The sequence below is a fragment of the Amaranthus tricolor genome, chromosome 2, assembly GCF_026212465.1.
Source record: "Amaranthus tricolor cultivar Red isolate AtriRed21 chromosome 2, ASM2621246v1, whole genome shotgun sequence".
NCBI lineage: Eukaryota > Viridiplantae > Streptophyta > Magnoliopsida > Caryophyllales > Amaranthaceae > Amaranthus > Amaranthus tricolor.
This window is the reverse complement of record NC_080048.1, coordinates 14464404-14536492: the sequence shown is the minus strand read 5'-3', so window position 1 is coordinate 14536492 and position 72089 is coordinate 14464404. Positions and strand designations below refer to the sequence as shown.

Below are 72089 nucleotides of genomic sequence, written 5' to 3'. Positions count from 1 at the left end.
AGAAGGGTACGACCCAGAATTACATAATTATGCAGAAGAAGTGGAAAGAGAAATACAAATTGATGAAGAAGAAGAACAAGAAGAGGAACCAACGACCCCTATTGGGATACATGTATCTCGACAGTCATCAACAAGATCACATGAAGAACAACTACAAGAACAACAACAAAGACAAGCTCATGGTAAACGAGTCAATTTCCAAACTATCGGTTAGTTTTATAATTTTATTCTTCAAATTAATTAAATTTTAAATTATTTATTTATTTAGTTATAGTTGTATAATTTTAAATTATTTATTTAGATGAAGATGAACCAGTAAGACAACCTTTTCCGGCAATGCCACCTCCTGGTGGTAGAGCTGTTTCACATGTGTGGTCGTATTTTACAAAAGAACCAACCGACAATCCAGATGTTTTCTTATGCACTTGTCAAATTTGTGAAAGTCAAGGAGTAAAGCCCTTAGTTGCATACAGTTTCGCCAGAGGTAAATACTTTTTAAGTTTTTTATACATACATTATATATTCATATTTTATAAAAATTTAATTATTGTGTTTTGTGAATACGTGTTAGGTGGTGGTACGGGATCTTTTAACAAACATTTGGCAAAGAAGCATGGAATCACAAAAGAAACTCACGTAGCAAGCGGCAGCGAGACCACAAGTGGAAGCCGACAATGCGACATTCCCAGCACAGATATGCCTTTTAAATATAATCGTAATGATATGATTGATGAATTTTCTAAGTATGTAATTTGTGATGAATTTCCTTTTAACCACGGTGAAAGTAGGGCACACGAGCGTTTCATTAGAAAAACTTTGCAACCACAATATAGAGCAATCCCTAGGAGCACTCTTAAAAGACGCACAATTAAATTATATGAATCAATGCGCTATGAATTAGTTGAAATGTTTAAATCTTTTAATGGTAGGGTTAGCATAACAACTGACATTTGGTCAGCTCCCCCACATTTAGAATCTTATATGTGTGTAACAGCACATTGGATAAATCAAAATTGGATTATTCAAAAAAGAATAATTGCTTTTGAGACAATGCCAGAAAGACATACCGGTGAAAACATAAAATATAGATTAGTAGAGATACGTAGAGAATGGAACTTATTAAATAAGATATTTTGTTGTTCTACTGATAATGCAACCGCTAACATTAAATATATAGAACTTTTGTTTAACAAGCCTGCATTTAGTTTTATCCTTGGGGGTAGCTTATTACACATACGTTGTTGTGCGCATATAGTTAACTTATCTTGCTAAGTAGGTATAAAACAATTAAGCGATTTATTAGATCCAATTAGAGATATAGTGAAGTGGCTTAGGATTGGAAAGATAAAGAGACGATATAAACAATTATGTGACCAATATCAACTAAAAAAAGTGTATTGGTCATTAGATACTCCTACACGTTGGGGCTCAACCAACGATTTATTAAGAAAGGCGATTGCTTATCGTCCAGTTATAACACAACTGTATAGTGAGTGTACAGATAGCTATATAGCTGATGACACTTGGGAATTAGCTATAGGTGTACATAAAGTATTAGAAGCGTATGACCACGCAACTAAGATTTTACATTCACTTAGTAATAAGTGAGTGTATTACTATTTTTTATCATCTCCTTAAACATACACATGATGATACTAACCCATATTTGAAGCCGATTCTTGCAGATATGATGGAAAAATGGAAGGCATATTTTTCCGATTTTTCTTATATTTATGGAATGACAACCAATTTAGACCCATGTTTTAAAACTGAAGTCCTTACTAAAGTAATAGGATTTTACTACCAATCGTTAGATCGTCCGCCTACTGATGTACATAATTATGTTGGAACATGTAAAAAAGTTTTAGCAGAACTCTATGATTATTACGCTAGTGTAAATAACCCAATACGCGATACGTCTAGGCATGCTAGCGTTTCGGCACGTCCCTCTTATTATAATTCGGTAATAGCTAATATAATGAGTCAAGATGATAGTTTTGTAGGATCATCTTCTTCTTCACCCTCCACCTCATATTTAGAATTAGATAGTTATCTTAAACACCACTTTGAAATTGACCAAGGTAGCTATAATATTTTAGAGTGGTGGAAAGAAAAATCTGTAAAATTTCTCATTTTATCGAGAATTACAAAGGATATCCTTGCAATTCCTGCGTCAACAATTGCGTCGGAGTCTGCTTTTAGTGCAGGTAGAAGAGTTTTAGACGAAAAGAGATCTCGTCTTGCTCCACATAGTATTCAAATATGTGTTTGCAAGAAAGATTGGGATCAAGCGAAGATTCGAACACAAGGACTAAGGAATGATGATGATCAAGACGACGATGATGATCCATGGATGATGGATACATCTGCATCATCGTCAAGAGGAGAGTCAGCGGAAGCATCTAACCAACCAGATGATGATGACGAAGACGAATAGGATCAATCGGACAACGATACATCAACATTCAACAACTATAAATAAAAGGTATGACAAAGAACTACGTGGGCTTTGATTCCTTCGGGATACGTAGGCAGCTTAGTATTCATTTGGGTACTAGGTTCAAGTCCATTTTCTCCCTCTTTTTTTTATTAATCACCTTTATCGACATTATCATTGATTCGTTTCTTATTAATTTATTTTTTTCATTCTTTTTAGTAAATATTTTAATAACGATGACAACTTGACAAGCAATGAATTTCGCTAATAATCAAGTAATCATCAAAGGTACGTCCGTAATATTATAGTATTTTTTTATTATATAAATATTTAAAGAAAAAATAAAAATGGAACCGATGGTCCGACCCGCCCGTCCCGTGAGTTGGAACCACCGGAACCGCCTCATGAACCGCCAAGGAACCGTTTGGAACCGCCCGGAACCGGAACCGGTCGCGACAGGTTCCAAATGGAACCGGAACCGGATGGAACTGGAACGGAACTGGCCCAACCCGGACCGTGGCAATGCCTAGGTATGCCTATGTACTCAACCGTCTTGAATTTTGTCGTATGAACTGTTTATCACATGAATACTAGAAAAAAGAACCGGAAATGGAACCGGTCCGGGTGAACCGGACCACAGGTTCCGTGGAACCGGAACCGGCCCACAGGTTCCATGGAACCGGAACCGGTCCGGGTGAACCGGCCCACAGGTTCTTTGGAACCGTTCGAAAAAGAGCCGTTAACTAGCCGTTGTGATTTTTACTAGAAATATATATCACTTTCAATCATTTTCATTTACAACTCATCTCTTCTCCTACTCTCACCACTTACTCTATCTACTTAATTACGCAATTATTCTCTTAATTACATAATTAGTCTTTTAATTATTTCTTAATTTAGTTAATTACATAATTAGTCTATTAATTAATTATTTATTTCCTAATTCTATTATTATTTCAATATTATCATGTCTTCTTTTTTGAAAAAAGTCTCTAATAAAGTTACTAAAGTGGCAAAATCATTGGGAGATTCTAGCTCCAAAAAAAAAGGCCACTTCAACTCCATCGATATCAACAACACCTTCCATTAGTAATTATAATTATGAACCAAATTATCCAGAAGGGTATGACCAAGAATTACACAATTATGCAGAAGAAGTGGAAAGAGAAATACAAAATGATGAACAAGAAGAGGAACCAACGACCCCTATTGGGATATATAGATCTCGACAGTCATCAACAAGATCACATGAAGAACAACTACAAAAATAACAATAAAGACAAGCTCGTGGTAAACGAGTCAATTTCCAAACTATCGATTAGTTTTATAATTTTATTCTTCAAATTGATTAAATTTAAAATTATTATTTATTTATATATTGTGGTATTTGAGTATGTCTTTATATTTAAATTTAGATGAAGATAAACTAGTAAGACAAATTTGTGAAAGTCAAGGAGTAAATCCCTTAGTTTCATACAATCCAGAGGTAAATACTTTTTAAGTTTTTTTATACATACACGATATTCATATTTTATAATTCAAGAATGTATTAAAAATTCATTTATTGCGTTCTGTGAATACGTATTAGGTGGTGGTACGGGATCTTTTGACAAACATTTGGCAAAGAAGCATAGAATTACAAAAGAAACTCATGCAGCAAGCGGCAGCGGGACCACAAGTGGAAGCCGATAGTGGGACATTCCCAGCACATGTATGCCTTTTAAATATAATCGTAGTGATATGATTGATGAATTTTCTAAGTATGTAATTTGTGATGAATTTCCTTTTAACCACGGTGAAAGTAGGGCACACGAGCGTTTCATTAGAAAAACTTTACAACCACAATATAGAGCAATCCCTAGGAGCACTCTTAAAAGACGCACAATTAAATTATATGAATCAATGCGCTATGAATTAGTTGAAATGTTTAAATCTTTTAATGGTAGGGTTAGCATAACAACTGACATTTGGTCAGCTCCCCCACATTTAGAATCTTATATGTGTGTAACAGCACATTGGATAAATCAAAATTGGATTATTCAAAAAAGAATAATTGCTTTTGAGGCAATGCCTGAAAGACATATGGGTGAAAACATAAAATAAAGATTAGTAGAAATATGTAAAGAATGGAACTTATTAGATAAGATATTTTGTTGTTCTGCCGATAATGCAACTGCTAACATTAAATGCATTGAACTTTTGTATAACGAACCTGCATTTAGTTTTATTCTTGGGGTAGATTATTACACGTACGTTGTTGTGCTCATATAGTAAACTTATCTTGCCAAGCAGGTATAAAACAATTAAGTGATTTAATAGATCCCATTAGAGACATAGTGAAGTGGCTTACAGATAAAGAGACGACATAAGCAATTATGTGACCAGTATCAACTAAAAAAAGTGTATTGGTCATTCAACTCCTACACGTTGGGGCTCAACCAACGATTTATTAAGAAAAGCGATTGATTATCATCCAGTTATAACACAACTTTATAGTGTGTGTTTGCAATAAAGATTGAAATCAAGCGGAGATTCGAACACAACGACTAAGGAATGATGATGATCAAGGCGATGATGATGGATACATCTGCATCATCGTCAGGAGAAGAGTCAGCGGAAGCATCTAACCAACCAGATGATGATGACGAAGACGAATAGGATCCATCGGACAACGATAAATCAACATTCAACAACTACAAATAAAAGGTATGACAAAGAACTACGTGGGCTTTGATTCCTTCGGGATACGTAGGCAGCTTAGTATTCCTTTGGGTACTAGGTTCAAGTCCATTTTCTCCCTCTTTTTTTATTAATCACCTTTATCGACATTATCGTTGATTCGTTTCTTATTAATTTATTTTTTTCATTATTTTTAGTAAATATTTTAATAACGATGACAACTTGACAAGCAATGAATTTCGCTAATAATCAAGTAATCATTAAAGGTACGTCCGCAATATTATAGTATTTTTATATTATATAAATATTTAAAGGAAAAATAAAAATGGAACCGATGGTCCGACCCGTCCGTCCCGCGAGTTGGAATCGCCGGAACCGCCTCATGAACCTCCAAGGAACCGTTTGGAACCGTCCGGAACCAGAACCGGAATCAGAACCGTTCGCAACAGGTTCCAAATGGAACCGGAACCGGGTGGAACTGGAACCGGATGGAACCGGAACGGAACCGGCCCAACCCGGACCGTGGCTATGCCTAATTGTGATTCAATGCTTTATTCACCCTCTCAATTTGCTACATTTATCTTTTTTTGAAAGGAATATAATAAATCATTGATAAAAATGTCATCTGATATCTATAACAGAGTAACAATTGGTCAAATACATAACAATTTTAATCAAATAAATTTCTATATAGAAAAAGTCACGGTCATTATAAAAGAGACATAACACTCAAGCCTTCCCTCGAACACATTGTTGTTTAATATAGCTTCCTCCGAGGGGTATTTAAATCTGGTGTTGCATTGAAATAGAGATAAGTTTGATACTATTGACTGTATTAGCAGAACTGACATCTATGATGACGTCATTTACCTTTTTACCATCGAATTGATAAAAAGACTCCTAACTCTCACCATGAGAGACTTTAAAACCCAATGTATGGGTAGATCGAATCCAATAAATAAATAGAATAACTCTATAATATAGAGAGAATGTATTATTTTGTAAATAAAAATAAAAAAGCAAAAATAAAAAAATTGAGGGCTTACCATCAACCATAACATTGATAGTAGGCCCAAAATTAACAATGGAGGTAGGCTTTTTCAAGAGTAAAAAAGGAGAGAAGAGAGGCAAGGGTACAAGTTTTTATAGCTTAGGTATCATTTATTCTTTTATGTCAAAAGTTTTAATACTTGCATATCTATAAAAGCAACTGTATGATAACGCAATATCTCCTGCAAACAAGAATAGATGACTATTGTTTATACGATCTATGTTCCTGCAACTACACTCGAATTTTCATCTCACTACAAAATTTTACGTTTCTCTCCGTTTACTTCACACGGTATACGAATCTGCCTCGATTAACGACCGCAAACCCCTTAAAATCATCATATGAGAGTAAAATTCTGCGTACTCCTGTCGAATAAAACACAAGATTTTGTGATGCTATTAGGTAGAATTCTGTATCAAAATTCACTATATATGTATACATAAAGACAATGCAACACCAGTTACCAGATTTTAGTTACACACAAGGATTAATAACACATTGTCCTAGAGACCTGGATTTTCATGGAACCTTAGATGCTCTTGCCCACTTACCATTTACAATTGTTTGAAGACCATAATAGGGAAGGACATAAAAATGCAGGTAAAAAGAATTACGCTGCCAAAACACACTAATAAATATGTTCTGTCATCGAAATGACCCTTCAGTGAATGGAACATTTTACTGCTGGTCACGAAATAGCGAAGACAAGCTATTAAGTCACTCAAATATATGAATACTCAAAGGATGGTTTAGTCTGTGCTTCAAGGAGGAATAAACAGAGAAGAGAATACCTTCACGGTCACTATAACGACTGCAAAACCATATTGCCGGGATGCAGTAAAGATTTTACTTGCATCAACTGCAGTAATAGATGGAACAACTTGTGGTAAAACCTTCAAAACTAAACATAAAGCACATTTAGAAACCAAAATCCTCAAAAAATATGACCAACGGAATCTTCAGTCACATACAAAGATTCACAAAATAGAAATTTGGCATACCAAGGTATTCTGTGTGACGGGGATCATCAAGCAGCAAAACCCTATATCCATCTCCACTTACGGGCGCTCTCTTGTCCTTCAGTCGTCCAATGTCTCCTCCTACAAATAAAGGCAACAAAATAATAATCTAAAATGTAATTTTTAACATAAAATTCATGTATCCAAAGAGAAAACAGTCTGTTCAAACAAACTTTTCGTATCCTCCTTAACCAACACTTCTCATGATTTATATTTCATTTCATTACCGAGTTCTAGGTAATTCCATTAAGGTGAGTTGCAAGTAAAAAGAGATTGAAGAAGAACATTGCAGTAACAAAATCACTCCGCTCCTAACGGTACCTTTGATTATTGATACTAATTGGTGGTAATGGAAAATATATATATTGTAAACTTTCATAATATATATCATATCATTCTCATAATATTGAAAGTTTAATCATAAAACAGTTTTGTTTTCACAATTTTCCATCACCATCTAATACGAGGGCGAATGGAGAGGGGTTGGGAAGACCTGGTACCCCCGGCCGAAACACTTGCCCTTTTGTAGTTTTAGCTTGGCCCCAAATTAATTTATGAAATTATCTATTAAGATAATTTAAGCATTACAAAAACAAGGATATCTTAGTGGTTAGATCGTTAGAGAGTATTTATCCAAAGTATATAGTTTAAAGTTCAAGTCTTCACACAAACCATTAAATTAACTTTTTATACTTATTTTTATTTTACATTAATAACTTAATACTCTATCTTTTCCTTAAAAAATTGTGATAGTTTGAAAGTTTAAAAATTAAGATGTTTTTATTTTACATTAATAACTTATTTTTATTCATTGTAAAATTAGTTTTAACAATAAAGTATTATTATAATTTTAACAATAGAGTTAATTATTTATGGACTTTAATGTATTAAACATGTGCTAATGAAACATGAATTTTCTTTAAAAAACAATTTTATGTAGATATCAAATTTTTTTTAAAGTAATACTCTTTTTTATCCTTGTTTTAATTACTTTGACTTTTATTTTTAAATAATTAAAATTTGACCATCGCAAGATCTAAATATAAAAATTGCATTTATTTATGTGAATTGGTCAATAATAGTTATAGCATAATACCAAATGTTGCGTGTATTTTGTCATAGAGAAAATAATAATTGATGAAACTGCGTATAGTAATGTCATCTATTTTTTTATAGATCAAGTAATTTTTTTTTCTCTTCAATTTTAGTAGGATGTTGCATTCATTAGTAAGTGCATAATATGTAATATCGATTAACAAAATAACAAAAACTTATCATTCACGATCACTTACAGAACTGTATTGTCATGGAAGAAACCTTGTATAGCCTTATACGGTAGAAATTATATTTTTGTTCCATAAAGATACAAATCTTATTTCATTGTAATGAAAAAAATTTTGTCGCTTAATTTGACAAGGATGGAATTGGATGATGATTTAATCCTTATGTTCTTGAACTTGAACATGATCTAATTACATAAAATAGTAATTTGATTATTCCACTAAAATTTTTTTGCTAGTTGGTATTTGGTCCTCATTACTTACATTCATCGCTTTGCTGGTGAGGCTAATACCACATTTTAAAACCGTAATTCATTGAAATGAATTTTGCGAAAAGAATGAGATTATTAATGGAGAATAAATATAAACATTATACTTATCAAATGATATTCTTAACTTTTCGTTACTATTCCGATTATATAATACCGATTACCACAAACATAACAGAAAAAATGATTAAAAAAAAACCAAATCTCAATATAAACGGTGAAAAGCCAAGATTACCTTGTTCGACTTGGGGAGAAGGGTCGAATTGAGACTGATCAAAAGAGGGTCTTTCCAAAACAACGGAACCACCACTTCTGAGAGAGCTCAATCTTGATTTATCTACCAAAGACATGGAATTATAAGCAACACAGAAGCCATCATTTCCTCTCTTTTCAATCCTTGAATTAGAATTCATATAATTTGAAACTTTGACACGGGAAAGTGGAACATGCCTCAGACCTTTTGGAATTGGTGGGGTTGTTGTTCCAGCTAAGAAAGGCATAGTTGAAGAAGCCATTCTCAAATTTAACTCTTTACAAAGATAATTTCCGTGGTAATCCAAAAAAAGCAACTGCTTACGATTAGAAATAGTATTGAGAGATTTGTTTAAGGGTTGTTATTTTTGTAAAACTACTATTAATAACCAATCAACAAAAACGGAATCACTTGTGTGGTAGTTTTTGTTAACCATTAAACCTATGACTATTTAACATTTGGCATTAGATATTTAGATCTGAATTCCAGAATAATCTGCCATGTAAATAGAAGGAACTAGTATATGTGCCCGTTCAATGTACGGAATTCTGTTAATTTGATGGTTAATACTATATAATTTATATTTAAAAATATTATATTCACCTAACTAATAGAGAAATAAAATAAGAATAATATTATAATTGATGATCATGTATGAATATTGAATTAACATAATTAACCAATTAATATGTACATACTTAATATCGAATGCTTGGATGTTATTTTGATAAATTAATACAATACATGACACTAACGGCCCGTTTGGTACATGGTATTAGAGGGCGATAATGGTAATAAAATTAAGTAATGAAAATTTTGGTTGTTTGGATGCCTTCAATGGTAATGGATGGTAATAAAATAAGGTAATGAAATTACCAAAAAGGGTCATTTTCATTACCATCAAACAACATGGTATTAGGCGCTAATGGTAATGAAGTATTACTGTGGTAATAAAATAAGGTAATGTTGTTTTGAGCTGAAGAAAAAAAAGAATGAAGAAAAAAAAGGTAATGTATGTAATTATCCAAAAAAATATTATTATTAAAAAAAGAATCATTAGATAGAATAATTTAGATACAATAATGCTTTTAGATACAAATATACAATAATGAAACTAAGAGTCATTACCATTTTTTATTACTAACAACCAAATGCAATCAATGGAATATTATCTTCCATTACCATTCTTTAATCATGCACACCAAACAAAAGAATCTTCATTATCAATTCTCATATCCATTCCTTCATTACTATTGCCATTACAACATTTCATTCCCATTACTTCATTACCATCAACCAAACGGGCCATTATAATGTGCATGTCATATTTATGCATTTTACTATATGTCTCTATTAACAATTCTTATTATAAAAATATATTAGTCAGTTACATGTTTATTTTATTGCATTAAGGATCGCTGGTATAAATAACTTGATTTGAAAGTGTCATTGTTAGTTTTATAAAAAGCATCTATTATTAAACACATGGACTCACATAATTAACCTAACCTACTACATTAATTTATTTGGCCAGACTCTTTAAATAGTGTTATTTATCATTTTTCAAATTTTTTATTGAATTGTATGGTTTATATTTTTTTTCAGAAATTAAATGTTAAAATTTTAAATGTTAATGTTTTTTCATTTATTTTAAAATTTTAAAATATTTAGTATTATTTTAAAAAGTATTTGAATGTCACATTATTATTTACCTAAGTTAACGTAGCTTTTAAATATGTTAATAAATTATACCCATTCTAAACTCATAATTATTTAAATTTTTATAATTTTCTAAATTAATTTGCCATGCACTCTCTCCCTTTCTTAAAGAATTTCCCACTTTACATTTTGGGTGTTTTATTTCTTATACCCATAAAAAATCTTTCTATTTATATTACTCCCTCTGTTCTTTTTTTATTTTTCACATTACTATAACGGGTAATTTCAAAAGTTCTTCCATTTTAGAATACTTTCTATTTTTTGAAAGTTTTTATCCCACATTTACCCCTAACCCCCCCCCCCCCCCCCCCCCCCCCCCCCCCCCCCCCCCCTTTTCTTTTTATCCCTTTTCTTTTATTTATAATCATTTTCTCTCTTATACTTCCAATACAATCATTACTTCACACTACTATTTAATTAAAATAATACACACTACAACCTCATACTTCCAATACAATTATTTTAATATTTTCTAACTTTCTTTTAATGTTTTTTAAATAAAATAATATCTTCACTATCTAAAAGATTCTATTTTTTTTTTAATTCACGTGAACATTTCTTATGAAAACTTCATTAATTAATCAATAAGAAACCAATAAAATTATTTTATTTGTCAGAGCTCTAATAGTTTGACACTTGGAATTTTCCAACTCTTTTATAACATTGTATGATTTTAATAATGCTTATGGTCCCTAGTTATCTTCTACTAACTTTATTTTAATATTTTTATATTTTTTATGGTCCCCACATGTTTCCCACGAACTTTATAAAAATACTTTTTATTAGTTGTGGTCCCCATATTTTTTTCTCTAACTCTCTTTTAATATTTTTTGAATAAAATAATATCTCCACCATCTAAAAGATTCTATCTATACAATGTACTAATGAAGAAACGATTAGGACACATATTGACTTCACAATAATAAAATTTTCCGCTCTTTTCATGTTTTTATTAGGCAAATACTTTTTTAGCATATCATGTAATATTTTTCTTATTAGATTTGTTTAATAGATTAGTAACAAAAGATTTTTAAAATTTTAACAAGCTATATTTCTCAAAATGACATATCAATGCTCAACAAACATTTTTATTAACCATAAAACATATTGATTATTGTACTTTTATAGATTTTTCATTGTTTATACCTTATTTTTTGTTTTGCCTGGGACCTCTAAAATTTTAGAGACGATCATGCTTTAAGATTATAAGTGGTCACTTAATTGGTGACTCATCTCTCCCTTTAAAGGACTCTGTTTACCTGGGAGTTTAAGTGTTTGCGTAATTTCTTCCTATCCTCTCCTTTCAGGGTACGACTATAAGTATGGTCTTCCACTATTTCTTTCCCCAGCCTCTGTCTTAGTGCGGAATGTTAGGCTAATGACTATGAACCTGATCATGACCATGACTGTAAGACTGTAAATATATATTGATCCAACCCAATAGAACTCGTTTGAGAATTTATAATATTTATATAGATTGTCCTCTTGAAAAGAACCAAGCCCAAGTATATGATTAATGGCAAATTCGACACCCTCTTACAACGAAAGAGCATCACCTTACGGACAAATTTCATGAAATAACACATAGGAGTTGGAAGGTATAAATTTTAATTCAATTGTTGAACCAGATTTAACTACTGCATGCTATAGCTACAAAGTTCAATAAGCGGTAGACTACAATTTGAAAGAAAATAAGGAGTTTATAGACTTATAATTTATAGGAAAAAATTGTCCCGAGTAATCTCATTTATTGCCCCTCTACTGTAAATAATCTTTACTATTGATTATTTCCAAATAATCAAATCTATGTATGTTTTTTGCTGACAACACCTATTTCCATAATTTAATCGGCTATTGTGGGTATCTGCCAGCCGTTACACTCATTTCTTCATCCTCATTATGCTTCTTTGTTGATCTAACCCTACTATTCTTTGGTATTAGGTACCTACAATAGTCGATTAAAATGTGGTAAGAGGTGCTGTCAGCAAAAAATATATAAACATTAGATTATTTGGAGATAATCAAAAGTTGCGATTATTCGCAATAGATGAATAATAGGTGGGATTATTCATGACAATTTTTTCTAATTTATATTTTAGTAAACTATTTAAATCATATGTAGAGGATATCTTATAATGAAATCGTCTCTTGAAATTTTAATGAAAGAGGCATAAAATAGATATGAAGAAATTTTTAAACAATGAAATCATTCAAAGATAGAGATTTTTAGTTTCAACTTCTTTTTATGAAAAATGACTTCTCAATCTACCATTAACAAAATAGTACATTTTTCACGTGTTACAAAAGCTACATGGTCCTTAAATGTTGCAACCAAAATAATTCTTAAAATAATCTAGAAAAACCTAAGATTTTAATTAAACATAAAAAATATCTAAACTAAAGAATTAAAAAAATAAAAATATCTAAGATAATATAATAGAAATTCCTAGAAAAAGTAATTAAAAAATAAAAATATCAAAGATATTTTAGTACGCTTGTAACTAAACACATCACTACAAATACCTATTGATATGATCAATTTTTGACAATGAATAAGAATAGCCATTTTACATCTTCACTAATCTTTCTCTCCAAATAAATCAATTCACTACTATTTTATCTAAATTTTCCTACATTTGGTATCAGAGCTAATTAAAACCACGACCTCCAAACAACTTAAACACATTAACAAATATACTTCACAGTAAAATGACCCAAACCATTAATTACCCCCAAGTTAATTGGGGTCGCACATTTAAGGGAGAAAAATATGAACAATGGCTATGCAAATGAGGTCAATATTTATCTCCTAAGATTTATGGAAATTAGTACAAGAAGATTATGAACAAACACCCAAAGATGACATTAAAGAGTCATATTAGGATGAAAAAAAAATAAAACAATATAAACAAAAATAAAACAATATAAACTATGCGCTATCCCTATTATATCGTGGAGTCGACAAGACAATACTTACAACGATCATGCCCACAAAAACAGCTACGGAGGCTTGGAGGATCCTGGAGAGAAAATACAAAGGCTCCGAAAAGGTAATTCTTTTTAAACTCCAATCACTATCGAGAGAATTTGAAAATTTACTAATGGCAGAAAATGAAATAGTAAATTTATTTTTTTAACCGAGTCACTAAATATATTCTATCAAATAAGATCAAATGCTGGTAAAATAAAATATGAAAATGTGATTCGAAAAATATTAAGGAGTACCTTATGAAAATGTTCCCGGACTTGCAAAAAATTTATTAAATGTAGGCCATTTAATTAAAAAAAGATATATGGTTAAATTTGAGAATAATAAATGTCAAATTTATGATAAAAATAAGGGTCAGATAATAACAACTGTCGAAATGGCTCCTAACAAAATATTCCCATTAAAAATGCCATTTGAAGAAAAATTGACTTTAAGCTCAATAAATGATGAATCCACCTTATGGCATTTGAGATTCGACATCCAAATTTAACAGTCTAAAACTATTAATACAAAAAGAAATGGTAATTGAACTACCATCAATAAAAAATGAAAGAAATGGCAAGATGCACAAATTGCCATTTCCTATCGCATCTTGGAGGACAAAGGCTCCTCTAGAGCTTGTTCATGCAGATATTTGGGGTCCTACTAAGAATCCGTCTCTTGGCGGAAAAAGATATTTTCTTTTGTTTGTAGATGACTACTTCCGCATGATGTGGGGTATATTTCCTGGAGAAAAAATTAGAAGCTTTTTTCCATTTCATGCAATTCAAAGCCCTCACAGGAAATCAAAGTGGAAATTCTCTTAAGATTCTTAGAACGGATCACGGCGGAGAATTTACAAGCAACGAATTCAACAGCTTCTGTAAGAAGCATGTAATTAAAAGAAAACTTACAGCAAGACATACACCTCAACAAAATGGTGTCGTAGAAAGGAAAAACCGCAGTATAGCAGAAATGGCTCGCAACATGATGCAGGGTAAACATCTACCCAAAAGATACTGGCCGAAGCTGTTCACATGGCAGTATATATCCTCAATAGATCTCCCACAAAAGCAGTTAAGGATTTGACACCATATGAATCTTGGCACAAGAGAAAGTCAAGAGTAAAGCACCTCAAAGTGTTCGGATACGTAGCTTATGCCCACATCCTGAAGGAGAATTGGGAAAAGCTCGATGAGAAGGGAGAAAAATGCATATTCATTGGATACAGTCACGAAACAAATGGATATCGCCTCGACAAGCCTGAATCTAAAGAATTAATCATCTCTAGAGACGTAATTTTTGACGAAGCAGCCGAATGGACGTGGAAAGAAAAAGAATTTGAAGCTCGCGAAAGAGATACTCTCCCAAAAGACACAAGTGAAGAAGATGGAGCAGACCAACCAACAAACCCATCATCTCCGAGTCCAAGCGCACTTGAAAGTACAAGATCATCCCCAAGCTTAAGAAGCCAAACATCACGTTCAACTCTTCAACATCAAGAAGCCCGAAGATCAACACGAGATCGGCAACCGCCATCATGGCTGCAAGATTACCATTGTGACCAAGCAATGATGGCTCTTCTCTAGTGAGCCACAAACATTTCAAGAAGCAACATAAGAAGAAACATGGATTAAGGCTATGAATGAAGGAATAAAATGATCGAGAAAAATCACACGTGAGAACTTGTAGACAAACCACAAGATAAGAAAGTCATCGGACTCAAGTGGGTCTATAAGGTGAAACATAACGATGATGGCTTTATCAACAAGTACAAAGCAAGGCTCATAGCAAAGGTATATGCGCAACAACCACGAATCAAATTCAATGAAACATATGCACTAGTTGTCTGCATGGAGACAATCAGAACAATTCTGGCATTAACAGTACAACATCAGCTACCAGTCTTTCAGCTCGATGTCAAATCAGTATTTTTAAATGGAGAACTCAAAGAAGAAGTGTACGTTGAGAAACCGTAGGGATACGTCATCAAAGGCCAAAAAGACAAAGTATACCGCCTTCGAAAAGTTCTATACGGACTCAAACAAGCACCCTGAGCGTGGAACAGCAACGTCGACAATTATCTTCTTCAGCATGGTTTCATTGAGAGTCTGAGTGAACCTTCACTATACATCAAGACATAAGGTAATAACTTTCTCATTTTATGCCTGTACGTGGATGATCTAATCTATACAGGCACACATCCAACAATGATCGAAGAATTTAAAAAGGCTATGATGACGGAGTACGCGATGACAGACCTTGGTACAATGAAATATTTCCTTGGCATACAAATCAAACAAAGCCCAGAAAGAATATTTCTATAACAAGAGAAATATGTAGAAGACCTTCTCAAGAAATTCGGTGAATGTAAACTGCTGGCTACACCAATGGCAATCAATGAGAAGTTATCAAAGTACGATGGCAAATCAAAAGTCAACGAAGCAATTTATCGAAGCTTGGTCGGCTCTCTCATTTATCTCACACATATAAGACCAGATATAGTCAACGCCGTTAGCATCGTATCCAGGTTCATAAGTGAACCAAGCAAGGATCATCTAACAGTAGCAAAGAGGATTCTCAGATACATTAAGGGAACGAAAAACTATGGGATCATGTACGAAACTGAAAAAGATTTCAAGCTAACAAGATACACCGATAGCGACTGGGCTAGAAGCGTGGATGATAGAAAAAGTACAAGCGGGTACGTCTTTCAGCTTGGAAACAAGGTGGTCTCATGGTCATTAAAAAAAACAGGTGACGGTAGCTTTATCATCAGTAGAAGCAGAGTACATTGCAGCAAAAAGTGCAGCATGTGAAGCATTCTGGCTCAGAAGGATATTAATCGATCTACAACATAAGCAAGAGACACCAAATACAATGTTCTGCAACAACATGTCAACAATAGCAATGACGAAGAATCTAGTGTTTCATAGCAGATCAAAACACATAGAGATACGACACACTACATTCGTGAGTTAGTAGACAAGAAAGAGATCTAATTACAATTCTGCAAAACGGGAGAGCAACTCGCAGACATTTTCACAAAACCCATATCAACTGATAGATTTATCGAGTTCAGAAGACAACTCAGAGTTCAAGATTTTTCATATTAGGATAGTGTTAAAATAATATAGAAAAACCTAGGATTTTAGTTAAACATAAAAAAAAAATCTAAACTAAAGAATTAAAAAAATAAAAATATCTAAAATAATATAATAGAAGTTCCTAGAAAAAGTAATTAAAAATTAAAAACATCTAAGATATTTTAGTAAACTTGTAACTAAACTCATCATTATAAATACTCATTGATGTAATCAATTTTTGGCAATAAATAAGAATAACCATTTTACATATTCACTCATCTTCCTCTCCATATAAATCAATTCATTATTTTTCTATCTAAATTTTCCTACAATAACATCCAATAATTAATGATAAAACTTTATCAACCTTTGATTGAAGTAGATAGCATCATTGCACCTTGTGGTTTAGGATTACCAACCTTACTTTAAGAATCAAGACATAGGAGTATAATGAATAAAAAGTAATTGTTTTAATATCGCGGACTATCTCATGACTTATATAAGAGTATAAGAAAAAATATAGTCAAATAAATCTAGTCTGAATCGGCTAATTGTATAATTAATATTAGCTTTTAATAATTTTAATTATTTATAATTTAAGATATAAATGATCAAAATAATGTATTAAATTACATTAAAAGTGAAATGTTTTAACAAGTATAATATTTTACTAGCATATACTCCCTCCTTGAATTAAGTCCATGTGTCCTTATTTTATAAATTTGAGATAATTGTTAGAGTATATAACATATCCTGAGGCATCAAACATCAGTTTAAGCTTTTGGTTGAATTGGTTCTTTGACATGGTAGCAGAAGTCAACGTGACAAGAAATTACGGGTTATAAATATATAGTAATATTCTGTATCAGGGATATTTATGTAATTATGTTTGTGTAGCTTTAGGGTTTACTGTGTATATATATACCCATCTTTATTAATAAAGGAGACCAAGGAATTAATATCCTATATGCTATCAGACTAGGGTTGGGTTCTTAATTGCCCTATCTTCTTTTCCGCAACAATTGTACCGCATTCCTTTCCCTTTTTTTTTTTTTTTTTATTTCTTCTTTCTTTGTGCCTGTCTCCATTGTCTTCTTCCTATTACCATGGTTGAAAAATCAAAGCTGATTTTTCATCCATCCCTTGCTGTCACTAATATTCGCCATCATGTCCCTATTCAACTCGAACTTGAGATCGGTTTGTACTCCGCTTGGGCGCATTTGTTTACTACGCATTGCAAAGCATACCGGGTTTTGGATCACATCCTACCTCCCATACAATCTTCATCTTCCAATGCTGCTGTTCTTGATCTAGAGGAGTGGGAATGCGTTGATGCCCATGTTTTTCAATGGATATATGGTACGATATGTCGGGATTTGATGCATACTATTATCGATACCTTTGGTAACGCTACTGCACGTCGGGCTTGGGAAGCTATTCGTGACATTTTTCTGGATAATCGGAGCACCTGTTGTAACAGGAGCGACGATCACGATACATAATTAACATTTAATAATAATGTTTAATACAAGAATATTGCGGAAGTCTCAAAATGCCGAACTGTTAAAAACATTAAATCATAAAAACTGAAACTGTTTAAAACAAAAGTAAATATTACATCTGATAAGAAATATTGTTTGCTAAAAATGGAAAAAATAAATTATCATTAAGTCATCAATAAAGATACAAAAAGCAGCTAACTTCTCGATAAATAGTAATTGCTGTGGTCTGGATCAGAACTGAATTAAATACTGCAAAATGCTGTCATCCATGATATGGATGACAGCCGATTGAATCGGTCAGCGCTTAACGCCGAGCATAACTTTCTATCCAGCTCAAAATACGAAAATTATACGCTACATTTACAAAATAATAATTTAAGTACGAACTTATAATTAATTGACATCACCGTATACTTTTACCATATTCTTTTTCTGTTCCATACTTTTAAGTCATTAAGATACCATTCTCAATCCTGACAGAAGTACGTTACTGCCACTTATACAATTCGGTAATCTTAACACTTAAGTAAGTTCATTTGGTTAATACTCATAACCACACCATGCATCATAGCATCAACTCTAATCAAGTTTATCACTGATCAACAAGCACATCAATATGACACCTGATATATGTAAGGGTCTGGTTAGGTGAGGACTGTAGTCCTAAACCCTAACTGTGGTGGGAGTCGTCACCCCTCCAATACAATTTATGCTCGAGCTCTACAGGATAGGTAGCTAACCGCCTGTTTTACACCGCATTTTACGTGCCGGCCAACACGGGCGCCGGCATTTTACATGCGGGTCCATGGTTCAACATTACCTTACTATCAGAGTCATTCAATCAATACACATGCAACAAATACATCACATTTTTATTACTACGATTTGACTTTGACTTTGACTTTGATCAACTTAGGTGATAACCTTTTTTATTTAATAAAATTCTTAATCATAACGTAAAATTAACCTTTATGTCTTTATACATTCATTATTAAATTTTTACACATTAAAATTTATTTATAACTTTATTTTTGATAATTTGCTAAATTCACACTAATAACTTAATATTCTATCAACATTCTCCAAATCAATATTTTCCACAAGTAGCTACTAAAATCTATTTCTTTTTAAATAAGTTCCCAAAATCAACATTTCCAACTTTACAATAATTAAAACTTTATTCTCTTCAAAAGAAAAATCAAATATTCTAATTAAAATTCAAGTTAAAATTGCATCATTTGGATAAGTTTCCAAAGTTCTACAAGTTCACCAAAATCAATATTTCAAGTTTAGAAAAATAAGTAAACTTATTAGGTTTGGAAAAATCAACATTCTAGTTATAAAACACATAAAACTTATAATTTCACAAAAATCAATATTTTCTAGTTTTAAAACAAGTCAAACATATAACTTTCACAAAAGTCAATATTTCTAATTATAAAACAAGTAATACTTGTAATCTCACAAAATCAATATTTCACACATAGTTTGACCGGCAAGTATACTAATACTTTTACATTATTTTACATAAATTTTGGTCAAATAGTTAGCAAATAAAATATTTTTCTATTAAATAGTGAAAGTTACTTTTATTATGAAATTTATATATTCAAGAAAAACACTTCAACATTTAATAACTTATAAAAATTTTTCAAAAATATCTTTTTAAATTGTTATTTTATTATTATCACAAAAATAGTTGTAATAATTTAAAATAGTAAATCAAGCTCTCTTTTTTTTATATGATAGTCGAATGGCCTATGAGTGTTTTGGGCCCTTTTCAAATAAAAAGAACGACTTAATTTAATTTATCATACTAAATCCTAGATTTAAATAATTAACATAACCACTTACAAAAATAAAGATTTTACGCAATAACTTAGAAATTTACTATAACCTTAAGGATAAAATTAAATCTCAAAATAAAGTATAATAACAATATTCTTAATATAACCATACTTAATAAAAATAAATTCATAAAATAACTTACTACCTTATAAACTAATTTGAAGGCTAACATAAACATATTAATAAAGTTTTACATAAAAATTCTTAAATATCATAACATTTCTAATGTAACACATAACTCATAAACATACTAGCACTATTTTATAACGTGAATCATACTTAATATCTCTAGAATATAATTTTGCACCCAATTTCCTAAACTTGTTCAAAAATTATTAAATTAACATGGGTTACTATAGAAAGGATTTTGGTTCATCAAATTTTTATTCTAGTATGTATAAGTGAGTATACTTTAAATAATGGGTAAATTTGATCATGAAAATATGTAGTTTACTTAGAAAATTTTGCTTAAACTATAGTTAAAGTTAATAATTAAAATATGACTCTTTTTTTTGTATAAAATAATTAAATCAAAGTTATAAGGTTAAAATAATAAGTAGTAATGTTACTTTAACGAAGAAAGTTAAAACGTAACGTTTCACAAAATCGTGATATAATAATAAAATTTTTCTTTTCGTACTATAAAATAATAAAATAATATTTTAGTGCTTATAAAAAGATTTTAAACAAAATAATATTTTTTTAAGTTTAATATTTGAAAGAAATTACAAAATTGAAAAAGGTTTAGGAATTAAAGATGGTTTGAAATGGATAACGAAAGAATTAGAGATTTGAATTGAAAATTCAAAATAATTAATCGAAAGATTATTAAGAATTTTGTGTCTGTTACACCTATGCTCGATATTTGGAGGACCAATATACTCATGTTGAAAGGGCAAAATTTTATAATATAAATTCTTATTGTTTTCATTTTATGACCCTTGCTGACCAACTTACTAATGTGGGTGCCCCGATTTCGGAACAACGTCTTGTATTACAACTCATTAAGGGTCTTCCACCGTCCTATAATGACATAGCTACTCATTTGGAACAACAAGATCCATTGCCCACTTTCCACCAAGCTCGGTCACTGCTCCTTCTCCATGAAACTAGGAGGAATCATCAAGCGTCTCGAGAATCTTACACTGACTAAAATGCCCGATTGGTGTCTCAAAGTTCCGAAGATGACTCATCTCCACCACCTACTGTTGTCCCTATGCGTGGATCCCATTCCCACGGCTCTTCCCGTGGTGGCAGATGCAATAATCACAATACTAAGGGTGCGCGTAGACGTGGCATTAATACCCATTCAAAGGCTGGTCGTGGGTTGCATTCTAATTCCCACAATCCTACTGGTCATTCCAACTGGGCAGGCCCAACTTCTCCATGGGGTACATGGAATATACCTTCTTGGTCTCATCCTCCTTGTCCTTATCCTTCTGGCCCACTACAATGGAACCGTTCTCCTACTAGTGCACAGGATATTCTTAGACCACACCCTCAAGCCTATAATGTTCAAAGTGCGCCATCATCCTCTCATACACCTTCATACTGTCCAACTGACATTAATGTTGCCCTTCACACTATGTCTCTTAACCCACCGGATGCAGTTAGTACATGGATACAGGTGCTACAAGTTATATCACTTCCTCTTCAGGTACTCTCTCCCCTTATTTTAATTCGAGTAGTAAAACTCATATTATAGTTGATAGTGGTGATCAAATTCCTAATCATGGTCATGGTCATACTGTCCTTAGTCCACCTCACCCCCCTCTTACCCTCAAAAATGTCCTACATGCTCCTAAACTAATAAAAAAATCTTGTGTCTGTTCGTCGTTTTAGTATTGATAACCATGTCTCTGTTGAGTTTGATCTGTTTTGGGTTTTCTGTGAAGAACCTCTGGACAAGGAGCCCTATCATGCGATGTAACAGTGCTGGGGACCTTTATCCACTCACCAACACATCTTCTGCTCAAGCTTCTCCACCTTTTGCTGCTCTAGCTAGGACTTTATGGCATAGTAGATTAGGACATCCTAGTTCTAATATTATCTGTTCTCTTAGGAAGAATAACTTTATTTCATGTAATGAACGATTACGTAGTTTTTTTTGTCAATCTTGTGCTCTTGGGAAACAAGTTAAATTGCCTTTTTATGATTCTACTTCTTTTACCTCTTTGCTTTTTGATATTGTGCATGGTGATATTTGGACTTCTCCCATTGTGAGCTCTCTTGGTCATAAATATAATGTTTTGTTCTTGGATGATTTCTCCAATTTTCTTTGTACTGTGCCTATTGCTCATAAATCATAGGTGTTTTCGTTATTTGAAACATTTTATACTACGATTCTTACTCAATTTAAACGTTGTATTAAATGTTAAAAATGCGACCATGGGGGTGAGTATGATAACTATTCCTTTCACAAATTTTCCAAACTTCATGGTTTTGAATTTTTTTTTTCTTGTCCCCATACCTCGTCACAAAATGGGAAAGTCGAACGTAAAATTCGTACGATCAGCAATATCATTCACACATTATTAATTCACTCTTCCGTACCTTCTACTTTTTGGCATCATGCATTGGCCATGGCTACGTATCTTCATAATATTGTTCCTACTAAATTGCTCAATAATATCTCTCCGACTCAAATCTTGTATAATAAAAATCCAAAATATAATCATCTTTGGGTTTTTGGGTGTCTTTGTTATCCTCTTTTTCCCTCCACCACCATCAATAAACTACAACCACGTTTTACACCGTGTGTTTTTTTGGAATATCCTCCTAACCACTGGTAGGGCTGACACGGTTTGGTCTAAACCGTAAACCAAATCGGACCAAACCATAATTTAAATATTTGGTTTGGTCTACGGTCTAAATGGTCTGGTCCGGTTTTTTTTTTTTTAAAAAATAGTTTACGGTCCGGTCCCGGTTTTAAAATTTTCAAACCAAATCGGACCGAAAAACCGTAATAAAATCAAATTTTAGGGGATTAGGGCAACTACTCATGAAGTCCTGCTGACTGCCTCTAATCTCCATCTCCATTTCAGAAATCGCGACATTCTCCTAATCTCCTCTCTTCCTCGCCTTCTCTCCTATAAGCTGAATCCTCGCCTCCTCTCTCATTCCTTCTTCGAGGCTTCTGTGCTTCTGTGCTCCTGTGCTTCTCTGATAATCGCCTCCTCGCCTTCAACCCATCGACAATCGACAGTGCTTGTGTGCTTCTTCGAGGCTTCGACGCTCCTCCTCCAATCTTCATTCTCCAATCTCAGCATTCACCACGGAATCAAGTGTAGAATCTCGTAATGTAAGTATATTGGTTGATTTTTTGATTTTTTAGGGTTTTTTCAAGCTCTTTAACCGATTGTTTTACTGGGAAAGCCATGGGGAAAGCCTTCTGTTTTACTGGTCAAAATGCCAAGTATTTGATGAATGAATCTCGTAATGTTGAATGAATCTCTTAAAAAAACATGTGCAATTGCTTAATTTTGAGTTGAATGTTGAATGAATCTCGTAATGTTAAATTGTTTGATTGGAATTTGTTGGAATTTATCAGTTTTAGGGTTTGATTGGAATTTGGAATTCTGAATGTTGAATGAAATTCTGAATGTTAAATTGTTAATTATGTTGAATGTTGAATGTTGTTGATATGTTGTTGAATTCTGAATGTTGTTGAAATTCTGAATGTTAAAATGCAAGAAACTATCCTCACTCAATTAAAAAAATACAAAAAAAAACCGTAGACCAGACTAGACCGGACCGTTCGGTCTGGTCTTTTGACTGGTCTGGTCTGGTCTGAAAAATTTCTAGACCGGAATTTCTGGTCTGGTCTGATTTTTCTATCAAACCAGACCAGACCGGACCGTGTGCAGCCCTAACCACCGGGGTTTTAAATGTCTTGATTTATATTCTAATAAAATCTTTATTTCAAGACATGTGGTTTTTGATGAAACCAAGTTTCCATTTGCTGGGTTAAACAAGTCCACTTCATCTCAATATGATTTTTTGGACTCGGATGTCCATTTCAGCCCATCTTTTCTCATTCTCGAGTCTCTTTCCAGGCCTACCTCCCATGCTCTTTCTTTATCTACTCCACTTGGGCCTCACACCGCAACCCCCCTACTAGTCCCATTACTAGCCCAACACCCTATCCATCATATTACCAACACCCTACTAGTCCCAAACACTGTCCTATGCCCAGCACAGCTCTCAACGCATGATATGACTACCCGAGCCCAACATGCTATCTTAAAGCCTCGCAACCCATTAAATCTAGCTTCAAATGACCACCTCTTCCCTTGTTCCTCGGAATCCTAAACAAGCTTTAGACCCTAATTGGAAGGCTGCCATGACCGATGAATATACTGCTCTTATTAATAATGATACGTGGGAGTTGGTACCTCGTCCCCCAATTGCTAATATTCTTCGGTGTATGTGGATTTTCTGTCATAAGACTGACTCCGATGGCTCTTTTGTAAGATATAAGGTTCGTTTAGTGGGTGATGGGAATGCGCAACAGGTGGGCATTGACTGTGTTGAAACTTTTAGCCCGGTTGTCAAACCACCTACTATTCGGGTTGTGCTTAGCTTGGCTATTTCCGGAGCTTGGTCTATTCACCAATTAGATGTTAAAAATGCATTCCTACATGACAATTTAGAGGAGTGTTTATGCATCAACCCATGGGTTTTCGTGATCACTCTCGCCCTGATTATGTGTGTCGTCTCAAAAAATCGTTATATAGGTTGAAATAGGCTCCTTGAGCGTGGTATCAACGCTTTGCTGATTATGTTCGTACCATTGGGTTTGTGAACAGTCTCTATGATCCCTCGTTATTTATTATGCGTCCTGGCAGTGATATTGCTTTTTTTATTGTTGTATGTGGATGACATTATTTTAACTGCGTCTTCAAAGGTGTTGTGCAAATCCATTATATCTCTTTTGGCATCTGAATTTGCTATGAAATATCTAGGCTCCTTGCATTATTTTTTGAGTATTGCAGTTAGTTCTGAACTTGGTGGTTTGTTCTTATCTCAACGCAAATATGCAACTGAGATCATTGAACGTTCGGGTATGTCTTCTTGTAAACCTACTCATACCCCGGTTGATACCTCGGGCAAGATGAGTGCTTTCGACAGTCCTCATGTGACTGATCCCACATTATATCATAGTCTTGCTAGTGCTTTACAATTTCTTACTTTTACTCGACCCGATATTTCGTATGTGGTTCAGCAAGTTTGTCTCCATATACATGATCCTTGTGAGGCACATTTTCATGCTCTTAAACGTGTAATTCGGTATGTTCAAGGTACATTGCATTTGGGTCTTCACCTATCTTCTTCTAGTTCTACTTCCATGGTGTGTTACACAGATGCTGACTGGGACGGGTGTCCTGATACTCGATGATCTACATCTGGCTATTGTGTGTTTCTTGAGGATAATTTAGTTTCATGGTCTGTGAAACGCCAATCTATTATTTCCCACTTCCGTACTGAGGCTGAATATCGTGTTGTAGCCTATGTTGTAGCTAAAACTTGTTTGTTATGTAACTGTTGACTTACTTAGGAACGGTAACAGCAACAAGAGGGGGGGGTGAATTGTTGTTGTTGCTAGTTTAAGCGTTTATGCCCTGTTTTTGCGGAATTGAGTAAAATAAATAAAGCTTAAACTTAGAGCAAAATAATAAGAGAGACACACGATTTTTACGTGGAAACCTTCTGGGCCTAAACAGAAGGAAAAACCACGACCCCTTGGGATTTCTAAAAACTCCACTATGTTTAAGGCAATTAGTTACAATTACAATAAACACCTTACTTCACTCGAAGCGAATCTACTAGGCCAACTCTTCTCTCTCAAATTGCTTTACTCAAAGCAACAAACTTAGCTTCACAAAAAGCTAAACTCCTCAATAGCTTCACTCAAAGCTATATAATTCCCCCCTTAGACTCACCCGAGTCTAATTACAAGTTCTCTCAAAAACCCTTACAAAAGGAATGAAATTCTCAAAAATAAATCAATGAGTTGCACAAGAAAATATTATGAATTAATTGGCAATTTCAAAAACAAAATATTTCTTGTAGAATTTCCAAAAATAATCGCATGAGATATAATAGAGTTTATACGTTTTTTCTCTCAATGCATACGCTTAGGAACAACCGAGTTCATTAGCTATTTATAAAAAATAAAATCTCTAAAAATGGAAAAATATTCCAATCCATTATTCCCTGTCAAAAGATCATGGGGAAAATGTGGATTACACTATCAAACGGTTATTTCCATAAGCCTTGAATAAATCAAACATACGGTTAAAGCAATAATAACCGATGTTTCCTAATAATAACCGTTGTTCCCTTAAGCAGCAGTTTCTTCAGCAGTTCCTGTTCCAGTACTAACTGCTGAAACGTTTTTGCTATTTTTAGAAACGGTTATACTTAATAAAACTAGACATGATAACCTATTATCAAAAGTAAAGACCGGTTAAAAATAATAGCTAAGACCCATTCAACAACCACTATATCTATTTTTAGCAAATCCAATATTTACTAAAAATAGATCCTAAAATAAAGGATCTTTATTTGGAAATTCATACGAAAAGAAATTTTTAGAAAACTTTTTGCCAATTAACTATAATAAATAAATGCAACAAATTAATTTAAATACATTAACTAAAAAATAAAAATCAGAATTTATTAGTTAACGTAGGCTGACTTTGGTTTAGCAACAGTGCGCTGTTTCCAGAATCCAGTTTTGCTAGAACATCCAACTTAGGAACAGTAGACCTGCTGTCTCCATTTTACATCCCAAGCGATATACTTCTTCTAACATCCCTTGAATCCTTTTGACACGTGCATTCCCATGAACTAAGCCATAGGTACTATCAACGATCACCATTTCAATCGGATATCGACCTACGCACAATCTCTAAACACATATTTGCTTAAGTGTAGTCATCATCAAAACTCAAGAGGTCCAACAGTAACTTACTCCTAGAGCTTCATTGTCCCATTCTGAAGGCCACTTTGGTTTATTGTCATGATGTTAGTGCGATTTACTTATCCGGCAATCCTACCCAACATCAACGCATTAAACATATTGAGTTAGATATTCATTTTGTTCGTGAGAAAGTCTCTCGTGGTCACGTCCGTATTATTCATGTACCTTTTCGGTTCAATATTGCGGATATCTTCACAAAAGGGCTTCCTCATATTCTGTTTGATGAATTTCGCTACAATCTTAGCGTTCGTTCTCCTCATATTCTGTATTAGGGATATTTATGTAATTATGTTTGTGTAGCTCTAGGGTTTAATGTGTATATATATATATACCCATCTTTATTAATAAAGGAGACCAAGGAATTAACATCCTATATCAACTACCCCTCACTTAAGTGGAATATTTAACACCAGGTATAAGGAGAGCCTATGTTGCATCAACACTTCTAGTCCAAAGGGCGTTCGTGTGAGGGGCGTGTTAGAATATATAACATATTCTAAGACCTCAACTATCAGCTTAAGCTTTTGGTTGAGTTAATTCCTTGATGGTTGAGGCCCCAAGATATATTATATACTCTAATAATCATTGAAAAAATAATATCCAACATATAGAAAAAGTTGGCATTGACAACAACAATACAAAGTCCATGAATTGACCGAATGGAGCTATATTAGCAATAAGTTAGAGGATGGGGAATCTTATCTTAATAGTTTAAGACTATAAGTAGAGTACGAGACCATAAGAGAGTTATGGAGTCGAATATGCAAAAAGAGAGCGCATACAGGCCACGTATGGTTACTCGCCACAAAAATACTTGGGCGTCGTCGACCACGGTAGTCAATACCAAGATTTTGTCGCCTACTCCACCGCTAATGTAACCAGCAACCTTGCTAAGTTTACTATCGAATATGTATTTACTGAGCTTGCACACATTCGATCATGTTACAATAACAAATACTTGGTCAGGTAATTTGTTATAAAGTTACTTCTTTCACTTGTTTAATTTTCTCAAAATAGGAGTGTTCCATCAAAATTATGTTAGGCTGTGATAATTCGTCACTTAATTACTTTGTAGGTCCACTTGTGTTGTAACACTCATAACGAGGTCTAATATTCGAAAATTCTTTTAAAGAAAAAATGAATCAAAACCTACTCATGGGAGTGTTACCACCACATCTATTTCTAAGAAATAAATGTAAGGCTAAATAATTGTTGGACCTCTTGAGTTTTGATGATGACTACACTTAAGCAAATATGTGTTTAGAGATTGTGTGCAGGTCGATATCCGATTAATTGTGATCGTTGATAGTACCTATGGCTTAGTTCATGGGAAAGCACGTGTCAAAAGGATTCAAGGGATGTTAGAAGAAGTATATCGCTTGGGAAGTAAAATGGAGACAACAGGTCTACTGTTCCTAAGTTGGAAGTTTTAGCAAAACTGGATTCTGGAAACAGCGCACTGTTCCTGAACTGGAGTCAGCCTACGTTAACTGGAAATTCTGGTTATTTATTTATAATTATTATTTTTAGTTAATGTATTAAATAAAGTTAATTTGTTGCATTTATTAATTATTATAATTAATTGGCAAAAAGTTTTCTTAAAATTACTTTACGTATGAGCCTCTAAATAAAGATCCTTTATTTTAGGATCTATTTTTAGTAAATATTGGATTTGCTAAAAATAGAAATAGTGGTTGTTGAATGGGTCTTAGTTATCATTCTTAACCGGTCTTTATACCTATAAGTTAGCAAGTAACCATTCCTATTAAGTATAACCGTTTCTATTAATAGCAAAAACGTTCCAGCAGTTAGTACTGGAACAGGAACTGCTGAAGAAACTGCTGCTTAAGGGAACAGCGGTTATTATTATGAAACAGCGGTTATTATTAGGGAACAGCGGTTATTGCTAAATAACCGTGGGCTTGAATTGGTCAAGTTTAAATGCCTATTTTTAAGATTAACCGTAGGAAGACTTGGTTATTAAAATCCACATTAATCCCATGATCTTTTTGATAATGGAATAATGGATTGGAATATTCCTTTTTATTAGGGATTTTAGCTCTATAAATAGTGGACTCGGTTATTCATAAAAACTTGCCTAAGTATGAGCCATTAAATCATACGTAATTTTGGGAGAATTTTTACAAGAAAATTTTGTTTTAAAAATGCCAATTAATTTATAATATTTTCTTGTGCAACTTATTGATTTTATTTTTAGAGAATTTTTATCCTTTTGTAAGGGTTTTTGAGAGAATTTGTAATTAGACTCGGGTGAGTCTAAGGGGGAAATTAGATAGCTTTTAATGAAGCTAGAGAAGAGATTAGCTTTGAGTAAAGCTAAGGAGAAAGCTTCTAGTGAAGCTAGTGGTGAGAATTAGCTTTTAGTGAAGCTGAGTTTGTTGCTTTGAGTGAAGCAATTTGAGAGAGAAGAGTTGGCCTAGTTGATGCGCTTCGAGTGAAGTAAGATGTTTAATGTAATTGTAACGAGTTGCCTTAAACATAGTAGAGAATTTAGAAATCCCGTGGGGTCGTGGTTTTTCCTTCTATTTAGGCCTAGAAGGTTTCCACGTAAAAATCGTTTGTCTCTTTTAATTATTTCGCTCTAAGTTTAAGCTTTATTTATTTTATTTAATTCCGCAAAAACAGGGCAAAAACGCTTAAACTAGTAACAACAACAATTCACCCCCCCCCCCCCCCTTGTTGATGTTCCCGTTCCTAATTGAGTCTACAATTGGTATCAGAGCCCTGTTCCCAGTAGATCAGGAAACCCTGAGGGCAGAATCCTGGTGTTCCCGAAAATGTCAATTATGAACGAACGAATGGAAGAAGGGTATTCTACTAGAAGACCACCCATGTTCGATTGAAAATTCTATACATAATGGAAAAATAGGATGGAGATCTTTATCAAAGCAGAAAATTATCAAGTTTGGAGAGTAATCGAAATTGGAGATTTTGAGGTAACCACTACTAACTCCAACAATGAAATTGTTCTCAAACCCGCAACAGGTATAGATTTCTAACTCATTTTATTTTCATCCATCCAAATTTAGTAAAAATAAATTAATAGAGTTGCTAAAGGAGACACAAGCTAAACTTGAAAATTGTAATCTTAAGTGTCTCCAATTAGAAAAGGAACTCAAGGTAAGCAAAGATCATGTCTCCTATATAAACACCTTTAGATACGATGTCCAAAACAGATTTTTCGGTTTGTTGGACCAAAATATAATTCTAAAGGAAAATATGGAGAGAATTAAAAAGGAAAATGTTATTCTTAATATTGAGTTGTCGCAATAGAAATTATTAGGCTTGAATAAAGAATTGAATGATGCATCTACTAAAGATATGTGCAATGATTTTCAAAATTTAAAGTTGGATCTGGAACCTAACCGTAACAATAATGATAAACTTGAATTAAATTCAAGAGAAAAAGGGAAAATCAAAATTACTCCCAAATGGATTTAAGATGCCAAAAGTAAAAATTCAAAAGGCCTAAATTACTTTAAGAATAACAAGAAGAAGAAATCTTACGTTGATCTCCCTAGTGACAGAATCTGTTCCTTCTGTGGAGGAACTGAAATTTGATGGACCAGTGCACCAAAAGGGAACAGTACACTGTCTCTAACAGAAATTATGTCGATAACGTTTGGACAAAGAAAACAGATTCTTGTAAAATCGACAAGGAACCCAAGACAGCCTGGGTTCCTGTAACTAACAATTTTTTTTTTTTCAGGTTCAAGTGAGGGGGAACAACTCATGGTATCTCGACAGTGGGTGTTCCAAGCACATGACGGGTGACAAATCTAAATTTCTCTCACTTGAAGCCTATGATGGGGGAACAGTAACCTTCGGTGACAATATGAAGGGTGAGATAATAGCCAAAGGAAAAGTTGGAAGGTCATGTTCCCATGCTATCGATAATGTATTTTTAGTCGAGAATTTGAAACATAACTTACTTAGCATTTCTCAATTTTGCGATAAAGGTAACTCTGTGAACTTTACTTCTAAAAAATGCATTATTTCTAGGAATGACACAGGAGACACCGTTCTTGAGGGAATCAGAAAAGGGAACACTTATGTAGTGAACCTGGACACTGTTCCCAAAACCAGTCTAACGTGTCTAAGCGTTATAGAAGACGACCCACTTCTTTGGCATAAGCGTCTAGGTCAAGCTAGTTATACATTGATTAATACATTAAGATCAAAAGACCTAGTTAGAGGACTACCAGCTATAAAATTCCTTAAGGATGAAATTTGTGATCCTTGTGCCAAAGGAAAACAAGTTAGGTCATCTTTTAAACCAAAGAATGTTGTGACCACCTCTAAACCACTTGAATTATTACATATGGATCTATGTGGACCTATGAGAACACAAAGCCGCAGTGGCAAAAGATATGTGTTTGTTATTGTTGATGATTATAGTAGATTTACATGGACTTTATTTTTAGTTGGTAAAGATGAAGCTTTTAATGAGTTTGTTTCCTTCGCTAACAAAATACAAAAATCTACTAATAATCAAATTATTCACATAAGGTCAGATCATGGTAAGGAATTTGAAAATTCAAGTTTTATGAGTTATTGCAGTGAACATGGAATAAGTCATAATTTTTCCGCACCAAGAACACCACAACAAAATGGTGTAGTAGAAAGGAAAAATAGAACTTTAGAGGAAATGGCTAGAACCATGTTAATTGCTAGTGGTTTACCTAGAAATTTTTGGGCCGAGGCTGTTAATACTGCATGTTACATTTTGAATCGTGTGTTAATAAGACCAATCACTTCTAAGACACCTTATGAATTGCTTAAAGGTGTTAAACCAAATATTTCCTATTTTCGTGTGTTTGGATGCAAATGTTTTGTTCATGTGAATGGTAAACGAAACATAGGTAAGTTTGATGAAAGAAGTGATGAAGCAGTATTCCTCGGTTACTCATCACATAGTAAGGCATACAGAGTTTATAACAAAAGAACAATGAGTGTGGAAGAATCCGTTCATATAATTTTCGATGAATCTAACTTTTTGTCAAGTGAACAGGATACAAATAATTTTAAGATAGGTCTTGCAAATCTAGAGGACGATGATGAAGAATTGAAAGTGCAAGATCAAGGAACAGCTGGTGAACAGCCGGTTCCAGCAGAAGCAGAAAGTACTGATCAAGTTCAGGAACTGCCAGAACATCAGGAACAGCAGACTGTTCCCAATCCAGCTGTTCCCACAGATGAGCAGAACAATCCAGTAGCTGAACAGAATGTTAATCAAGCTGATAAACCAGAACATGCTATTGTTCCCACAAGAGAATTTGTGCCCAAACCTTGGAAGTATCAAAGTTATCATCCTCTTGATTTGATTATAAGTGATTTGAATAAAAGAACACAAACTAGATCTCAAATGAGAAACTTTTGTGCACACTTTGCGTTCCTATCATCACTCGAGCCCAAGAATCATGAAGAAGCTCTAAAGGATTCCGAATGGATCGTGGCCATGCAAGGCGAATTAAATGAATTTGAAAGAAATAAAGTTTGGCACTTGGAACCCAAACCGAAACTCAAAAAGGTAATTGGTTTGAAATGGGTATTTCGGAATAAACTAGATGAGCATGGAATAATTGTTAGAAACAAAGCAAGGCTCGTGGTCAAAGGATACAATCAACAAGAAGGTATTGATTATACTGAGACATTTGCTCCGGTAGCAAGGTTAGAGGGTATAAGAATCTTAATTTCTTTTGCTGCATTCATGAACTTTAAATTATATCAAATGGATGTGAAATGTGCTTTCTTAAATGGTTTTCTTGATGAAGAAGTTTTTGTTGAACAACCCCCAGGCTTTGAAAATACCTCTTGTCTTGATCATGTCTACAAGCTTGATAAAGCTCTTTATGGCTTGAAACAAGCTCCTAGACAATGGTATGAAAGACTATCAAAGTTTTTGATTCAAAATGACTTTGTAAGAGGCAAAATTGACAAAACCTTATTCTTTAAGAATAAAGGTTCGGATATTTTAGTTGTTCAAATATATGTTGATGATATTATCTTTGGAGCCACCAATGAACTGTTGTGTAAAGAACTTGCCAACCTTATGAGCACTGAATTTGAAATGAGCATGATGGGAGAATTAAATTTCTTTCTTGGTTAGCAAATTAAACAAACTGCTAATGGTATCTTCATTCACCAACAAAAATATATAAAAGAACTTCTCAAGAAATATGGCTTGAATAATGCTAAAACCAACAACACACCTATGGCTACAAATGTTAGATTAGATGAAGACCCAAATGGAACAAATGTTGATCAAACTATGTATAGAGGCATGATTGGCTCTATATTATATCTAACTGCTAGTAGACCCGATATTGCTTTTAGTGTTGGTTTATGTGCTAGATTTCAATCCAATCCTAAAGAATCACATCTCACTGCAGTTAAACGTAATTTAAGATATTTGAAGGGAACTGACGACTTATCGTTATTTTATCCTAAAAGTGATGTTTATGATTTGAAAGATTTTAGTGATGCAGACTATGCAGGTGATCTAGTTAATAGAAAAAGTACATCAGGTATGGTACAATTTCTTGGCGCATGTTTAGTTTCATGGAGTTCCAAGAAACAAAACACTGTTGCATTATCCACTGCCGAAGCTAAATACGTAGCAGCAGCAGCTTGCTGTTCCCAAATGCTTTGGATAAAACAGCAGCTAAGAGATTTTGGTATTAAATTTGAATGTGTTCCTATTTATTGTGATAATACCAGTGCCATATGCATATCTAAAGATCCAGTGCATCATTCACGAGTAAAACACATCCACATTAGGCATCATTTTCTTAAGGATAATGTTGAAAATAAAAATATTATTGTCAAGCATGTAAACACCAACGAGCAAATAGCAGATATCATGACTAAACCGCTTCCAAGGGAACAACATGAGAAAATGAGATTGGAACTTGGCATGATCAAGCTGCATTGAAGTGAGTGACATATGTGATCCTTAAAGACAGAATGAAAATTGAAAAGGTCGATCAACCACAAAATCTTGATTGAAAAATCGATTATCGAAAGGATCAGGTACGCACCATTTAAAAGTATATACTGTGAATGCTCATATGATTGCTTGTTTGATTTGATCAGATTATAGTAGCATAAAATTTCCATTTATTTTTCATTTTCATAAAAAATTTCATAATATTTAATAGATATATTTACCCAGAAATTTCCATTAAAATAGCGGGAGTTAAATCATCATAGTTCTTCACTAAATTTGTCTGTTTCCATTTCACATTTTGTGTTCAAATGCGCGAATTAAATAAGGAACATGAATCACCTAAACACACGTCCCCTCACATTCATTTTATACACTCTCACATGCCAAGCCCTAAACCCTTCATCCTCAAACGCAATCAACTCTAAATTCCAAAATCATCTTCATCTTCTCACATTTCCTGTAAAATCTCGCTCCATCAACTCATCAAATCACCATGAAAACCAATAGCCGTACACCCAAAATGAAACAACCCAAGCCTTTAAGAATTATCCACCCAACACCTTTATTAACTGCTCAAGAGTCATCTTCAAAAGAACAGCAGGACACTCCTGGTGGCACTAAAATGGCTAGGTGTGCCCGCAAATGGATTTGATGTTTTTATGTTGGATCAAAGATAACTTTCTTTGAAATAGATGAAAAGGATGTCTGGAAATTTTTAGGGATCACTGAAAAACGAGGGAAGGTCAGCCATAATGCACTATCTCCTTTACACAAATTGTTGTATAACATTGCACGTTGATTTGTTTTGCTGCGAAATTCCAAACGCAGTGAAGTAAGTCTGCGAGATGCAACCCTAATTTACTGCATGGCTAACAATATTAAAATCAATTTTCCCTCTTTGATGATCTCTCACTTAAGTGAATGCATTTCTAAAGGTTGTGTAATTGGATATGGAGGTTTGCTGACTTGGATTTTTAGGAAGATAGGTGTTCCACTTGAAGGACAAAACTTTCCCATGGGTCCGAACAATATGATAGGTGCCAAGTGCTTAAATAACTTACACCTTAAATTAAATGCAAAAGAGACCCTTGAAAATATCTCTGAACAATCTGAGGGCACAAATGAAGAAGAAAATGAAGAAAATGTTAAGGAGGAGGAAGTAAATAAGGAGGAATAAGAGGAGCATGTTCCCTCTGCCACTAAGAAGGCAGATGAGCATTCTGAGGAGGAACAGGAGGAAAATTCTTGTAAGGGGGAAGTTGAGAAGGAACCTGTGAAGGATGCTGTGGAGGAAGAAGAAGAAAAAGATGAGGAGAGTTCTTTACCTGGTTCAAACCTAGGAAGAGTCGTAGGCTAGCTTCCAAAGGAAAGAAACCTGTTGTTATTATTGATGATGACTCAACCTCATATACAACAGCTAAACCAAGCCATCCTTCCTCACCTAAACCTGCCAGACCGTCATTCCATAATTTTTATTAACCACCAAAGTCACCTATACCATCATCACCACCACCAGTACACACAATCACCAAATCAAGGTTTAGGTGACACTACAATTCCTACAGCCCATTTATCCTCCATTCTCCTAAAACTCACAGAATTGCAGACAAGCTTCCCTGTTTTTAAAGATGAAATTCGTGTCTCCATAGCCTCACTATCTGCTCAAATGGACCAAATGGAAGAGCGTTTGGGAGCCAAGCTCGACACAGTAGAGGTGGAAACAGAATACATAGATGATGAAGCTCCTGCATCTTAATTTCTCCTGATAATCATCATATTTTCTTATTTATTGCAATAATCTCTATTATCAAACAATATTTTTTGGTACCAGCTGGGGTACATCCTTTAACAATGATAATATGTTGAACAATTTCTTTATGCTACTAACTATCTGTGACGATTAATCATAGCTGCTCTTGTTTGCATTCATTGTTATTGCTTTTTACTTTGTGCATCCTTATTCTCTCTTTGACTATGACTATATGCTTAGTGCTGTGGTTTGATTGCTCCAATTCTTTTTGAATGATGTCAAAAGGGGGAATATTTGACACAAACTTAAATAATGCTTGAGTATGCTTAGCTCTGATAATATCTATTATGTTGGACTTTAGGATTAAGGTTATGATTCATGATCTAAGGCTGTTTGGCTGTGTGCTGCTGATGATTGTTTATTGCTTGTTTATTGCTTGCTGATTTTGCTGTGATTGTCAAAGTATAGTTAATCTATTGTCAGTATATAGTTAACACCTTTTGTTAATGCCTAAAATTGAGTCTACAATAATTCACCCCCCCTCTTGTTGCTGTTCCCGTTCCTAATTGAGTCTACAACAATTATAAAATTACTTAATAAAATTAAACCAACTAAAATTGTCTTACAACTTAAAAAAGTTTAAAACTCAATCTAAGTCTATACAAAGTTAAATTACTAAAAGTAAAATTTAAACTGAGACATTACTATAATAAAACTAATTTTCTAGGTGAAACTCACTCTACAATCCCAACGCGATTAATAACCTGCAAAAATAAGAATGCAAGAAAAACAAAGAAAAACTCCAAAATCAAAAAACTGAGTAATTTCAACTCCATCCCGTAAAATAATTAAGTAAAAAATAGTTTAGGAAAATTATATATAGTTGAGTTAAAAATCAATTTGTGTAAACAATATAATATTACATAAACCAATTAATTAAATTGATACTTAATAATGACAAACATATATTTAATTATTTGAGGGAATGAGAACGCCATTATGCCGACGCTTTACCCTTACTAGGATCACAACAAATAGAAGCAAGATCAGATATCGTATCAAATATCAAAAAGAAAACATGTCGGCAGCTATACTAACCAAACAGGGCAACCTATTCATCAATCTTATACTTGGATCACAACAAATATAAGAGTTTTATTTCTCATGTTTCACTTTAAGTTAGTATATTTTAGTAATTAGCCATGAACATCAATCATGTAATAAAACATACATTATATATTTTATTTTATGATCAGAAATGTTTTTCAATAAATATATATCTCAAGAATATTCAATTATTATCTCATTTGCCAAATCACCATTTTAACATCAATTGGTGGCAATAGAAATTAATATCATAAATATTTTCTTTCAATTTAACAGCATTTTAAATTCATCATTAAAATAAAAATACTAGAAATTAAACTCATAACAAAAATAGTTGTACGATATAATATTATTTGAGTAATAAGTATTTAAACTATAATATACAAAAAGATCATACATCTTATTTATACACATTATCATTTAACCATAATTAGATGTACATTGAAAATTACCTTATGAAACGAGCCTAGGATATAAACGTACCCTCCTAGTAACTTTCATCAACGAATCCTACATTTAAAGTATAATTAATGTTTGTAACTTAGAGATAAAAAAATGCCTAAAATTGCAAAATACTATACGGTAGAAGAAGAAACTAATAATGAGTGAAAGGTTGATGAGAGAATAGAGTTATAAAGGAAGAGAGAAAACTGAGAGTAATGAAAGGAATGGAAGAGAAAAATACAATTTATAGTAGTGGAAAAATATAGATTAAGAGAACTAAAGGGAAGAATGAGATGAATAATGATGTTACATAGGTGGGAGAGCAAGGTTTAGAAGTCACATATAACTTTTAGGTTTTTAATAATTTAATTTTTTTTGAATTAATTTCTTGATTTTACATTTTATTTATTTCTTTTCATTATTATTATTATTATTATTATTATTATTATTATTATTATTATTATTATTATAGTATTATTATTATTATTATTATTATTATTATTATTATTATTATTATTATTATTATTATTATTATTATTATTATTATTATTATTTTTGTGGAAATGACTTTTGTATTACCCAATCAAAAAAACAGGATACAAGGGAACAAGGACCCTTAGGATTCCATCTTATCTCCCCTTGGTTGTATCAGTGTGAACATAGAGCCCACCTTCTAGGAAGGGTTTCAATGTGTCCCTCTTCATGTGCAAAGGAGGTAAGAGGGAAACCTCAAAAAGCTATACACATGGCAAGCCAACATCAAGACAAAACAAAAGAGTCAAAGTAAACAAAAAAAGAAGCAACTAGCCTAGCTACAACTAGTAAATAGGACAAGGATACGCGGTTGAGGCCTACGACAACAGATGTCGTGATGACACACTCTCGAGTTTAGAGAGCTGGAGACGCATCTGAGTACCAAGACACCGAACAGAGAGACAAAAGCTATAGATAAGCTTCACGTTGGATCATATCTCAAGGATGCTAAGAATTTGAATTTGGTCTCCAAGGCGTCCTTGACGCTGTCAACCACTTGGTTAACCAATGGAACTTTGTGATTCCACACGGCGTCATTTCTGGCGCTCCAAATCACATAGATGAGGTTGCAGAGAGTGGCCTCAAATTGTTTTCTTCTGTGTCGTGTTAGGCGGTTCTTCCTGAGGATATCTTCCAGAGTCTTAATCTTACTATTAGTCTCATACCATTCCTTCAATTTAGCTACACATTTCTGAATAAATGGGCATTGGAAGAAAAGATGATTCACTGTTTCACTCTCCAATTCGCAGATCGGGCAAGTGTCAGAACCGACAACCCCAGCAATCTTTAGGCGAAGTTTTGTTTTCAGACGGTTGTTGAACGCTAACCAGTTAATGAACCTGCTTCTGGGAGTGGTTAATCTGTTCCTTACAAAGTGGTTCCATCCGACTCTACTGCCTCCTCCCCTGAGGTCATTGTATACTTTTGTAATAGAGTATGTCGGAGTGTTCATCCACCTCAACAGCTTGTCCTTGACCTTGCATAGTTTCTTGACGACCCAACTGGATGTGATGGAAGGGTTGAACAATATCCAGTTGCCTCCTTTCATGTACACCTCGTGAATCCATTTCACCAAGAGGGACTCGTGGAGGGTGGTGATGTGCCAAGCAACTTTGCCCACCGCAGCTAGATTCCAGGTCTCCAAGTCTCTAATTTCACCTGTCGTAGGACTTTTTTACGAAGAATGACAGCTTGACACCAATAATTAGTAATATTCAACAGGATAGAGTTAACTAGTTGGAGGCGAGCAGTGTAGAATAGGCTTTTTGCATAGCAGACTCTTATCCGAGCTGTCATTTTGTCTGCCAAATACTCACAATCTGTGGCTGAGTACCTTTTGAGGGGCATCCCAAGATACTTGACTGGGAGGCTCTCAAAACTGTAGTTTATGGTTTGCTTAGCCTGACCTCTACTTTCGTTGCTGAATCCTGCCAGCTAAATACCTAATTTGGAGTTGTTTGCTTTGAGGCCGGAGCAAAAGGAGAAGTAGTCTACTGTCTTGATCATAATACTTATGGATTGAAGGTCACCCTTACAAAACAACATCAGGTCATCTGCGAAAACAAGGTGATTGAGCTTGTGTTTGTTGCATCTAGGGTGAAATTTAAACTCTAGTTCTTCGCTGGCCTATTTGAGTGTCCTCGAAAGGTATTCCATGCCTATTTTGAACAGTAGGGGGGACATAGGGTCTCCTTGTCGAACTCCTCGCTTAGCTTAGAAAATGGAGAGGGGGCTGCCGTTGATAACCAAGGAGTATTGAGTAGATGTGACACACGCCATTACTCTCTCTGTGAACTTCTTCGGGAAATTAAGTGCAATCAACATGTCATGTAGGAAGTCCTAGTTAAGAGTATCATAGGCTTTTCTGAGGTCAATCTTCACGAGACAGCTGGGGGAGCAATTCTTCCAACCATAGTGCTTGACTATGTCTTGGCATAAGAGGATGTTGTGGAGGATGCTTCTTCCTTCAATAAAGGCCCCTTGCATGGGGCTTATAATGGATCCCAAGATAAGAAGAAGCTTCTTGCATATGAGCTTAGAGATACACTTATATATAACATTGCAGCAAGAGATTAGACGATGGTCACCTAAGGTGTTTGGGTTGGCAACCTTTGGAATGAGGGTGATAGCTGTTGTGTTCCAGGATTTCAGGAGGATGTCATTTGCAAAGAAGTCTTGAACTGCTTTCACAATATCTGTGCCAAAAATCTCCCACGCAACCTTGTAGAACCCGCTATTGAAGCCATCCAGACCTAGCGCTTTGTTTTCTGGAATGCTCCACATGGCATCTTTAATCTCATCAGGGGTGAAGTTCATATCAAGCATATAATGTTGGTCTTGGTTAAGAGCAAGGCCACTATGTATCACGTTCATATTGATTCTCATTCTCTCCTTCATTTTGTTACCAAGGAAGTCTATGTAGTGCTTCTGGAAGGCATCCTGGATTTCCTTTGGATCGCTAGTTGTGCGATCCTGAAGGTGAAGAACATTTATAATACTGCGCTTCCTGCGATGCTGGAGAGAATGGTGGAAGTATCTGGTATTGTCATCACCCAAAGTGAGCCACTTCAGTTTGGCTTTTTCTGTCTGAGTCCTGCTTCCCATTCTTTCTTTAGTCTCCTATATGTCTCTATTTTCGAGCATTTGATATCTGCAAGGTGTTTGTCCCTAGGGTGTAGGTGGAGCTCCTTTTGGGCTTTTTTGAGTTCAGCTTCAGCTTTGGCAAGTCACCTGCCTCTATATTTTTGAACTTTGTTTTGCAAGCTGTCTTAAGTAAACCAAGTTTTTGTTCAAGGTGGTTTGGGTTCGCTGACGAGCTTGTGTGCCATACTTCTCGGATGGTTTCTAGGAACTCTGTGTGCTTCCCCAAGTGATTGAGGAATTTAAAAGGTTTTGCTCTTTTGGGGGGCTCTAGGAATTGTACTAGCATCGGTGTGTGGTCAAAGTCACCCTCTGGCAGGAAGCATACCTCTGTTGTGGGGAACGAGTTCTCCCAAGCAGGGTTTCCCATCACTCTATCAATCTTGCTTAGAATTCTAGCATCTCCTCTCCGCTTGTTTGACCATGTAAAAAATCTTCATGTACTTTTCAAGTCGTGGATGTCGCAACTCACCATGCATCTTCGAAGAGGATCTATTTCATGAAGGCGTGGTTTTTGACCTACCCTTCTCATTGAGATTGGCTATGCAGTTGAAATCTCCCATGACAATCCAAGGCTCTGTCACTGATGCACCAATGGTCTCAAGCTCTGTGAATAATACCCCTCTCGTTCCTGTCTGTTGCACCGTAAACAAAGGAGCAGTCGAAGGTATTACCTACATTAGGATAGATGACCAAATGGACGATTTGGCTGCTAATGAACTTTATGTCTACTTTCATTTCCTCGGCTTTCCAAGCTACTATAATCCTACCTCCCTTGTAAAGAGCTAGGTTGTGCGTGATTCATAATGACGGACAAATTCTTTGGTAAAGGGCACAAATTCCTTGCCACTTTACTTTCATTTACAGGAGGCTAAATAAGCTTATGTTGTGGTTAGCGATGAATCGGGCCACTTCAGTTTGTTTATTGGCCTTATTTAACCCCCTGACGTTCCAGGTGAGGATGTTATTCATGATCCTGGATGGGGTAAGCCCCCAGCGCTTTGATAGGTAGGATCTTGTCATGAGTTCTCTCAGAAGATTGGTTTCCTACGGCAACATCAGCGAGCACTGTGTAGAAGTTAGTAACTAGGAGCTGATCATTATGTTCATAAAGTGGGCCTTTCCAACCCATCTTTCCCTGCCGCTGAGTGTTATGTGGCTCACCCTTGGATTCGCTGACTGTGATGCTGTGACTATCTGGCTGTATAGTTTCTTTTGGAAGTTGTATTGCCATGCCTTCACGTATCTCATTCTTGTCAATGTGGCTAGGTTGTGTTTTGGTGTGATCTTTTTGGCTTCCTTTCTTCCCCCATTCTCTCCTTGGTGGTTTCTTGATGGGTTTATGGTTTTCTTAGGTTGACAAGCACCAAACAGGTGACCTAGTTGTTGACATTGGTGGCACCATTGGGGTTTCCAGTCATATTGTATGGGTTGTTTAACCAATTCATCATATTCATTAGTGAAGAACACCTCACTCGGTAAGCCCTCCTTTATGTCCATTTCCACCAAAGCTCTAGCATACATTAGTCTATCCTTGTTCTTAGTTGCGTTGTCTACTTTAAGGACGTTCCCCAGAAGTCCAGCAATCTTCCTTATGCATCTCTCACCCCAATATTCCATCGGTAGAGCAGGTAAGTGAACCCATATTGAAATGGTAGCTAGGTCTTCTTTTTCTAGGGACATCTTGACTTTCCTTGGCTTAATAATGAATAGTTTCATGTCAAAGAGGATACCACTCATCTCACATGCTTTATCTCTCACAAGCTTTCTCTACAACTAAGTCTTTTCAAATTCGTTTTACATAACTATCAATCACATGTAATGGTGGGTTAGCACCTATGACATAGCATACAACAACAGATTCCCAATATTTAATTTCATCCTCAATATCCTCAAAAGTAATTTTAACCATACCATGAGAATGGATAGGGGATACTTGTTCTGCTGGTTTGTTCAAGGGAATGTTTGCTGTGGCCTTGAGAATGGCAGACGAGTGCTGCTGCTCAGTATCTTCAGTGGCCTGCTGAAGACCGGCGGGTTGTGGCGTTGCTGGCTTGTTCCTGTCTAGAGATAGGGTTCCTTGGACAATGGCAGCCCAGCTTTAATCCATAGACAGGGGAGAATTCCCCAAATCTTGCGAGTTAGGGTTTAGCCTGTCCTCATTGTCGATTGAGTTCTTGTCCCTAATACCTGAAGATAATGGTTCACCGGTGTTGTTGGGTGTTTCAGTTGGCTTCGCGGCCTCTTTCCTTGGCCTGCCTCGGCCCCTAGCCACGGCAGGTCCTCCCCAAACCTTATTATTATTATTATTATTATTATTATTATTATTATTATTATTATTATTATTATTATTATTATTATTATTATTATTATTATTATTATTGGAAATATTCTAGATATTACATGTATGGACACAGTCATAAGGGACGTGTGAGTTCAAACCCACAAACCCACGACTAATGAGCATTAACTTGTATACACACTTGATAAGGTGTAGTATTTCTCGAAATTCACTATTTTTATGATGTGGGATCTTCCTCACATGTGAATTATTTCCAGCATTCTCCCTCAAAGTTACATCATATCTAAGAAACACCATCGGCTCGGATAGCATGCTAGCCGTGACTGTAATAACTCGTATTTAGCTTGAAAAAGGATTGATAGACTAGTCATATAAACAAGGTGCATCTTCTTTGCATGGGAGCGTAAAACTCCACAGTTAAACGTGCTTGGTGGGGAGCAATCTTGGGATGGGTGACCTCCTGGGAAATTTTCCCTGGCGCACGAGTAAGGCTAAAGTGCGCTGGAAAGACTTGTGTTGGTCTGGGAGGCCAGTCTACAGTTTCCATGAGTAGTCACCGGCGGTCCGAGGGGCCGGGGTGTTACAGTGACAGTTCGTCACATAATCACCCCGTGGGCCCACTCGTGTGGACTAACCCATAGTGCATCCGTGGGCTCGGCCTTACAAACCCACGGGTAATGACTGTTAGCTTGCATAGACACTTGATGAGATTCACTCTTTCCCAAAACCATATGGTATTAGAAGGATTACCAACTCAGCAATATATCTAAGTTCACAACTATAGGTGTGCATGGGCGGATTCGGGAGGATAGCAGACCAGACATGCTTATAAAAATTTACCTGCAACCTCGATTTTTCAAAAGTCTACCCGCCATTACGGATCTTATTTTTTTGCCATCACCCGCCCTCTTTCTTAACAGGCGGGACCCCTGATAAATAGGTAATATCGATATTTTTTAAGTACAATCTTAAAAGTAATATAATACAATGCACCGTCCAAATACTCTAAAGACAAAAATATTTTTAAAAGATGAGGCACTTAACAATGTAGGAAGAATACATAACACAATGAAATTAAAACTTTAAATGTCCACATTGTTAAACTATCAAAGTAAATAAACTATGGACTTAGAGTTTGGGCACTTGGAGTATCGTACCTTCTCATATAATTTTAAAAATAAAAAATAGAAAAATTGTATATTTATAAAATAAGTGGACGGGTGGGTTTACCTGCGGGTATTATTTTTGTGCCGCTACCCGCCAGTTTCAGTTAGCGGGTGGCTATTACCCGTTTATATATATTGTAGTTTTTTAAATTGGCGTCGAAACCCGCCCTTTTTGAGTAGGATGGGTCAGTTTGGTGGGAGGCTGGCCCGTGAACAATTGTATCTACAACTCACTATTTTAATAACTCACTATTTTAATGATGTGGATCTTTGTCACATGAACTATTTTCAGTAAACTAATACTATAAAACTAGAATCTCCGTGAGGAAATTAAATCATCAATGCATATGTTGAATGCCAAGGGTGGGCTAAAACATATATCAAACTGATCTTATAGCATAGCTAGGCTAACCACCATTTTTAATAGGAATGCAATTACAATTATTATGATTTTTATTTCATGGAACTGATTATTCTATGCATGTTATTAGCTACTAAAAACTGGATAGTAGCAAAGGCTGTTGAGCTTGTGGAAGATCAAACAACATGAAACAGCAGTATCAAATGTGGTGGATTATGGATCAATTATTATACTTCCCAAATATGTCACGTTTAAGGATTATCATAACATTTACCTCAATCAAGCATACGGAGTTCTTCGAATCAATTCTCAAGATATTGCAGATGACGGCAATGTCTTTGAGGTTGTACCCAATAGTGATGGTTACATACGTCTCCGAGATCATGCAAGCTTCCCTATCACGGCATGGGGACGATTCCCAGATTCAAATCAAACTACACAGCCCAAAGATAGGATTGTGGGCCAACGAGAAGACCCTGGGGATGATGATGACATTACCGACACAAACATTTTGTTTCATATTGTTCAGGTCAGAAAAAATGTGATGGCCCTTCGTTATCTATACAACAACTACTTTGTAGAAAGCCAACCGATTCCTAATGACCCAGAGAGTAATGGATTAAGGCCAACAGCAAAGGGATTGGTAAAAGAAGCCCAACTACAGATATTAGAGCCCGTGTCAAGAAGAAAAGTGAATGTTCTCGAATTTCATCTTGATAGAGCTAGGATCTATAATCAAACACCTATCACATTTAGGCGATCAACTATGAATAATCCAACTTTGCTAGAGCAATAGCATACTACTGAGTTTCACTACACTAAATTGACGACCTCTTCATGGAACAATAGTCAGTCCTGGTTCATACAAGGCAGTATAGAACTAACTAGTAAAATCCCTTTTGATTTTCGGTTAAACACCGAGAATTTTGTTTATTAAAGTTTCTGTATTTGTTTTCTGATTATTATCTTCATTCAATAATGATGATGATAATATATACAAAAGGTTTCAGGTAACTGCTCCTAATTGTCCTAGTAACTGCTCCACTAATCTCCACTAATAAAATAACTGTCCTCTATGAATAACTGTTACACAATCTAACACTCCCCCTCAAGTTGGGTCGTAGGGTCACCAACACCCAACTTGCATAAAACCTCTTCAAAGAACTGAGTTCCAACTGCCTTTGTAAGAATGTCTGCTAGCTGATCCTTGGACTTAACATGCGGAAGCTTGATTACTTGGGCTTCTAATTTCTCCTTTATAAAATGCCTGTCTACTTCTACATGTTTGGTACGATCATGTTGAACTGGATTTTCTGAAATATTGATAGCCGCTTGATTATCGCAGTACAGCTCGCAACTCCTTTTAGGAGGGAATCCTAGTTCAGTTAGTAACTTTCTCAGCCACAGGACTTTTGTGATTCCCTTTGCTACACCCCTGAACTCAGCTTCTGCACTAGACATGGCAACTACTTTTTGCTTCTTGCTCCTCCACGTGACTAGATTTCCTCCCACTAAAGTAAAGTAGCCTGATGGTGACTTCCTATCATCTCTATCTCCTGCCCAATCTGCATCTGTATATGCCACAAGATCAAGGTGACCATTTTTCTGATAAATTACTCCCTTACTAGGGCACCCTTTGAGGTATCTAAGAATCCTATAAACTGCATCCATATGCTGAACCTGAGGCTTGTGCATGAACTGGCTGACCACTCCTACTGCATATGCGATATCTGGCCTTATGCGAGCTAAGTAGATTAACTTCCGTACCATGCATTGATACTGCATGCGATTAGCTAGCTTTCCTCCTTCAATCATCTGTAGTCCATGGTTCATCATCATTGGTGTCTCGATGGGCTTGCAGTCTAGCATCCCTGTTTCAGTTAACAGGTCTAAAACATACTTCCTTTGGGACATGAAAATTCCTTTGTTTGATCTAAGAACTTCAAACCCTAGAAAGTACTTCAGCCTACCCAGATCTTTCATCTCAAATTCTTGAAACAGTTTTTCCTTTAGATTTGAAATTTCGTCTCTATCATCCCCGGTGATGATCATGTCATCAACATAAATTATCAGGCATGTTGTTCTGCCTCCCCTTCGTTTAAGGAACAAGGTGTGATCTGAATTGCTTTGCCTGTAGCCAAATTTCTTCATTGCAGAGGTAAATCTTCCAAACCACGCTTTGGGGGATTGTTTCAGCCCATACAGAGCCTTCCTCAATCCGCACCCCTTATTCTCCGAGAATCCTGATGTAAACCCTGGTGAAGCTTCCATGTACACTTCCTCCTGTAGATCTCCATGCAGGAACGCATTTTTAACATCAAATTGGTGAAGGGGCCAGTCTAAGTTTGCTGCAATGCTGAACAGAACTCGAATTGTATCAAGCTTAGCAACTGGAGAGAAGGTTTCTGAGTAATCAACTCCATACGTCTGCGTGTACCCTTTCGCCACCACTCGAGCTTTGTACCTTTCAATCGTGCCATCTGACTTGTACTTGATCGTGAATACCCATCTACATCCGACGACTTTCTTTTTGTTCGGTAAGATGCACTTCTCCCATGTGCCATTTTTATTAGGAGCGTTAATTTCTTCCTCCATCGCCTTTCTCCAATGTGCAGACATTAAGGCTTCTTCGACTGTGACTGGGCTCTTGGTTGTATCTAAAGTTGCCTTAAATGCTAAGGCACTCTGTGACAAATTTCCTGATCCGGACGACTTTTCAATGGGATATCTCGATCGTTGCGCTTCATATTCAGGATCATATCTTCTTGGTGGAACCCCTCGAGTGGAACGAGGAGGTAACATATATGAAACATCATGACCCCTTGTTTCAATTGTATCTGTGGCAGCTTCCTCAGTCAAAGTATCAATTAACCCATTATCACTGTTGCCTGTGTCAATTTCCTCGGTCGAAGTATCAATATCAACTATCACATTATCACTGTTAGTGCTTGCTGAAACAACTTGATCAAGAAGAGTTGTATGACTTACCTAATGGTCAGACAGGATTGGTGGTGGTAGAGGAGTAGTGGAGAGACCATCTTGGTGAGGTGACTCTGTAGCATTGTCAACTTGATCTTTTGGGTGAAGGTTGGGCAACCATGGACTAACACACCAACTGAGATCATCATCGTCATGATACTTCTCCCCCTGACGGCGAAGATGGTGATAGTAGTATTCCTTCTCGATGAACTCTCAATCCATCATGGTATAGACTTTTCTAGTTGAGGGATCATAGCACCGATAACCTTTTTGATTGCGACCATATCCAATAAGAACACATTTCACTGCTCGTGGTTCAAATTTGTTTCGTACCCTTGCTGGATAATGAACGAACACCGTGCACCCAAATATACGTGGAGGTACAATATGCGTAGAGGGAATAGAGAAATGGGTTTGGAGGGTGGCTAGGGGTGTGTGGTATTGGAGACTCTTGGTGGGAAGTCTATTGCTAAGGTAATTGGCAGTGGCGATGGCTTCCGGCCAAAGATGAGTGGGAACACGAGAGTCAATCATAATAGCACGGGTCATCTCAAGCAGTGTGCGATTTTTCCATTCTGCCACGCCGTTTTATTGGGGTGTGTTAAGACAAGATGTTTGATGTATGAGGCCTTTTTGTTTAAAGAATAAGTCCATGTTCTAATTGATATATTCTCTACCATTATCGGTGCGGAGCATGCGGAGCTAGGTTCGAAATTGGGTACAAATCATATTATAGAACTCTACAAACACATGAAAAACTTCAGATTTCTATCTAAGGAAATAAATCCAACTCATGCGGGTACAATCATCAATAAATGTAACAAATTACGAAAAACCATGTAGTCCTACGACCGGGGCAGGGCCCCACACATCGGAATGAACAAGCATATAAGGGCACATCAACTTTATTCAAGCTATTAGAATACGAATGTTTGTGACTTTTTGCAAGAATACATGTTTCACACTTAAACTCTAGTTTTAACCCTACAAAATTAGGAAAAAGTTTTTCTAAATACCCCACAGAAGGATGTCCTAGACGTCGATGCCATAGTTGTCTTTCCTCTAGCCCGCGAACAAGTGCCACTTTGCCTTTTGGAGTCTCCTCTTCCAAGTAATACAGTCCATTGCTCTCAATACCACGCCCAATGATTTCTCCTGTCTGAGCATCCTGCACAATACAACAATCGGGTTTCATGAGAACCGTACAATCAAGATCTCTCGTAAGTTGACTCACCGATAACAATTTATGTGACAGATCAGGTACAAAAAGACAATTTTTTAAAAGTGAGGTTTTTTGTGAAAGAAATAGTTCCGGCTCCGCTCACTTTAATCCCTTCCCCATTCGCGGTTTTAATGACGTCTTTCCTAGGTTGGTCATGAGTCAAAAAATCATTAGGGTCAAATGACATTGTATCGGTAGCACCGCAGTCAAAAATCCAACCCTCTTTAAAATAAGGCGAAGTATTGAGACAGGACGAAAAGTTTAAAGGTGGGGGCAAGGGATCAGAGGCACGTGAGGTACGTGACCTCCTTCTCCTATTTAAAGGCTCTTTGAGCCTCTTTTCTTCACCCTCTGATTTAAACCCTACTGCGACGTTCTCTTCTTTGTTGCTTCTAGTACCTTCCTCTGCTGGTTTCTTCCCTTCATCTTTATTCATGGATTCATCTTCATTCATGGATGCATGCCTCACTATACTCCATCCCATTACTACTTTTCCGGTGCGGTGCTGATCGGAGAAGTGGGTTTGTCTTTTTTCCCCTTTTTTCTTCGGATCCGGCCACCATTCAGGGTAGCCAACGAGTTTGAAGCACTCATTTCGCATGTGCCTTGTACCTCCACAGTAGGTGCATTTGAGGTGAGACTTGTCATCTTTCCGCCGGTAAGTCTTCCCTTTGGCCGTAAAGACTCCACCGGAGCCCGATGTTTCTAAATCTGATAAGGGCTCCGTTTTCATGATTCCCCGCCTTAATACCTCCCTTATGATACTTGCATATGCTTCTTCCACTGTGGGGAGTGGATCCAACAGTAATAGATCTCGCCTATCTTTATCAAAAGTTTGATGGATTCCGGCTAAAAATTGGTATAATATGTTTTTTTGAATTAGTTGATTATAAATAACGATATCACCTGGGTCTTTCATTGGGTTTGGCTGTCTTCTGTCGATTTCCTTCCATACCATGAGAAGCTTGCTGTAATATGTCTCGATTGTGTCTGTTCCTTGCTGGATTTTATTTGCCTTGACTGTTAAATCGAAAATTTGTAGGCCATCTCTCCCACTACTGTAGAGAGTTTCAATCCCTTGCCACAAAGCTTTGGCTGTTGAGAAATCAAGATATTGATACACTAAGTCAGAATCAATATTCTCTAGGATCCATGAGATAACAATCGAGTCACGTTTGATCCACTGGCTGTACACTGGGTCGTTTGTGGAAGGCGGGTCGTCGATGATGTGATTGAGACGATCCCGTCCACTGATGGCTAAGTGCATCAACCTGGACCATTTTGTGTAATTTTGATTTGTTAATTTCTCTGAGATAGAGAGGGTATGGGTGTTGGTCACAATTTCAGTGGGCGGTTGATTGGAGTTTAACTGTTTGAACAGTTGCAACAATTGCCCCATTGTGACCGGTTGATCTGGTGCTATGACAGTTCTTGATTCGTCTGCCATGTTTGGGTTTTAGGTAAGTTAATGGTAAATCATGAAGCTGCAAAAACGATTCAGAATCGTTGCTGCTCTGATACCATGATTTCCGGTTAAACACCGAGAATTTTGTTTATTAAAGTTTCTGTATTTGTTTTCTGATTGTTATCTTCATTCAATAATGATGATGATAATATATACAAAAGGTTTCAGGTAACTGCTCCTAATTGTCCTAGTAACTGCTCCACTAATCTCCACTAATAAAATAACTGTCCTCTATGAATAACTGTTACACAATCTAACACCTTTCATTGAAGAACTTAAGATTAAATTAGGAGGGGAGTACTCGGAGCAGTATGACTAGGGAAAAACTAATAATGAGGTTTCGGAAGAAGTGATAGACTATTACCCAGTGAAAATGCCACAAATGACAGTGAAACTGTGAATGCAGTTGCAACACAAGGGAAATGTGATGTACCCTTTAGTTACGTTTAGGTAGACTATATATACAATGGTAATACTGTGAGGACTACCTTGTCTGATGGTGTTTACACTGGTATGAACGCTTACATCTTTGATTACCTCGTTGAAAACAAACCTATTGTTCTGTTCATAAAATGATCTTCTATTGTCTCCTTCAATTTTAGGTACTTTTCTCACTGTATATTAGGCATTAATTCAATTGTATATGTAAAAGTAAATAACCAATGGTAATCATATTGCAAGTATGAATGTGAAAGGTCACAATTAACATCACATGTATGAATAATTATGGCCTCAAGTCTTTAAAGTTCATATCCATATACACATGTACTAGGATAAAATTGATCCAAGAAAAAAAAAAACATGATTGGTCATTATTGTATTTATATCTTTTCAATGATGTTGTTTCCTTAATTGGTTTTGCTTATTTGAGTTATCGTATACTTATTTCTTTTAAAAATGATTCATGTTCTGATTATGTTCTTTTTAATCCATCTAATTTTTTACACTGTTTTGTTCAATTGCGTTTAATTTAATTCTATTATGTCATGCTTGAAAACAATGATTTTATTTAGAAATTTAAAATTGGCTCAAATTTATTATTTGGCAAATCAATAATTTTCAAATTTGAAATTGAATCCAATTCCATCATTGTTTTTAAAGTAGTTAAAGTTAAGAATTTGAGAATGACTACCCAAACCTTGTCATTCTCAAATTCTTCATTTATAATTTCATAATTAAAATTCATAATTTGAAATGAAATACTTATTTCCAAACATTACATTATATAATTTAGTTCAATTTAGTTCAACAACTCCATTCATTTGAATCAATACAGTTAAGGTCTATTGAATAAAGAAACATGTATTTTAAGAATGATCTTGAAAGACAACTTTTTTCCAAGAACCTCAAAAATCTGACATGTAGGAGAACTCAAAAGCTGGCTTGAAAATAAGACAAATTGACTGAATACAAATTCGACTTAAAACCAACTGATATTAGAAGGCGTAGTCTATCAAGTATATATACTAGTCAACTTCTCTCTAATTCTTCAAGAGTAGATTTACAAGTCGATCTAATGCCACTAGGGATCCAGTGAATAAGATCGACGGTCAAGCATCTCTCGCCGCTGCATCACCACCACCACCAGAGAAGGTTACATGCTTAGAATGGGATAGGGTGACTATGATAGAGATGCTTGGGTGAAACAATCGAAATCAGTACAACTTAGAAGCAAAACAACCCACGAAAGAATGGGTGAAGAAAGAAAAACTAGAAAGACGAAAGGAATGGGCAACAGGAAAACAAATGGAAGAGAGAGAGGCAATGAAAAGTTACCTTGAAAGGCTTTTTATATGAAGGCTGCTAACTTACCCACTCCAGAAACCCCAAGCTTATCAGAGAGGAAAATTTGAATAAAATAAGAATATTTAACAACTTCATTTCAAAAATAAGTTTTGTGAAAACTTAATTTCCAAAATAAGCGTCCGTACATCCAAACCTAGCTTTAGAGTAAGTCGTTGTTACTAACGGCGAAAGACAAAAAAAAATTAAAAGTCATAAGTCGCTATTACTAACAGCGACTTAGGGAGTTGACCAGTCAACTCCTTAAGTCCCTGTTAGTAACAGCGTCTTTAAGGTAAACTGATCAACTCCTAAATCTCGTAGGTTGGAATGAGGAAGTAACTGAGAATTGAAAACTTAAAATTCATTAAGTCGCTGTTACTAACAGCGACTTAAAAAAAAAAATTTAAGTCGCTGTTAGTAACAGCGACTTACTCCAAGGCTAGGTTTAGATGTACGGACGCTTATTTTGGGAATTAAGTTTTCACGAAGCTTATTTTTGGAATTAAGTTGTTAAAACATCTTATTTTATTCAAATTTTCATCAGAGAGCCACCTCAATTCCCTTCCCAGCCCAGACTTTCCGTGAGGCCCAACAATAAAGGAAAATTTGAATAAAATAAGATTATTTAACAACTTAATTCCAAAAAAATAAGTTTCGTAAAAACTTAATTCCCAAAATAAGCGTCCGTACATCCAAACCTAGCCTTGGAGTAAACCGCTGTTACTAACAACGAAGGACAAACATAAATAAATAAATAAAAGCCATAAGTCAGGGAGTTGACCAGTCAACTCCTTAAGTCGCTGTTAGTAACAACGACTTTAAGGTTAACTAGCCAACTCTTTAATCTCGTAGATTTGAATGAGGAAGTAACTAAGAACTGAAAACTTAAAACACATTAAGTCGCTGTTGCTAACAGCGACTTAAAAGAAAAAAAAATAAATTTTTTTTTAAGTCGCTGTTAGTAACAGCGACTTACTCCAAGGCTAGGTTTGGATGTACGGACGCTTATTTTAGGAATTAAATTTTTCACGAAGCTTATTTTTGGAATTAAGTTGTTAAAACATCTTATTTTATTCAAATTTTCATCAGAGAGCCACCTCAATTCCCTTCCCAGCCCAGACTTTCCGTGAGGCCCAATAATAAAGGAAAATTTGAATAAAATAAGATTATTTAACAACTTAATTCCAAAAAATAAGTTTCGTGAAAACTTAATTCCCAAAATAAGCGTCCGTACATCCAAACCTAGCCTTAGAGTAAATCGCTGTTACTAACAGCGAAAGACAAAAAATAAATAAATAAATAAAAGCCATAAATCGTTGTTACTAACAGCGACTTAGGGAGTTGACCAGTGAACTCCTTAAGTTGCTGTTAGTAACAACGACTTTAAGGTTAACTAGTCAACTCCTTAATCTCGTAGGTCGGAATGAGGAACTAACTGAGAACTGAAAACTTAAAACGCATTAAGTCGTTGTTACTAACAGCGACTTAAAAGAAAAAGAATAATTTTTTTGTAGTCGCGATTAGTAACAGCGACTTACTCCAAGGCTAGGTTTAAATGTACGAACGCTTATTTTGGGAATTAAGTTAGAATTAAATTGTTAAAACATCTTATTTTATTCAAATTTTCACAATAAAGCGGCATTATGTAAACCCCCTTCTACAAGTGGGTTGGGCCTAACCTGCCAATCAACTCGTTTTTATTGGATTCAATTGTGGAACAACTAATAATATGACCTTTGACTCTCGAGATCTTTTAACTCTTTCTCCACTATCTCGTACTCATATCCAAACCGTAAATGGGGCATTTGTCAGTATTGACCACATCGGACCTGTTGACATTTCACTCTCCATTCATTTTAAATAATTGTCTTTTTATTTTGAGCTTGTCTCATAAATTACTCTCTATTAATCAGTTGACCAAAGAACTTGATTGCACTGTTCTTATAACTTCTATTAATTGTATTGTGCAAGATACTCAGACTGGGAAAATCATTGGGCATGGTAATGAGAAAGAAGGCTTATAATATGTAAATGAGGCGATTCAAAAAAGGCCGCATTTCGCTTGCTCATGGGTCTCCTGATCATCAATTATGGATGTGGCACCGACGTCAAAATCATCCTTCCCTAAGGTATATAAAACGTCTTTTTATTTCTCTTCATAATAGCAATACAACTTTGAATTGTGAAACTCGTGTCTTAGCCAAAAGTCATATACACTCATATGCTCCTAGTTTGACTGTACGGGTACCCGACTCAAGGTATTTTGTGGACAATGACCCGATCCAGTTAAGGCGGGTAGGGTACCCAACCCGCATCATATTATTTTTTTAAAAAAATTGCCTTGCCATTTAAAATGCGGGTTAACAGATTGACAGGTTGAGTAATGCGAGTTGGGTTTTTTTTATTAACACCCCTAACCGAGTCTGCCATCTCTTAATGACTACTAACGAGTAACCACCAGCCAGGCTGCGGAATTCACAACCCGAGATCATCCCGGAACTTTCACGGTCTGCTCTATCGACGCTTTTTCCTCTCGGTTCTTCTCCATTTCGATTTCATTTTTAATTTGTTACCTTTCATCTTCAGATCATCGCTTAATCTTCGTCAACATCAAGATGATGATTTCACGAATCAGTCGTTCAATTTCCAGATCGTCACGGTCTTCACTTTTGAACGCTGTAAATGAAAACTCCCCCTTTTTTTTCATTGAATTCTCAAAATTTTCCATCCATTAATTGTCACTGTTTCATATTTGCAACGTAGGTTACTGGTTGTGATGGATATGGCGCTAGAATTGCATCTCAATCTGGCGTGTTTGCATCGCACTCCGAATCTGGGCTAGGATTTTTCAATTCTCACTTTTCATCAGTTGGTGCTGCTAAACAAGTCGCTCCTTCGTTTTCGCCTTTATCAAACCCCAATCTTGTTAACCCTAGCTTTTCCAGGTGCATCTCTACTGATAGTTCAATTAAACAAAGTAAGAATTTCGCTAATTCTAGCTTTTTTATGTGTCATTGTTTTCATTGCATTTTTCTCTTAATTTTCATCATCTGGAAAAATAGCTGTTTTTCTTTATAAATACTGTTTGATCGTATCAGAAAGAGGACTTAAATATCATAAAATCAATTCTTGTTAGAATCAGGAATTACATCAGCTAGTTTTTCTCAATATTCTCGCTTAATAGATTAAAGTGATAGTTTGGTTGTACATAGGAAATCACTGCTATTTTTGTGAAAGTAAAAATGAAATAGTATGTGCAACAATTGATTCGGTCTGATTATGACTAGACCTGAATCAAATCCATCACAAGAAAGTATCAGAGATACAACATCATCAGAATATATCTTGTGTACAGATTTAAGATTAAATTTTAAATTGAGGCACATAAAGAACATTATTAAAGACAATATCATATTTTACTTTCACAACTTCAGTTGTTGTAATCTTTACTTTTCTCCCATGAGGATTGGTTATATCATGCTTAGGTCCATCATCCTTGGATATCTTTAAATTATGTGAGAAGGAATCAACACAATTGTTCTCTACTATCCATTCTACTTCATTAATTTTAGAGATTAAACAGAAAGTAATTGCTAGGTTAGTTGAATTAGTAATATTAGCAGAATCTATCTGACTCTCGCTGAAATCTTCTTTCCAAGCAAAAGAACTAGATTATTAAATTGTTCATTAGTTAATCCAGTGAGCTCCATTCCCATGCTATCTTCATACTCTTTGTTGTGTTTAAGTGCAGCCACACTTTTTCCTTGATTAGATCTAGAATTATTTTGATAGCCATGGATCTTGGAGTATCTATCAATAGTGCAACTATTCATTTTACAATTTTCACAAAATAGTTACAATTCCTTTTGTTTCATGATATAGTTTGAGTCTTATCTGGTAGTGTATATCCTTTGCCATAGTCCCTAGCAGAATTATTATGGGTTGAACTGCTGCTGTAGCATTTGTGCTTGGCCATAGATTCAACAGTTGTATTACTGTTATTACACAGCTCCTTGTGCCTTTGATCTTAGAGCAATAGCTTCAGCTTCTAGGATTGAGATGCATTATAAAGTTCACACATCATTAGTATATTTTGATGACTCTTCTTGCAAGGAAAATAATGTAATAGAAGAGGTCCGTCAAAATCTTTTCTTTAAGATTGTTCCACGTCTCCTTAGCGAGCCAAGCAATGTTAGAATTCATAACATTCTTTGAAATAACTCTCTCTAGGGATTTATAATCAATCCAATAAGCATGTTATTGCCATTACACCTTTCAAGCCTTAATGTGTATAGCATTAGAAGTTAGTTTGGCAGTGGATTCATCTACAAATCCACATTTTATTTTTTGATGTCAAGCGATTTTATTATTACACTTTTCCAATCTCCATAGACAACTCCTTCAAATGGTGTTGAAACTAATTTTATGTTGACTTGATCGAGAGATGAAGAAAGTATGCACTAGTTGGATATTGGGTTTGACCTACTGAATTAGCAATTTCACCATTATGAATTTAAATTGAATTTTAAGTTTTAGATACAAGAAAATTAGAAGAAGGAAGCAATCAAGTTCTAAGAATGAAACATATTGAAGAAAAAGAATTTCCAAGAAAAAATCCCAAGGTTTAGGAACAAACTTTAGCAAATTATAGTGTTGATACCATGTTACTAGTATTATGAGAAGCAAGAATGTTGGAAGTCATTAAGCAAAAAAAGTTTTGTTATAAAGAGAGAAAGTGTACAAAGAAGAGAGAAGCAAAAGCTATTAACTTATTAATACAATACATGTACTCCCATTTACTATTAGATACATTTCTTGTTGATGTAGCAATGTACTTAGTAATACAGTTGAAATGTTGTAAACTCATATGGAGTTTGGGTTATTTTCTTTCAATTGGTAGGGGAGGAGATTTCTATTCTTGCTGATGGATAATGTTTTTTCTTCTCTTGGGCAATGGTGAGAAGAGAGGGTGGCCGACTTGAGACTGACATTCAGTGGTTGTGTGGTTGTTGGGTGGGGGAGTTTCCAAAGAGGGGGAGAGACTAGGTCGGAAGTTGTCGTGGAGATTTAACTTTTTTGTTCTCTTTTTTATACCTTTCATATTTGTTTTCTTAATTATCTTTATTGTTTTTCTTTTTAATTAAAAGAATAACCTTTATTATTATGTCATTTTAATGTTTCTTTTTTAATATAGAGAACCTGTAATTTCAGGTTACCAAAATGACGAAGTCCACTAAAAGTAAACCTACATAAAAGATGGGAGTTTTTAAAAATTAACTTAAAGGGGAGTTATAAAATTGGATCAACTAAAGTCGACCTACATAAAAGGTGGGAGTCTAAAATTAACGTAAATCAAATGTCTTTTGTTTCAAAGAAATATCTCAAGCAATGCTCTTCTTTCTTTTCACAAAAAATTTGATGCATTTACTACCCACCTGTTAATTGATGATGTTTTTGAGGTTTGGCCTTACCCCATGGATATTGCATTTTAAAGATAATGATTTTAATATGATCATGTATTAAAATCTAGAATACTCTTTGTGGTGGTTCTCAACTATCATGGTTGATATTATCCATCATTACTGATCTTTTACGCCCCGTTTGGTTGGTGGTACTAAATGATGGTTATGGAAATGATTTATAGTGTAAAGTTTCATCAAAAATTCAATATCATTCCCATGGTAATGAAACTTTGATCACAAAAAAGTTTTTTTGTTTATATATTTCCATTACCACATAATACTATCTCTCCTACTTGTAATGTATTGGAATGAATTTCATAAAGAAAATTAGATGATTGAAGTTGGACAAGCATAGCCATCAAGTTAGCTAAGAGATTTTTCAACCAAAATTACACTAGTTTTTCATTCCCATTACTACCATTTATTAGCACCTACCAACGGGCCGTTAGGGTATGTCTGGCCTAACATTTAGAAAATACAAACTTTTATTTCGTTTTAGGGAAAACACTTTTTAGAAAAAGATTTGTTTGGCCTAACATCTAGATAATTCAAAACAAGTTTGAGTTGTTCTTTTGCTTTTCCACTTTAACAATTTTATTTATTAATGTTGTGGAAAAAAATCTGAAGTTAAGCATGTAATCAAAATAAATATGTTGAACACTTATAAAAAACATTCATTCACAATTCTTCAAAAATTTCTAAGGCATATAGTGGGGAGAGAGAAATCATAGAGGAATACTAGATCTTTTAACGAAAAATATTTATTACATAAGATATATTCTCTAATAAAGGTGGATATGATATGTCGGTTTTTAGAAATTTTAAGGGTAATTCTGTCTGATAAAGAAGTTAAGGGTAATTCTGTCTGATAAAGAAGTTATTGAATAATAAGTTAAGAAGCTTTTCAAAGAAGTAAAATGAAAAGCAATAAAATGTAGTTTCTCCTTTCACAATCTCTGAAGTTACTTTTAACTTCTTTAAATATCATTTTTGATTCTATTAAAGAGTGTATTTGGCCTAATTTTTGTTTCTTCATTGGGGAAACACTTTTAAAGTTAGACCAAACACATACTATACTTGGTATTTGTTATTAGTAACAAGTAGAATAATATTGGTTCTCGAATTATTGTGATTTAACTATTAAATTATAAACTAAAAATATGATGTACTCACAACTCACAATACAATAAAGTTTTTCGGTAATTCATCTCTTCTAACTCTATTAGTCAAATATGGAAAGTGTAAACAATCTTTATCGTCTAAGAGAGTTTGGTTTAATCGATTGTGAGGACAGTTTAAGGGAGTTCGATTTAATTTGTTGTGTAAGGATGATCAAGGCAAGTTTGGTTTAATTGGTTGCGTGAGGAAACATGAGATAGGTTCAAGGCAAGGGTAGATTGTTTATTGGTTTGGTAAGCAAAATGTCATTGGAGTACCATTAAGTTTGTCAAAGCAAATAACCATACACTAACATTTAAAATAACTATCTTTCAAAACCAATTTGAAGTGATTATGATTGAGGTTACTTTTATGAACATTTTGGGTTTTGGTCTCTATTATTTCAACTTTTCAAGGTGCCCTAACTATTACATGTTACATTTATCTTTCAACATCAATTTCTTACGTTGTGTTTGTTTCATGTAGTTGGTCTGAAAGTTGGAATTAAGGCTTTGACAATAATAGCATTAGTGTTCTAATCATTACCTATTTTATGTTTTTTGTAGATTATGAGATAAAGGAGGGTATGGGGGAAAATAAGAATGTCCTTCGTCCATTATCTCCTCATCTTCCTGTTTACAAGCCGCAGTCTCACTCTACTATGTCAATTTTGAATAGAGTGTCAGGAATGTACTTGACGGGTATGTTGGTGGTGTTCCATCTCGCTTACCTAAAGGCTGGCGCAATTTGTTTCACCTATCCAATTTTTTATCAGGCGGTCTTTTATTCGTCAAAGCTTACTCTAGTATCTCTTGAGGTTGCTGCCCTCGCTTTTGCTTACCATTTCTATTATGGTATTCGTCATTTGATGGAGGATTATTCAGGACTTACGATCCTTAAAAGAATGATCAAGTGAAAATGATGGGATGTCTAGAACTACTTCTTTACCTTTTGTTTTCAGAAAATAAAATGAAGTTTCTGTTCTTGCGGAATTTGAGAAGTGCTTGGTCTTTTGGAATGCTTGTAGTGTTATCTTTGAAGTCACCTACATTAAGCTCTATTTTGGCCTTTTGTATAACTCCATTTGATCCTCTAGTTACCTTTTAGATATGAAATTATGAACACTTGTTCTTTTCCCTTAGCATTGCTTCTATGGTTTTGGCAAATTGCATTTACGATGGTAATCAGTGAGCAGGATCAGGAATATAATGACTATTTGTTGAATATGGTATGAAATGCATTAAATTTTTTTATACCAATATGATTATCAAAATTAACGAATTTGGCAAAACTTTGCCCATTAATAACCTATTGTAGTCGTAATAAACATATACTGAGTGTAAACTTTGTTTCTTTTACTTATTTAGTCATTCTATTTATTCTCTATTCTCTTTAAATCTTAACACGTTATAGTATGAGTTTTACCCTTAATATTCAAGAAGTTAAATGTTTTTTAAAACCTAAGTAACCATTTTTTTCATCAGCATCCACAAAATGAACCAACAATCAATAGTATCAACATTGTCATTCTAGTGTTTTCAACACATTTTTATATTTTATTAATTAGCATAATTTCATAGTCTTCACTACAAATTCAACAAGAGCTGGTTAAATTAGTTCTAACACTATAATCCCAACAATGCTATTAATCCACCAACACAAACAACTTGTATTTTACATATACAAATATATGACTAACTAATAATCTACTAGTATCACCAACTTGTAATTCACATATAATACCAACTAATAATCCACTGGTACCACTAAATAATATTCCAACAGTATACTTATAAACAATTTATCAACACTACAATTTATCAACACTACTAACTAATAATGCTACAACATTATCAATTGAAAATGAAACCCCATCAAGTAATAAAAATACTAAACAAATCGCGGAGAACCAAGTAATAAACGTTGCAAGAAAAAATAACACATAAAATAACATACTAACGATACCCATCTTTATGGATGATAAGGATATTTTATCCCTTTTGTTATTATTTTCTTTTGTACCGTTTATAAGGTTGAGTAATATTTTATTTTATTTTTTTGCTTTAACCTTCTAATTGGAAGGTTTGGATTATTCATTTTCATCTAATTTTTTGCACTATATGTCTCTCATGTATGCATTTTTATATAATACGTTTATTTTCAGTATATATTTATATAATTGTATAGAATATATATAAAGTGTATTTTTCATTCACGTTTTACTTTATGTATTTTTAAGTATGTCGAAAATAATAATGCGGTATATGGTACAAATAATTCTTTGTAAAAGACGGATCATCCAATTTTTTTCCTCTTCTTAATTTCATCACTCATTTCCATGTGTTGCCACATTTTTTTTATTGAATTACCAATTTTTTCCCTCACTCCTTTAAAACCCTCATAAAATCATAAGTCATAGCTCTCTTTTCTCTCTGAAATCACTAAATTTACACTCAAATAGCAACTTCTTTAAATTAGAAGCTTAAGAAAGGGGTCAAATTGCACGTTTCAACTTAGCTAGATCCAGTTGCACGTTTCGTGAGTTGACCAAAGTTAAGTTACACAATTTGTAAGACGGTAACAATTTTTTTAAAAGTACTTGCTTTATTTCATAATTAATTAATATTATTTATTATTATTTTTATATATTAATAATTATTTATTAAATGTTAATTTTATTTTTTAAAAATTATTAATGAGTTAATGATTAATTAATATTTTAAAAATTATTATTTTTGTTATATATTAATTAGTTAGATATTAATAATTTTTATTTCATAAATAATTAATTATTTTTATATTATTGTTTAATTAATTAATATTTATTGTTTGATTATGAGCATTATATGTTTGATTTTTTATTTAATGTATTATTTAATTATGTAGAAATATTGGCGTAATCATAGTAGAGGCAAATATTTCTTTAGGGTTTATTATATAGTAATATCTCTAGGCCTAGGCTTCTTTGAGACAACCTTCATGAGAGTGGTGTTACTGGGTCTACTCATCGTGCTAGGTAGGAGCAAGTGGTAAGATTGAGTCATTCCTAGAGGTCCAACATCTTAGACCTAATGCGTATTCACATATATAACCCTATAAGTGATTTAAAGTTTCTTAAGGTCAACTGATGACGAGGATAAATATAGTGAATAATGCGAAATACTCTTACACATTCTATGGGACAACTAGTTAATTGGACTTACTAGGGGCAGAGGGGTGGGTTTGTATGTATAGAGTCATACGCTAGTACTTCTAACAGTGTTGATGTCCCACCTAATAGCTTAGTGGAAGATCCTTCTCCTCGGCTAGGCGACATAGGCAGGAAGCTAGTCGGGATTGGGTTATTACTACACCCCTAGCCTGGCGTATCTACAGATTGTCGGCTTCTACCTAGCTATGGAGGACATATAGCTAGGCTTTTATAAGGTGACTGAGCCTACGTCTTCAACTCTAGGTTGTCGTACTAGGAAGAAGATAGTAGATGACATCATTAACCTTCTTTATATGTCTAATGTGCTATTTAGAGAGTTTCTCGATACTTCTTTGGGTGTGTTGTTGTGTTTGATGCACCAGCCTTTAATAGTACCCTTAATTCTGCATTGGTTAAGATTCAACGGTAGGATACCAACAAAGTTCACATGCCACGGGGTGAGATGACGTTATGTTGCATTACATACAACGAAAACTATAACTAACTATTGGTGGTTCATTTCCCACGGATTCCATTGAGGAGGCATGGGCCTTAGCTTTTGGAGGCCTTTTTGGATAGCCTATGAGCGAGCTGTGAAGGATGGAGATGTTCACTAATGGGAACATCAATGTCAGTGACCTTTTCAGCTAGTGCAACAAGACTTGAGCTCTATGGGGTCAACACGATACATATTAGGATGAGACCTCACCTTATTTTGGTTGTCGATAAGGATTAGGATGAGATTTCTTGGAGGGCGGTTACTTTGGCGTATTTATACTATCAGCTAGGTATCGCTAGCAAGTTGCAAGACCATTGGGAATTTTCTAACTTTGTCGCTACTATAGACATGGATCTCTGAGTACTTTCCGACCTTTTGCCCTAATTCTCTTTAGACTTTAAGAGTACTTTTGTTTCCATGTAAGAGACTTAAGTAATGTTTTATTGTTTTATTGTCATAGCAGGGCCATCAAAGACAAGCAATCAACAATGAAAACAAACAGTACACGTCAATAATCAACAAATTTATGGTAGTTAGAACCACAAAACAAGTGAATAGAACAATAATATTGCTTGACAATAAGGGTTTTACTCTTGTACCTTGCACTTCCTATTTACTCCAAGATTTGCTTTCAGAACTTCTAATCTTTTGAAGAATATTCAAAGTAGTGGATATTTTCTCTACTTCATGGCATAGTGACAAGGCCAAGGGCGTTATCGACCATCCGGCGCCGATGGCAAACTATGAGCTCATACCCCCTCCAGCTGACCCTCTCGGATCCTACCTTTGGGAAAAATAAAACACTGAGGTACCAATCCAGTGAAGAGGCCACCATATTGGGCTTTGCAAAGCCCGCATAGTAACAACTCGGTCAAGGGGCGGTATCGGCCATCCAACGCTCAATGACAAAAGTATGCTTATACCCCCATACAGTGATCCCGTCGGATCTCACTTAGGGGATAATAAATCAACCGGACATAATCCAGTTGAGTCACGCCAACTCATCATAATCTAATGCTTTATCAAATGAGAATAACTCCCACTTTCTACTATTAATGAGTGCCTTGGGATAGCAAAACGCCAAAACTCACTAAGCAACTCAAAAAAAAAATTGAAATTCACCTATAAAGGAGTCATTCTAACTCCAAGTAAGACATAATCTAATTCTTAAGTAAATAAGGGGATGGTCCCTGCCTTCTACTAACACTCTTATTCTTTAAACTATTCTAAGCTCAAGGATTTCATAGTCGATAGTTCTTCATATAAAGTTTTCTCACTAGCATCTCATAGTTTCGATACAATACATATTATCACAACAAACAATAATGTCTTAAGGGAAATTGCATATAAGAGTTAGTTACTGTGTGTACGTACCTGTAAGCGTCACTACACGACCAAAGTCCCGAAAATCACCCAACTAAAGTTCTACCTTCTCCTTATGAAATGGGCAGCTATATAAGTTAGGAGTAATACTAGTAAGTCCACTTATCTACTTTGTCACGCCAACTAAATGCCAAAGAAATCACTATTATCCTATCAAGGTAAGTTTCTAATTACTCTAGCACACGCACATCTCATTCAACACAAATCATAATCATTAATTCAACAACAATATAGGTCTTTCCATCAATTTAAGAATAAACTATTATGTGAAGCATTCCCTTTTCATAAACTCAATTTGAGTTACATCGGTTCACATTACGTTTAAAATAACAAGTTACACCTAAGTCTTTAACGATAATGACAAGTTTATTTAAAGTTATCGAATCGCGATATCAATCGCTACATTCTCCAAAGCTAGAAAACTACAATCAAAACATCACAACAGGTAGCTTTAGCAACCATCAACAATAAGTTGACATCATAATCATGAGCTAACTAAAATTATGCATTTATAACTTCAATAACAAACTAACAAGAGTACTTGTAATTTACAATAATCAAACAACAACAATCACCAACTATCACTCCCAATTAACAACCAAAACTACTTTTGTAGTCAACTACAATCATAATCATTATCAAATATCACCATCACAACAATAATCAACCAAACTAAGCCTTAAAACAATTTGTAAAGTTATCTAATCAATCACCACATGTAATAGTCTGAGTTAAAGTGAACCGAATTATGAGACCGATGACGTTCTAGTGATAAAGAAATAAATAGGTGTCAAAGAAAAGGAAATAAAGTCAGTGGATGTCTTAAATGCTTATAACTTGAGAACCATTTGGCCTCATTGAAACAAAATAACATCTAGTATGAAAAGTACTTGCGAAAGAAAATAAATTAAAGTCCTCCAAAATATAAAAGTCATATTATTATTTAAATGCATCGTATCACTCAAATTACAGGTTCCTAGTGTCCACCTCTCACTCTTCTATTCCCATTTGAAATCAACCTGCTAGTTGTCAAGTGACAACGTCATTGCATGTTCCAAAGAACATAAACAAGCATACGTCAAAGACTTCAAACAATGCATTATATACGTTACATACAAGCAACGAGTTCATCCTAGCATGTAAAGGCTCTAATAGTTTATATGTCATATTTGACTTTTCAAATCCCAACTCATGTCCTTGCCCGTCCAGTTCGGGTCGCCAGAGTATTACCAAAGTTTGGAGGAATACACATAGGAGAGATAATCCCAAGGCAACCTCCGACCTAAGACGTTGCCCGTCATGTTCAAGTCGTCAAAGGTAAAGTATGCATACCCCCATGGTGACCGTAATAATCCACAACTGCCATGGGAACGAATAATAATAATTCCAACCCTATAAGGGTACCAAAATAATTTATACTAACCAAATTAGGGTAACAACACATTCATCCTCAAGTTGTATGTTAAACTCCTTTCAAATTATTTGAGGCGTCTAAGCCTTAAGTGATACACAACATCACATTATAGAATGAATGCAAAATTAATTTACATAACCAATTACAAAAGTATGGTCTAAGCGTGTACCTTGACACCATGTAAAATCCAACACAAATCACCACACGCATGGTATTTAACCTCTTATGAATCGAGGTCCTAAACACAAACATACACACACAAAAACAAAATCACGTATTAGTACATGTTCACCCATAGAATCCACTCTATACTATCAAAGCATTACTATACTCAATAATATTAAATGATAAAATCTCTAAAACTCAATGTTCTTTATTTTCCAAAACAAATCAGTAACTTTTCAGCCCTTTTCGAACAGTTTACAAACTTCAAACAGAAAATCTGACTTCACCAATGCGTTCGGAAGGTATCAATTACCTTGAGTACCAAATTTCATAATTTTAAACATCCGTTTACTATTTTTAATTGATTTTAGCGTTAAAGTGATTCTTAATTCAATCGGGAATAAATCAACAAAACGAAATGCGCCCAAACCACGAAGGAATGCAACACACCTCCCGAGACAGAAAATTCTCTCCAAAAATTAGTTTACACATTTAAATATTTTCTTTAATTTATTTAATCTCGTTCCTCAATTCATCAGATTCTAACAACGATGCAACAATCAAAACACAACGCATATACGTTATCACCCAAATATCAATTAAATTAAATCATCCAAAAATTATAAATAATCTCATAAAAACAGATAATATATATTCTTAACTGCATTTTCATACTTTATATATATATATATATATATATATATATATATATATATATATATATATATATATATATATATATATATATATATATATATATATATATATATATCTATATATATATATATCTATATATATATATATATATATATATATATATATATCTATATATATATATATATATATATATATATATATCTATATATATATATATATATCTATATATATATATATCTATATATATATATATATATCTATATATATATATATATATATATATATATATATATATATATATATATATATATATATATATATATATATATATATATATATATATAACACCTTAAAAACCAACAACATCAAAATTATATTTATATATAATATCATGAACACATATTGCTTTTATTTTCTAGATCATCACATCACACATTTTTTTATTTTTTTTTATATCCATAATCATGCAAAACATTTTAGTAGATTAATTATATTTATATATGCAACCTCAAACATCATATAAAACCTTATACAAAAATACCATATACTTTTAATTAACTATAATATGTTTTCTTCTATATTTATTTTATTCATTTGTTGCTAAACATTTGCTGCGGTTTGTTTTGTATACGCGACAATATATAGGAAAAAGAATAAGAAAAAAACATAGACAACATTTACTGCGGTTTTTTGGATGCCTGCAGCATATAAGCTATTTTCACTACAAATGCTGCGGTTTTTAGCCTGCCCACAACAAATAGTCATTCCCAAAAAATTAAAAACCCGCGTTTTAACGTTCATTTGCTTAAACCCTCATATAAACTGTTGTATTCCTAAAACCCACGACTACCTACTGTCTTCTTCTTCAAGTTCCTCCATTTCTTCAAGTTCTCAAAAATCCCTGCAAAAATCTCTTCAAATTCTTCAAAATCCCACGACTGCTACTGTGTTCTTCTCTTCAATTTCGTTCATCATCTTTCAAACCCCACGACTGCTACTGTACGTGTTCTTCAATAACCACCCATTGCACGAATTTCCTTCTCCATCTTTGTTTAAGTTCTTCAACCCACCATTGTTGTTTTTCCTTCAAAAACCCACGAAATAAGGGCTAAGCTTGTTCTTCTTCAAGGTATAAATTTTTCAATCTTTGTTTAAGTTCTTCAAGAATAGCTTCATTGTGTTTTAATAGGGATTTAGTCTTTTTTTATACTAATTTTGATTTTGTTTTTCATTGTAGGTTACATAATCTTATTGTAGAAACAAAATTATCATATCTCATTACCAAGGTATGTATTTTATATTTGAATGTGAATAATTTACTTATGTATGTACTTGAATATTTGAATGTGAATAATTTTAATTAATTAGGATTTTTAGGGTAGATTGAATGTGAATAATTTACTTATGTATAGATGTAGTTGTATATTTGAATGTGAATAATTTACTTATGTATGTAGTTGTATATTATTAGTTTCTTATTATTTTGATTTATGTGTATTTGATTAAAAAAAATGGTTTTTTTTGGTTATATATGCTTTGTAATTAAAATATAAAGAATTTGATTACTTTAAATAATATAAAATTTATATAGGGTTAAATAGGGTTAATTTGGGTTAATTATATATGTTAAACGTTGTGTATTAATTTTGTTTTGAATTAATTAATCACACTAATTAGGATGACAAAAGATCGTTCTTGGATGTATGGAAGCATTGAATCGTCAGAATTTATTGATGGCGTATTAGACTTTTGTAGTATTGTGGTTGAACATCAAGTTAGGACGGAGGGAGTTGGTTTTTATTGCCCATGTGCCACTTGTGGCAATGTATCAAAGGTAGATAATGTTCATAACCTTAGGGAGCACATACTTCGACGTGGGTTTAGGCCTCAATATCATGTTTGGGTTTGGCATGGTGAGGAGGGAGTTTACAAAGAGAAAAGTGTTGTTGAGGACGTCAATAATGTGGCTGATGTCAATGAGGATGTAGTAGATCATGTTGATGGGTATGAGACAGATGAAGAGAATGTCGATGAGGATGTGGATCGTATTGATGAGATGATGGAGGGAGTCGAGGATGAGTTAGGAAAACATCCTCGTGTTTTTGACTTGTTAACAGAGGCTTCTCAAAAGCCTTTGTACCCTGGATGTACAAAGCTCACCAAACTAACAGCAGTGTTGGCAATTTTCAACATTAAGTCAAAGCTCAATTAGAGTGACGCTAGTTTCACAATGTTATTAGAAGCGTTAGGTGAGATGCTTCCTGAGGGAAATGAACTTCCAAAGTCGACATATTATGCCAAAAAGCTCATGTGTCCTTTCGGCTTAGATTACCAGAAGATTCATGCGTGTCTGAATGATTGTGTATTGTATCGGAATGAAAACGAGTACTTAGAAGAGTGTCCTAGGTGTGGCTTATCGCGCTACAAGCGTAAAGGGGCTCGGGATGCTAAAGGGCCTCCGGCTAAGGTATTGTGGTATCTTCCAATAATACCTAGATTCAAGCGCTTTTTTTCTATAAAGAAAGATGCGTTAAATTTGAGGTGGCATGCAGATAGGGTGAAGAAAGGTCACTTGCTCACACATCCATCTGATTCTCCGGAGTGGAAGAGTATTGATAGGTTGCATAAGACTTTTGGGGATGAGGTTCGTAATTTAAGGCTCGGACTGTGTACGGATGGAATGAAACCATTCGGCAATCTTAGTTCTCAACATAGTACTTGACCGGTACTGTTAGTGATCTATAATTTGCCACCTTGGTTGTGTATGAAGCGTAAGTATATTATGCTTTCGCTTCTTATCTTGGGTCCTAAACAACCTGGCAATGACATAGATATATATCTATTTGGTATATATTATTGTGTTGAAGTGGTTAGAATTGAAAATCATAGTCATATGCTAGAAGTTGCGATTTTAGGAGTTTTTAAGCTTTTTTTGGACTTTCGCGCATAAAGTAGCTCAAACTTGGTTTGTTTTGCACGAAACTTGGCACACAACACTATTTGATATATATTATTGTGTTGAAGTGGTTAGAATTGAAAATCATAGTCATATGCTAGAAATTACGTGTTAAGTTGCGATTTTAGGGGTTATAAAGCTTTTTTGGCAGTAATATCTATTTTCTCTTAGTGCTTTCGACAAGCTTATAATATCGTTGATTGCGGCTACTACACTCTCAAGTACATGGACGATATCTTACAATCCGTGAAGGAGGTTGGAGTTGAAAACATAGATGCCATAAGTATTTGTTATGTTCTTAAATTATAATATATATTCTATATTATATATATATATATCTTTTATTTTTATATTATATTATAGGTTTTATACGACATTCCAAGGGAAACACGCCCTTTGAAAGATGGGAAAATGCGCGAATGGAAAGACAAGATTGTCGCGTATCTTGCTAATTTTTGTTCTTGGTAAATAATGTAATTAGTTTAGATTTAAGACTTTAATTTTATATGTACATATTATTATATATACGATCGAGAGTTTACAAAGAGATTATTGGTGATTATTTGTGATAGTTGGTGATTATCATTGGATTATTGGATTAATCATTGTTTATTACATTGTACATTATTGGATTATTTATTAGTATAAACGAAAAAAGCGAAAAAAAAACAAAATATATATGTAGCGAGCCTCCCCAAAACCGCAGCATATAGTTCAAGACTATATGCTGCGGTTTTGGGGAGGCCCGCAGCATATAGTCTTACACTATATGATGCGGTTTTAGGGAGACCCGCAGCATATGGTTCACTTTTCTGCTGCGGTTTTAAACCACAGCTTTTAAAATAGGCCATCTGCTGCTATCACTAATGCTTGGGGCCAAAACCGCAGCATATTGTGGCCAAAAAACCGCAGCAAATGAGGTTTTTTCCACTAGTTAATCAAATAATAACATGTTTTCTTCTATATTTATTTTATTCTATGTTGATCACATAATAAAATACGAACATGATCTTTTATACAAATTGAAATTTTGTCAAAGGGTTATGAATCATAAGACCTTACCAAGCAAGGATAAAAAATGATAGGATTTAGAACACTTGAACACCAAAAGCTAACTCTTGATTTTTTTTTTTCTCTTTTTCTCTCAAAAATGTCAAATGAAGACATTTTCTGATTTTTTTGATAAATACAAACACCCATATGAAAGGGTTTAAAGCAACATGAATGTAAGAGGTAAATGTCAAATTTTTAATGTTCATTTCTATGCATTAAGGGAGGAGTTACATGAACTCCTCCAAGGGTCCTTCTAGAACAAGCCACCCCTTCATATGCCCTCTCTATTTTTTTCTTTTCTTTTAATTTAACTAATTGTTCGATTTAATTGTAAGACACAAAAGTCTTTACGCGATAAACTTGTTACGCGAAGAAACATGTGCACGACAAAAACTTAAACGATGACAAATAAAAATGTAGATACTTATTTATTTGAATCAACTTAAATATATTAAATAATTATTTATTTAGATGATATGTTGACGGGGTGTTACCACACACCACCAAAATAGCACACAACCATCTTTTTCATTCATTCTTCAAACCCTAATTCATTATTATATTCAAATCATCAATCAAACTCTTACCCTTATTAAGATTCAATGAAACTAATACAAAATCAACACCAAACTCAAAAACTTTATAAAATTCTCATTAGAACAACAAAAAAAAATGAAAAAGGGGATGAGGATATGGCTTAAAATGGTGAAAGTAGAAAAAGGGGGTGAAAGACAAGTGGTTGATGTGGTGGAGGTGAGTGTGACGGTGGAGGCTGGACAATCGACTGTCACAACCGCTGTTGGTGGCTGTTTCGCAGCTCACCTGCTGTTTGTGGGTGAGAAGGAGTGCAGCCTTATGTCGTTGCTGTGAGGTTGCAACGCAGCCTGCTGCTGGCTGCTCGTGGAGGGGGAGGCACGCCAAGAGGGAAGAAAAGGGAAGGGGAGAGAAGAGGAGAGGAGATGTCATGTGCAGTTTTTGAGTGAGCCAAGGAGTGATTTCCACTTAAAAACCCTAACCCATCTTTTATTACAATAATGTAAGGTCCAACTAAGAAAATTCACTTTTGTTGTGCCCACAAATTTTAATAAAATAATAATTTTAATTCGAATCTCTTTATTTTAAAAATCGTAATTCTTTTTTTTATTATAAATATGTTAATATTTAAATTCACATATGAAAGAAATTTATTAAAACTAATTCAAAAATAATTTAATATAATTATAAAATATCCAAATGTTATTTAAACAATGAATAATAACGTCGTAAAATGATAGGGCGTTACTGTTTATTTCGTTGTGTCTCACTATGTTTTATGTATATCATCTAAATATATGTCAATCTCTTCCAAAATAGATGTATGCCATCTAAATATACACCACCATGTACAGTCTCACATATATACATGTAACAAGCACAAGAAAATCCATAAATGCTCCAAAAAACACATCTGCATCTTTAAAACACATCTGTAGCATTCCACGAATACTGCTCATAATCCTTCAATGTTTGTCATATCTTTGCTTGGTGATTTGTCATTTGTGCATGCGCGCTCATGAACAAGGTATTAAAAGAGCTACTACCATAAGGTAGTATTTAAAGGACGAATGTTGACTCTCAACTTTACCAATTGTTTAATTACCCATATGTTCACAATCATTCGCCCATGCACGCACAAAATTTTCTTTATGTTTTATCTAGGTCGTTGATATGTATCATTATATGGTGAAGGCGCCCAATTCAGTCAACCATCCCTTCAGCTAATCATTCTCCCGTCTACTGCTGCGAGTCTGAGCAACAAAAGTCCTGCTCTAGTGCTCAAATCAAACTAATCTCTAGGTGGGACAAGACTGCTTTCGTATTCTTTGATCGCATGATGGAGGAAGCTTTCCCTGGCCTCACCATAGAGTGTGGAGGCAATACGTGGTCTTAAAACTAGTCAGCATGTCCGAGTGCATGAATAAGGGTAAGATATTCTAAATCAAGTATTTCTTGTAAAGTCCTAATACAACTTAAGCTATAAGCCCAATTAGGAGAATAAATTAACTTAAGTCATTAACCTTAACTAACAAAACAATTAGAACTGAAGCTATCTTAAAAGTATCGAACCCAAACTAAATCCAAATTAACAACATAAATATAATCTTAATTACAAACCCAAAGTTTCCAAGTTTTTAAATAAATACAGTTTTTTAAATAGTTTAGTTCATAGATATCATGAAATCCTTAATTATATACAATTTTCCAAAAGGCTTTGCATAATACTAAAAAACATAAAATAAAGTATGGTCTCGAGATAAGCCTAACAATCACTGAACCTGCATACAGTCTTTG

At 34.4% G+C, this 72089-nt stretch overlaps 6 protein-coding genes across 6 annotated transcripts; 3 read left to right on the top strand and 3 right to left on the bottom strand.

The window, feature by feature from the left end:
- Positions 1-5823: 5823 nt before the first annotated feature.
- LOC130805001 (ATP-dependent Clp protease adapter protein CLPS2, chloroplastic-like) lies at positions 5824-9375 on the bottom strand. Its single transcript, XM_057669600.1, has 4 exons — positions 8971-9375; positions 7169-7267; positions 6959-7068; positions 5824-6532 (listed from the first exon to the last, which is right to left on the bottom strand). Exons 1-4 carry the CDS (start codon positions 9248-9250, stop codon positions 6452-6454), a joined length of 570 nt encoding a protein of 189 aa, XP_057525583.1. The 5' UTR covers positions 9251-9375; the 3' UTR covers positions 5824-6451.
- Positions 9376-17867: 8492 nt separating this feature from the next.
- Positions 17868-18263, top strand: LOC130805574 (uncharacterized). The gene has a single exon (XM_057670356.1). The coding sequence runs from the start codon at positions 17868-17870 to the stop codon at positions 18261-18263; it is 396 nt and encodes a 131-aa protein (XP_057526339.1).
- Positions 18264-24387: 6124 nt separating this feature from the next.
- LOC130805573 (uncharacterized mitochondrial protein AtMg00810-like) lies at positions 24388-25509 on the top strand. Its single transcript, XM_057670355.1, has 2 exons — positions 24388-24769; positions 24920-25509. The coding sequence occupies exons 1-2, from the start codon at positions 24388-24390 to the stop codon at positions 25507-25509; spliced, it is 972 nt and encodes a 323-aa protein (XP_057526338.1).
- A 12813-nt stretch (positions 25510-38322) lies between these two features.
- On the bottom strand, positions 38323-38949 carry LOC130805572 (uncharacterized). Its single transcript, XM_057670354.1, has one exon. The coding sequence runs from the start codon at positions 38947-38949 to the stop codon at positions 38323-38325; it is 627 nt and encodes a 208-aa protein (XP_057526337.1).
- A 9656-nt stretch (positions 38950-48605) lies between these two features.
- On the bottom strand, positions 48606-50018 carry LOC130805571 (uncharacterized). The gene has a single exon (XM_057670353.1). It carries the CDS (start codon positions 50016-50018, stop codon positions 48606-48608), a length of 1413 nt encoding a protein of 470 aa, XP_057526336.1.
- A 4177-nt stretch (positions 50019-54195) lies between these two features.
- Positions 54196-59582, top strand: LOC130805000 (uncharacterized). The gene is made up of 4 exons (XM_057669599.1): positions 54196-54328; positions 54408-54499; positions 54585-54798; positions 59008-59582. Exons 2-4 carry the CDS (start codon positions 54437-54439, stop codon positions 59355-59357), a joined length of 627 nt encoding a protein of 208 aa, XP_057525582.1. The 5' UTR covers positions 54196-54328; positions 54408-54436; the 3' UTR covers positions 59358-59582.
- The last annotated feature ends 12507 nt before the right edge of the window (positions 59583-72089 follow it).

What these genes read in the sequence shown, in the direction of transcription:
- LOC130805001 (XM_057669600.1), bottom strand. Translation starts at nt 9,250, where the DNA reads ATGGCTTCTTCAACTATGCCTTTCTTAGCTGGAACAACAACCCCACCA. An exon ending in TTCTCCCCAAGTCGAACAAG is followed by an intron (nt 7,268 to 8,970) that starts GTAATCTTGGCT and finishes CTTTATTTGTAG; the next exon opens with GAGGAGACATTGGACGACTG. An exon ending in CCGTCACACAGAATACCTTG is followed by an intron (nt 7,069 to 7,168) that starts GTATGCCAAATT and finishes CTTTATGTTTAG; the next exon opens with TTTTGAAGGTTTTACCACAA.
- LOC130805574 (XM_057670356.1), top strand. Translation starts at nt 17,868, where the DNA reads ATGGTTGAAAAATCAAAGCTGATTTTTCATCCATCCCTTGCTGTCACT.
- LOC130805573 (XM_057670355.1), top strand. Translation starts at nt 24,388, where the DNA reads ATGACCACCTCTTCCCTTGTTCCTCGGAATCCTAAACAAGCTTTAGAC. An exon ending in ACATGACAATTTAGAGGAGT is followed by an intron (nt 24,770 to 24,919) that starts GTTTATGCATCA and finishes GTTTGTGAACAG; the next exon opens with TCTCTATGATCCCTCGTTAT.
- LOC130805572 (XM_057670354.1), bottom strand. Translation starts at nt 38,949, where the DNA reads ATGAAAGGAGGCAACTGGATATTGTTCAACCCTTCCATCACATCCAGT.
- LOC130805571 (XM_057670353.1), bottom strand. Translation starts at nt 50,018, where the DNA reads ATGGCAGACGAATCAAGAACTGTCATAGCACCAGATCAACCGGTCACA.
- LOC130805000 (XM_057669599.1), top strand. Translation starts at nt 54,437, where the DNA reads ATGATGATTTCACGAATCAGTCGTTCAATTTCCAGATCGTCACGGTCT. An exon ending in GGTCTTCACTTTTGAACGCT is followed by an intron (nt 54,500 to 54,584) that starts GTAAATGAAAAC and finishes TTTGCAACGTAG; the next exon opens with GTTACTGGTTGTGATGGATA. An exon ending in TGATAGTTCAATTAAACAAA is followed by an intron (nt 54,799 to 59,007) that starts GTAAGAATTTCG and finishes TGTTTTTTGTAG; the next exon opens with ATTATGAGATAAAGGAGGGT.